Genomic DNA, 55,956 nt, shown 5'->3' with positions numbered 1-55,956 from the left:
TTTGCCTGCCTGGTGACTGACGGACGAGACCTTGCATGGATGATGTGGAGAGAGATGGGGCAGGGAAGGGAAATCAGATGCGTGGGTAAAATATGGACCTGCGCTAGGGGGAAGAGAGGACAGGGAAGTTCTGTTTCCGCTAGTGGTATCCATTCCACTGGTGGTGGAAGGAGGAAGTTGAATGGACTCGAAGCTGGGGATTGGACTCGATGGCCTTGTAGGCCCCTTCCAACCCTAGTACTATTCTATGAATTCAAGTCACAAATGACACAAACTATGTTCATTTATTTAAAATAAGGGCACCCAGCCAATGTATTTTACCAAAAAAAAAAAATCAGCATAAACACACTTCAGTCAGACCTGTTGGATTGTATCTGTTTTATTTATTTATTCTTTAAAACCATGTTTATCCTGATCTTTAGCCAAAAACAGCTTACAAATATCAGTAGTAGGAAAGAGCTCAGGCTTACAATATAAAAGACATGACATACAAGGGAAAAGGGATGGGGAGGAGGAAAAAAACAGTTCTTATAATGTGTAAAGAAAATGGCCTGCTGTGGGCCACATAGCAACATAATTCTAGGACACAATCCTACGCATATTTAGACAGGAAGAACATCCTACAGCTCCAAACATGCCCCAGCCATCCATGCTGGCTAGGGAATACGGGGAGCTGCAGGCGTTTTTCTGTTAAGCACTATTTGTTGGAAACCATCTGCTAATATTTAAGGGTAGTTGCAGCACTTGCAGCTGTCATCAAATATCAGCCCAGCTGAACAGCTGAAGCTAAACGTCTGCTTGTTAACACACACATAGAATTTGGTGCTGTCTTCTGGGTCAGCATAGGTGCCATCTGGTTTGTTTGCACAAAAGTTACCAGGCACTGGGGGTCCCACCATTGTTGTAGTAGTGGTAGTAGTATCTGGGGGAGGGCTTGGATTTCCAGGGTCAGGTGTTCCCCCAGGGCAGTCTGGCACAATGGCCTCTAGAATGAATACTTAACAAGACAGTGAGAAAACCACACTCATGCTAGTTTACTCTTCACATTTCTACACTCCTAAGGAGACCTCATTGGGAACTCACATATACGACAGATAGCCAGGCCACTTGCATTCTTATCAATGCTATTATTTTCAGTGAGGAATATCAGCATGTGGGCTCGGGTGGGCAACTTGCGGCCCTCCAGATATTTTGGCCTACAACTCCCATCATCATTTGCCATTGGCTCTGCTGGCTAGGGCTGATGGGAGTTGTAGGCCAAAACATCTGGAGGGCCACAAGTTGCACATTACCCTGCTCTACACGTTACCCAGAAGCAAGTCTCATTGATTTAAATGCAATTTACTTATTGTATTGGGCGGGGGGTCGCCTGATCAAAGGGCTGATTCAGACATTACATAACGGATGTGTTTGCTGCTTGAATGCTATGTGACTCCCGATGAATACAAGAGCATATGAAAGAGTGGTGTTTGTTGGTAATTATGTGGGAGCATATGGTTGACACATCATGGGGCTTGTAAATGACCTGGGTGCTGCTCCCTTCCATTGCTGGTTTACAGGCATGTGCCTCCACCCACAGGGTGCTTCCTGATGGTGGGCTCCTCACACTAACAACTAAAAGACCTCTGTACCAGGTCAACGTTCAGTCGCAGTGAAAAAGCCTCAGTCTCAACGGCTTTACAATTCCAAGATTGTTTGGAACCGTTTGAAGGCTAAAATAATCATAGGTTATGTGTATTCTCTTGATGAGAAGCCCACCAAATGAAACACAAGTTAATCAAAGGGAACTTTGCCCAGTCCCATCATCTTGCCAAAGTTGAACAAATGCCTTTGTGTGGCAACTCTGGACAGCAGCAAGCAAGGGAATGGCAATATAGAGGGTGGCAGCAGCCATGGTGCTGAAAACATGCCCTGACTGCAGTGCAAGAACCCCAGTTATGACCATGTGTCATATGTCTTGCTGGTAATTTACAAATGGTACCCAATCATCACTTGCCTTTAAGGCATATTTGAGAATTTAAATAGTAAGTCAAATGGTCTTTTGAAGTTAGCATGGTCCTTCAGCGTCTAGGTGAATGTCATCATAACTGAGCAGGAAGGACTCAAGGACTCTCCTAGTAGCAAAGACCATCTTACCATCTGATTCAAGAAGTCTCTTCAGCTCGGTTATTAAAGGATATTTTCCTTCATTACAGAAAGTGCCCAGAAAATCATCCAGATCGATGGCCCAAACCATGGCACCTCCAAACTTGTTCTCCTTCAGGTACTTGACCTAACGAACAAAAAACATAAAGCCATTTAATTAAAACTCCACATCATTTTTCTTTTCCATTTCTTATCCATTGCAAAAACTGCTTAATATGTGGAGGGTGGTGGTTCATATATTTGCTAAATAATATTTAAGTGCTCACTCAGCCGGAAAGTTTTCTTCAGCTGTCACAATATCATAGGGTAATATATAAGACACTCTTTGACTACCATATGAATGCATAAGAAAAGCCATGCTGGATCAGACCAAAGACCTATCTAGTCCAGCAATCTGTTCACACAGCAGCCAACCAGGTGCCTGTGTGAAGCCCATAAGCAGGAGACAAGTACAATATGCCCTCCTGCTCATGTTCCCCAGCAACTGGCATACAAAGGCATACTGCCTCTGATACCGGAGATAATATGGCCATCTTTCCTAGTAGCCGTTGACAGCCGTATCCTTCATGAATTTGTCTAATCCCCTTTTGAAGCCATCCAGGCTGGTGGCCATCGCTACATCTTGTGGTAGTAAATCATCTTTGAATTATGCACTATGTGAAGAAGTACTTCCTTTTATCTGTCCTGAATCTCACACCATGCAGATCCTGCTGTTCAGAGGATTAAGCCCAACCATCTCCTAATATCTAGAAAATGGTAAAATTTAAAACACAATAGTCTTACTTTGTATTTGTAGCTGCAAATGTTGTCATATCCAATCCATTCATTCCCCTGGTAGGCATATGGAACTTTCTGGTCATCGATCCATTTTACTGTGGCAGACTTTAAAAATGTGCAAATCTGTGGAAACATCACAACAGGTTTCATTTTGCAGTTCCTAATACAAAAACAAGTCAAGGAAGTTGGCCTCCAGGAAGTCTGCTTTGTAATGATCCAGCAGCCTAAGGAGTGTGTAGGGTTCTTGGATGAACCTCATTCTCCATATCACAATGGGCATCTCTACACCAGCCTAAAATCCTGCATTTCTGCTTCCGTTTTAAATGCAGGATCACGACAATTCCCTTTTTCACATGCTTCCTTTTCCCCCACCCCCTTCCCCCTCCTTCTCCCCGTATCTGAGTCTTCCATTCTCTTTCATTGATCTCACTCCTCTTTCTTCTTGCTGCTTTTACTCTTTTCATGGAGGAAACTGAAGCAGAACACAACGGGGTAATTTGATAGCTCATTATCTGCGATCTTTTTAAAAACGGAACAAAGGGCATTTAGTGCAGGAGATGCCTAGAATGATCATGGCATCATGTAAAGAGCCCGCAAACTTCCGTGAGGGAGCCATCTCAGGATAAAAGCTCAGTGTGAAGGAGCCCAATGTCTGGCTCAGAAGTGAAGCAGAGCTCGAAAAAGCACTTTAAGTGTTTGTCCACTGCTCTATTGTTTTAACTGTTTTGAATTCAGTTTTATTTGATTGTTGTGTTTTTAGGGTTGGATCCGACAGTCATGTAAGTGGACATCTGCACATGCAACAGGACTTCTCCATCCTCGCCTTCCCCCTGCAGTCCCCCAGATCTCCAGAGCAGATTTGGAGGTGTGCAGGAGGCTGCAGGGGAGACGAGAAATCTGTTCCACCATTGGGCTTCCTTCCCCTGGAGGAACAGCTCCATTGGATCCATCACTTATTGTATGTTCTTATTTTATTTTGGTATGATTAGGCTTAGTCATATATACAGGTCTGGTATCCATAAAGATGAAGGATGGTTTAAAAATACATATTTTAACATAATAAATAAAATACATAAGAACTGAAGAAGAGCCACACTGGATCAGACCAAGGGTCCATCTAATACAGCACTCTGTTCACACAGTGGCCAACCAACTGCCCACAGGAACCCCATAAGCTGGAAATGAGTGCAAGCAGCACCCTCCTGCCCATGCTCCCCAGCAACTGGTGTACATAGGCAAATAGAGATACAAAATCAGGCTGTTTACCTCAAAATAGGCCCAGAAGCCTGCCTCACAGGTGTAAGGTCCAGCTGAGCCAGCCCCAGAGACAGGTGCACCAACAGACGTGTCTGAGGTAGTAAGCCTGAAGGTGCGTCCATAGGTGGGGAATCCCATAAGAAGCTTCTCGGTTGGGACGCCATTGTCTCTCCAGTATTTCATAGCAAAATCCTGAGGAGGTACAGTTGGGAGGGGGATTAGAACTCAGCTCATTCTTTGGCCTCCTGAAGAAAAAAACCACAAATGGTATTTATAGGATCAGGATGCTTACACAGTTGAAATACTTGAAATCACCCTGGTCTTTGGATCCCACGTACAAAGGACTGTTGTGTCCTGTGCAAGTATCCCAGCCTCCATGGAAGTCATACGTCATTACACTGATGAAATCTAAAACTCTGGCATAAATAAAGTAAAACAAAATGCTATAGTAGATGTTTTTTTATAGACCAATGACATGGGAAATGCTGGGAAACCCAGCACAAACCTATAGGATGCCAAAGACACTAAGCTTAAACCTTCTTAGGGCTCCTTCACACTGAGCTTTTATCCTGCAATTGATATTGCTCCTTCACAGAAGCTTGCGGGCTCTTTACATGATGCCGTGACCCTCCAGGGCATCTCCTGCACTAAATGCCCTTTGTTCCATTTTTAAATAGATCGCAGATAATGAGCTATCAAATTACCCTGTTGTGTTCCGCTTCAGTTTCCTCCGTGAAAAGAGTTAAAGCGGCAAGAAGAGGAGCGAGATCAGTGAAAGAGAATGGAAGACTCAGATATGGGGAGAAGGGGGAGGGAAGGGGAGCGGGGAAAGGAAGTGTGTGTAAAGGGAGTCAGTTGAGATCCTGCATTTAAAACGGAAGCAGAAAGCCCGATTTTAAATGCAAGATTTTAGGCTGGGGTAGAGATGCCCTTAGGTTTGCACCAATGTCACTGATGCTTAACTGTGCAAAATGGGAATGCTACCATTGATTTGGTAGTAATTTTGGAGTCATTTGGCATGATACAAGTTTGACTGATGACCTAAGGCACGTGAGAATCAAATTCAAATGGTATTCCAGAAACCTCAGTTGAGCATCATCCTACTTACTTTCCTATCTCAGCAATTTCATATCCTGCATCAATGGTTCCTTTGCCAGCAGACACCGCTGCTGTGATCAAAAGCCTCTTCCCTTTGCATTTATTGTTCTCAAAAGCAGACAGCATTTCCTAAAGGGAGATATGGGAAGACATTTCAGTCTTCTTCTTGTTGATCATGAACATGTCTTCCCCACACATTTGTATAGCAGACATTTTCAGAATGCAAGTAAGAACTTCCTCTTCAAGTTAAAATCAGGATTAATTCACCAGCCACCTTGTCAGTGATAAAAGAATTGGAATTCTTGCTTAACAACAGGTTTGATCAGCACACTTCAGGTTTGTCCACATTTTTCAACCACATTTTTCTAGGTTTGGGGTTTACAGAAAGGAAAGGTTCCTCTTGGGGTAACCCTCCCGGTTACCCCAAGCAATCTAAATTTCAGCAGAATAATTTAGCGTGGGCAGGGAAGTAATTTCGTTGCTGCTATCATTAAATAGCTGGGAGCTAGAAGTCCTTGCCAATCTACTACAATCACTCAGAGATCTACCAGTAGATCCAAATCTACCTTCTGCCAACCCCTGATGTAAAGGGTCCCCAAGAAACGAATGGTACTGTGGACACTGCCCCATGCTCAGAAGCCAGGGTAAGTAGGGGTGATTAGGAAGGATGACATTTCACTACCTTGCACTCCTCCATTTAGTTAGCAAAACTGGGGGGGGGGGGACAATGCAAATGACACAAATGCATGAAAATATATTTATTTTGCATAATTTACACAAGTCCCAGAATTCAGAATTTCTTGGCACAGAACCACATTAGCTTAGCGCAACATTGTGATTTGTTGTTTGTCTGTGTTTATTTAACACACAGCAGACACAGGCCTGCCTGTAATCCCTCTACATATAATGTCCATCGTCATCAGTTCCATTGGCCTTACTCCTATTTCCAAAATAACATGTACACCACAGTCTCTTCTCATTTAAAGTTCCTTTTACCCTGGTGTAGTGGCCTGTTAGCACATCCCATGCTGTATTCCCCATGCTCTATTTGATTGCAAGTCACCTTAGGGGCCCTAGCTGGGCTGGAAGGCTACTCATACATTTATAAACAAACAAGCAAGCAAGCAAGCAAGCTACTGTTGAAATTTAACTACAGGCCTTTGCTTGTTGTTGATAACTTTCACTGGGGCCTGAATCATCGGAATACTGCTATTTCAGACACTCCATAGCGACACACTCTGTGCTAGCAAAGTACAGTGGCCATGAATCCTACTTTACAGGGGACAGTCCTCTATTTGAAGGGCCATCAGAGGACAGTCTTATATCTGAAGGCACCCCATGTCTGAAAGTCTGTCCAGTCCAAGTTTAGTTTAAAGATAAAGAACTAAAAGAACAGAGATCAGGGGCCTTGAATTTGCCCATCCACCGTCAGCAGACTTCTACAGACAGCAGGCTGAACAGATACACAGGTTACCTGGTCAGTCTTCTTGACTGTGGTGAGATTTATTATATTTCTATTCACATTATAGTAATTCTTTCTAAATTTGCACCTATACATATACACATTGTCTTATGCAAATGAGTGCCTGCTTTGGTCCTCTTTTTTTTTTTTTGGTGATGCAGTTCGTCTTTTTTGGCAATACGTAACTAGCCACCCTATAGCAAAGTCTTAATATTGTTCACAGCTAAGCAGGGAGAGAGAAAGGATACTCACTTCTGAGTGCCAAAATTCCAGCCTCCGATTGCTAGCAGTGTGACAAGATTGGGGTTGCTGTAAAACACGTGAGAAAATATCAGGATATAAACTTGCATTGTATGCTCAGAGTCAAAAGTGGGATTTTTCAAGATTTTTGAAATCTGAGGAAAAAAACATTAGTTTTTTCTATAGTGCCACAAAGATATTCTTTGCCAGCATATATCAGCATTATCATTGGTCCCTTGAAAGGAATTCTCCTGAAGTAGTATGATGGATACTAAAAAAGAAGGGAAAAAACCCTGCTATGCTATAAGAAAGTAGACGTTTTTAAAAGGGTGCGTATATGCGTCTGTGCATGTTTATGTATGTGCATAGATAGGCAGGTATTTCAAAACATTCCAGGAAGGGAAGTACTGACCTTTTCTTCAGTGCTTGAAACACTGGGAAGAGCGTACCTTCATCATTCCATTCATAAGGTGCAATCATATTTTGATTCATGGTGGCAAAGGCATAAGTCAAATGAGTACAGAGATTTGGATCAATGTTGGCTGGAAAATATTTGGCTGGCTCTGGTCTGTATTGCGACCAGTTAGTGAAATAACACACAAGTTTGTAGGCAGAGCCTGGTAAGAGAAGGGGAAAAGCAAGCCAGGGTGAACTTACATTTCTTAATTTCATTGTGCCTCATCGGGGCATTGCTAGGTTCTTAAAAGATCCGGGGCACAGGCCCATAACACAAATTTGCACATGCATATCTATCTATATCTCCAAGTCTAAGTGGACCTCTAATATATATGTGTGTGTGGTGTGTGCATGTGGTGTACTTACGTGTGTGCATAGATTACATACATACATACATACATAAGAAGTATGCACTGACCCACCACCCCACTGCAATTCAGATCCCGATTCAGCATTTTGGAAAACATCCCGCTTCTGCTCAGGCCAGTTTGTAGTCAGTCCACTTCAGCTCAACACCAAACCTGAGTCAAGGTCTGGAAAAATGAGTCTTTATGCTTCCTGTTGACTACCATGTGAAATTAGAAAAAAAAACCTGTAGCTTTTTTCTCTTGGTCAGAACTGGATGGTAATTTCAGGCATAGTAGCTCCCTAGAAGGGGATTACACCTGCCCAATGTCAGAAAAAATAGGTGCAGGGTTTGTATTTTGATTTTCTTTTAAAGGGAACTGCCAATAACTTTGTTATTCCTTGGAAGAATTGGATAAAAATTTCAGGATTTATTGCCCCATCAGAGGAAATGATGCCTGCCAAATTTCAGAATGATAGCTACAAGGGGTTTTGTGCAAGGGTGGCCTTGATATTTTGAGGTCTCCAAAAGAGGACATATTTTTCTCTCTATGTTCCTTGTGGACCATTGTTCTGAAAATTACAGACAGTCTAGAGGTGCCCTAAGTAAGAAACCAACAAAGTTTCAGAAGGATAGGTGCAGCAGTTCATGTGGAAGGGAAGATCTCCAGTTTGGAGGAGGGAGTAATCTGCTTTCCCTTCACCCCCTCCCCAATAGTTTTTGGGTAGATTTGTATGAAAATGCACAGGTCATTAGACGTGTCCCCCAGGCTAAAAACTGCAAAGTTTATGAAGGATATACATGACTGCAAATTTAGAATGACTAGAATTTATTTACATTTCACCAGTGTTAGCAGCAGGGGAACAGGGGTGGGAAGGTGCTATTGCACTCATGTCCTGCTTGTGGGGTTCCCGTGGGCATCTGGTTGGCCACTGTGAGAACAGAATGCTGGACTAGATGGACCTTGGTCTGATGCAGCACGGCTCTTCTGATGTTCTTAAATATAGAGTGCCTCTGAGCATATGCAGAATGCTTTTCTTTCAGCACTGAGCACTTACATTCTCCCTCTACCAATTCTATTCCCCTCCATGCAACCATCCCTCCTCATCCTATCATTCTCCAGCAACTCTTCAAAAAAACAGATGTCTTGTTTCGTGCAGCTCCTCTCTACCTCCTCCTTGTTACACACAAGCAAGCCCTCATTGTATCTTCCTCCCTGTAACTTCATTTGTACCAAGGCTTCATCAGGTTTCAGCCAATGAGTCTGTTTTCAAAACTAGGGATAAGTTATGGAGAAACTCTGAGCATGTACTAAGTGCCTTTCCCTCACTACTGAAGCTAGAGTTCAGGCAAAATCACCCACCCCAGCACACCCCCACAAATGACAAAACATGCATAGGTCTGAGCTGAAAGGGTAGTCAATTTATTAGCCGGAACTGGGTAGGTACTGTATTAAGCCTGCAGTACCATGCTCACAACTCAGGACTTATTTTTGAATAAACATGCAGAACATCAAGGTCCAAACCTCCCTGCAGAAGTAACTTGTGCTGGAATCCTATGCACACTTTCCTGAAGGTAAGCCTCATTAAACATAATGGGGCTTCTGATTAGGCATACATAGGCTTGTATAAATGAGCAGTATTTATCTCCCCTCCACTTAAACAAACAAAAACTCCTTTTTTTATTAGAGTTTTCTGTTCATAGGAACACAGGAAGCTGCCTTATACTGAGTCAGACCCTGGGTCCATCTAGCCCAGTATTGTTGACACTGACTGGCAGCAGCGGCTGTCCAGGGTTTCAGGCAGGATTCTTTCGTAGCCCTGCCTGGAGATGCCGGGGATTGAACCTGGGACCTTTTGCATGCCAAGCATGCGCTCTGCCACTGAGCTGCAGCCCTTCCTATTGCTGGATGATGGCAACTGACAAACAAAACAGCCCCAGATTTGTTTCTCTGCAACCATGTGAACCCACTCTTCTCAAAGGCTTGAGTGAGAAGGAGAAAACCAACCCTCTTGTTTGTATAAAGTCAAATACAGTTCAGAACTTCTCTTGTCCACCGAAGAGAATTCTGTTTAAGAATTCCCCAAGATATGCCCTGAGTTGAATAAAGAAGAGAAAGAAAGAACAGGATTGGGGAGGGCAGAAGAAAAGAAGAATGGTGATTGGAAATGCGGGAGCAGGGGGTGGGGAGAGAGAGAGAGAGTTCCCTAAGCCAAGTGGCTCCTTTCAGAGAGATAGTACTTCAGGGGAATTTAGGAGGCTGTGGAGGGTTTGTAAGGATTGCACGTACTTACATTAACTTTATGAGGTGAGGTGGCTGAGAGCATTTTCTACCATTTTTTAAAACTCTGGAATCTATTTAAAAGCCTCAGCCATTCCTCAATCATGATGCCACATAGTTCTAACCCTCCTTTTGGAATAATTCGAGTCCTACAGCTATTTAGGAGAAATTAAAGTGGAGGGGGAGAAAGAAGTTTGTGGAGGCTGATTAGATCCTTTGCTGTACTGAAGCTACTAAACTTCTGCAGAGATTAGGGACAGTGACCTCCTAATGGTCACCTTAAACACCTTTGATTAATTTCTCTAATCCCCTGGGTGGCTTGACAGTTTTTAGTTTAGTCTCTGAGAAAAGGAAACTTTATGCATGGCTAGCACAAAAACCACTGGACCTAACTGTCTGAAATTTGGCAGGTTCAGTCAGCTCTATAGGGGCTGCCAGGTCCCCAAACTCCATGCACTTATGTGGAAGCTCAAAAAAATTATAGCTCTTTGCTTTGACAGATTTTCTTGAAAATAGCAAATTTTACCTGTGACTAGCACAAAAACCACTAAACCTAACTGCCTGAAATCTGGCAGGTTCAATCAGCCCCATGGGGGCTACCGGGTCTCCAAATGTCATATATCTATCATACAAACTAAAAACGTTATGGCCATTTCTATTTTCCAATGCAAGTCAATGGGAAAATGTTAAAAAATGGCAATTAGGACAGCTCAAAAGATCCTGGGCACAGCTCAAAAAGATCTGGTGCCCATGCCCAGGTGAGCCCTTGCTTATGATGCCCCTCTGCCTCATCCAACCGAGGTATTAAAAAAAAAAACTATTCTGGCCAGAAACTACGTACATGCTGCAACGGTGCAATCCTATGCATGTTTAGACAGAAAACAGTCTAACATGGCTGGGGAATGCTGGGAGTTGTAGGGCTTCTTTCTGTCTAAACATGCATAGGATTGCACCCTTCATTAGTGAGTAGCCCTTTCAGGTATTCCCTCTACGTGGAGGGGAGAGTGGGACCACACCCACTGGCCATACCCTTGCTGTTGCATCACCCACCAGTGTTGCCCTCCCACTGTCCCATGAATTGAGGGAAACATCTGTAAAGGGGAGTCTGCTGTATATGCCTAAGCTCTCCCCGTGCTTTGGAACCCTGTGTGATCAGGACTCCAAATAATGGAAAGAGCCTACACCAGGGGTAGCCAAACTTTTGGGGCCCATTTGGCAATTTGGGAAACTGTCCTGGGCACCACCACAAAATGGGTGCACTGCAGATGAAATCATTGCCCTGCAGCCACCCGCCATCTTCATTTCCTAAGAATGCCTCTGAGTCCAATGTGTGGCCCAGAGGCATTCATGGGAAAATAAGACGGGAGCAGCTAGAGGCCCTCAACTTTGCTTTGAAGTGATCCCAGCTGCCAGTACAAAATTTGTTATTTAAAATAAAAATTGATTGCTTGATTGATTTCTACCAAAACTGGCACCCAAGGCACCCAAATAAATGTAGGCGGGATAGGGCAGCTCAGCAGGCAGCGATAAAAGTGTCCAAGGGTGCACTGGTGCGCCTGGGTGCCACATTGCGACCCTTGTCCTACATCTATTCAGCAAGCCCCCCCCCCCCCCTTATGGACATTCTTCACACATGGACGAGAAAGGGCAACTGTCTTTCAGAGTCAGAGGGTTTTAAAAAGCTGGAAAGAAACACAATATTGGAAAGAAATAAACAGATGGGAACCCTGTTATCTTTTCCCCAATGGGTAGAAAAGCAGCTGAGCAGTGCATTTTTGAGGGACTAACAGCAGGAAAGGAAAAGGTTAAGCAGTCCCTTCCCCACCGCCCATGCCCCTTGCAAACAAATGGAGGAAAGAATCATGCAACTGGCGTTCCACGTCGTTTGAAATGTTCCAGTCTTCCTTCCAGGAAGTCTGGTCTCTTCTTTCATTGACCTTTCCACCATAAAGCCTTGTTTCCTTATGAACTCCTTGTAGCAAAATATCAATAAACGATACTTTTAAAGAGCATTATCCCTTCCAGCAACGTTAATGCTATAACAGTCGTGACTGTAGTCACCTAAACCAGTTGTATTCACTGTGGACTGCAGCTGTGACACGAATACCACGAGCTTAACTATTTGGCTTCACTGTAGAGCTACCCTTACTTTATTCTAATTAATCATATCAGAAAAGGTTCTTACCAAGCTGCAGCTGCAGCAAAATAGCCAACCCTGCAAGGGAAAGGTGAATGTGTTAGAAATTATTAAATATATTATTACTAGCATTCAGAAGTAGAGTTGAACCAAAATTATTTCACACAAAAACAAAAATGCTCCCTGTGCAATGCATATCTGTTTCTGAAATTATGGGGGTGGGGGTGGACTGCAAGACAGGGCAAAATTTTTCACAGGAACCATTGCCTGTACTGTGATTTTGGCTCCATAATGTCATTGTGTGCCCAAATATTATTTATTACATCAGGAAGCTTGTTCAAAGTGAGGGTAGTGCTTCCTGCTTTCACTCTGACTTGGCTTCGTAACATCATCACATAGTGAAGTCTGGTTGCATGATGATGTAATGTCATTGTGTTGCCTAATTGAGTTCTGACTGGCTGGGTTCACCTCAAGAAGGGGCCTTCCTTAAAAAGGAAATTGTGCTGAAGCTGCAGATCAGGGAAAGAAGGGTGGTAAAGGGTGCAAAAAAGATACTCAAGAGTGTTTTGAGGACCCCACCTGAAATAACTCCCCATTTTGCCCTAAAAGTTTCCATGCCATATGTGAAAGACTTCCAAAGCATGTGACACCATTTTGAACACTATTGCCCATTCTCAGAAGAAATCCTGTGCAACTTTTTTGTATGCTACACACTGACCCTATGTCTTGAAAAGTCACCTCTGCAGGAAACATCTGTCTTTCCTGAGTTATAGAAAGAGGGGTGACCCTTCCTCATCATTTTTCCAAATATGACTGTCAAGCTCACAGGTAGGAGCTGCTTTATGTAAATGGGAAAATCCCACTTATCAGTGTGAGACCCAGACACCTGGCTACAAAGAGGCTTCCAAACAGATCAGACGCAATCAAAGCATCATAATTCTAAAAAAAATTAATTTAGTCAAGGACAACCACTGTTTTGAAGTCTTTACAAGGACATCTCCTAAAAATAAGCTCTTGGAGGGATTACAATGGAGGCTATATGTCCATGGGGACATCATAATTATCACACTGAGAGCCAGTGTGGTGTAGCGGTTAGAGTACTGGACTGGGACTCTGGAGACCTGGGTTCTAGTCCCTACTTGGCCATGAAGCCCACTGGGTGAGTTTGAGCCAGTCACTGACTCTCCGCCTAACATACCTCACAGGGTCATTGTGAGGATAAAATGGAGAGGAGGAGGACCCTGTGAGCTGCCTTGGGTTCCTTCGAAGAGGAAAAAAGGTGGGATATAAATGTAGTAATAAGTAAAAATAAATAAAATAATCCTCCTCCTCCCTCAGAGTTCCCATGAACAGAACGCCACTCACAGAGGAACTCCTCCACTCTGCTGGAGGAAGGGAGGCAATTTTCACTGGTTCCTCCTTCCCCCTGCAGCTCCTGAAAAGCCGCTCAGGAGGGTTGGGGGACTTTCTGGAGCAGTGTGGAGGTGGCATGGGGAGTGGGGCTGCAGGGAGAAGAGGGAGCTGGCAAAAACAGCCTTCCTCACTAGGAGCCTCTCCTAGATCTTGGTCCCTTCTGCAAATGGAAGGAGTCCTTCCATAGATGGAAGGGTTACACTGGATTCAGACATCTTGATCCTTGCCCATCCTGGCTATAAAGGCAGCCCAAGATGGATTGGCTGATTGAGTAGTGGAAACTGTCAACTCTTCTTTACACGAGAGTTGTATTCCATCCTACCTAAAAATGGCAGTAGTTCATCTTCTGTTAAAGAAGCCATTTTTGGACCCCACTGAATTAAGGAATGATCGGCCATCATCAAGCATTCCATGTTTAGGTAATGTGTTTGAGCATGTTGTGGCTAAAGCAGGGATACACAACCTCCAGCTTGCAGGCTTGCAGAGGCTCAGCACGTGGCCTGTGGAGTCTTGCATCATCTCTGCAGGCCCCAGCCCTTCCACAAGCCTCACCCCCACTAGGGGTGTGGCTGATGCAGGGAGAGGAATCCCCACTGTTATCTCCTATCACAGATCAGAGATAACAACAGGAATTCCCCCGCCTAGCTGCTTTCCTGCGCCTGACCAGGAAAGCCTATGCACAGCAAAGCCAGAGCAGAGCCACCAGCCAAGGCCCTTTTGCTCCTCTGGCAGAGGTGTGACGGGGACTCGGCCAGCTCTGCTTTACCCGCCCCACCTCCTTTCCCCATTGCAGGAAGGGGGTGGGGCAGTGCTGGCCAAGTCCCACTGGCCCTTCTGACCCAGCCCCTACCCAATTTTGGTTCTGCACCCCTGGGCTATAGCCTGTGATGGGGAGTGACGCACCAATCAGCTGCAATGTGGGTACAGTGCAGGAAAAGAGGAGATGGCCCAAGCCAGCAGCTGGCTCCTTCGTACGTTAGCTGCATCCCAAGCGGGCTACGGTAACGCTCTGTGTTTGCAGCTGCCCCTGAAAACTACTCGGAAACTTTAACTAATGCAGAATGCCGCTGCTAGGATTTTGACCAAGGCAAAAAGCTGGGGTCTTGTGGCCCCTTTATTGCATCACCTGCACTGGCTGCCAGTTTGTTTCCAAGCGCAATGAAGTGAAACCCTAAATGGCTTGGGAAGTGGCAACTGGAAGGACCGTGTCCTCCCGTGTAAACCAGCCCGGCCTTTACCATCGGCTGCCGCACCCCTCTTGCACGTGCCATTGCCTTGAAATGCGCGATGAAGCGGCATCGTGCAAAGAGACTTTCTTGATGGCAGCACCCTTGGGTCACGGAGTGGGACTCCTTGGCTGAAGATATTGGCCATCTTCCTCTCTATCAGTGTTCCACTGGCAAGTAAAGATATTTCACTTTAAATGAGCGCTTGACTCTGCTGTTGCTTATTTATTGGCTGTTGGTTTGGGCTGTTCATGTTTGCTGCTGCTTTTAACTTGTTCATGGATTGTACGTTTTGGGAGCTGCTTTGAGCAACTCCTTTTTTTGGAGGAGAAAAGCGAGGGAACAAAATTCCATCACCATCATCATCTATGCTTGAAAGGGACACTCTGGATGATGAGCCTCTGCTTCTACCTACAGTGCCCAGAGCTGAGGGAAAAATGAGGAGAGAACTGGGACCCTGTTCTAGGCATAGAAATTATTAACTAGCCCCAAGGATGATGAATCAGAGCTGGCTTGCACCTGTCTTCAATAGCAGGCCATAGCCCTGTGACAAGTGAAGTGATACTAAAGGCGGCAGTGTCTTTGAGCACTCCAGGGTGCTTTTCTGCTTAAGAATAACTAACCCCCTTACAGCTTTGAATAGACGGAAGGGCTTCCATGTCAGAGTATGAAAGTTCTGTTCAGACTTGAGCTCTAGCATCTCTCATTTTCATGACATAGCCAACACATGGGAGGAGCCATGACTCAGTGGTGGAGCATCTGCTTTGCATTCAAAAGGTCCCAGGTTCATTCTCTGGCATCTCCAGGTAGGGCTGGAAGAATTCCCACCTGAAACCTTGGAGAGCCACTATCAGTCAGTGTTGACAATATTGGGCTAGATCAACCAATAGTCTGACTCAGTATAAGGCAGCTTCCTACGTTCCAGTCAAGGATAACTGGGGTACTGAGATTTTCTGGTAATTCATATTCTTTAAGTACAATACCCTATATAAAGGTGAGGTAAAGAAGTATATTGAACTTTGTGGCACAACAGCAGCTAGGACATACCGTGTCCTAGTCTCATACTAGTCTCACTGCAAATGACGGAGTGTTCTTCTGTCAGCAACATTCCCAATAATTCCAAGAGATATAGGGCTTTTCTGCATGAGGCTTTTAACCCGCACTTTTGCCGAGGCTTCTGCTTCCGGACTCTTCACAGGATTAAAATTGGCTCCTGGTGGCACTGTGGTATAGCAGAATTGCACAAATACCCAAGGCTTCAATAACACTGTTAGGGATGTAGGAATCCCACTTACCAGTCCGCTGCCTGGGTCCGCTGGTGGGGGGGAGGCGATCCGAGGCCACTACAACGGCCACCATTTGCAGCCACAGCAGCCCGGCAGCAGCCGGAAGACGACCAGGAGCCGCCGCTGCTGCCAGGTAGGTCCGTTCCGGGGGGGATTTTGGGGGGGGTTAGTCCGTTCCGCCACAGACTCCGGGGGGCCAGATTCTAAAGAATCCGGCCTCACTGGAGTCCATGGCGGAATTCTCCAACATCCCTAAACACCATTGAAAAAGATGCCAGACTTTCTTTGTTAGGAAAAAACCCTGCAATAAAGCACAGGAGAGTCTCATGAGGATGATGATGTCATGTAAATGACCTGCAAACCACCATGAGTTAGGAATCATGAGCACACAATAAAAGTCTTGTGTAGAAAGGCTCTTAAAAAGAGGACAGCCTGCCAATAGAGCCCAGGGACCTAAATAAAACTTATAGATCAGCATCGTCAGCCAGATTTGAGGCTAGGTTCAGAGCAGGGAACTGGGTTTGCAGAAAGGCCTGCTCTGCTCTGCACTTGAGAATCGTGGACACTCCAGCAAGACATGTATCAGAGCAAACGGGAACATTACAAGGTGAAGCATAAGCATGGCTAGGGCCAGAAGGGCAAGAGATGTTGTCTTGGTAGGAGAAGAATGACTGTTTAATGATAAATGAATGTATCTTATTTTATTTGTTTATTTGTTTATTTATTTATTTACAATATTTATATACCGCTCCATATCTAAAACAGCGGTGAACACAAAAAATAAAACAGTAAAATAAAAAGATTAAAACACCACATTAAAATTATACTTGTAAAAACACAATGCCAATAAAAACTGTAACTCACGTCTGATCTCGGAAGCTAAGCAGCGTCAGCCCTGGTTACTACTTGAATGGGAGACCGCCTGGGAATCAGGCTTCCTGCATTGAGCAGGAGGTTGGACTCGATGGTCTTGTAGGCCCCTTCCAATCCTATGATTCTATTCTAATCTTCTCCTAGTAGACTCTAATCGGGCCATAGGTCCATCTAGAACCACCAGGAGCAAGCCCCCCAATGACCTCAGTGACCAGGCAGGTTGGTAAGGGAGAAGGTGCTCTCTCATGTATCTTGGTCCCAAGTTGTTTACACTAGTACCAAAACCTTAAACCTGGCCCAGTAGCGAATAGGCAGCTAACATTCTTATGTTAGAATCTGATCTTTGTGGGGTCTGAACAAAGTATTGGTGCCCTGTGGATATTTACCGCCAACTTGAAGTAATTTTATATCTACTTAGGGAGCAATCCTACGGCCACTAGTCAGTGGCTAGATGGCCATAGGATAGGTCAGTTCCCAGGAATCGCCCTCGGAGCCCGCGTTCCAAGGTCAGTTCACGAGGAACCGACTCCCACACCCTTCTGCACCACCTCATAGGCAGCACGGATCCGCTCCGTGCTTGGAAGAGTAGTGCGGAGTGGCCAAAATGGGGCATTCCCAGGGGCGGGGCGGGGAGGTCGGAAATGCTGGTACAACACATTCTGTGTGTTGTCCGGCCACCGCTTCCCATGCTTCAAAGTCCCGAAGCTAGACAGCCGAAATCTAGCCGTGAAAGCAGTGTGGGGGGAGGAGATCTGCTCCTCACCACTCCTCCCACCCTGCACTGGATAGGCAGTCGCCCACGGGCTCAGAGGCGACTGTCAATCCAGATAGGATTGCTCACTTAAGAACATACCTGACTCAGCTTATAGTGCAATCTTAGGTATGTTAATCAGACCTGAGTCCCATGAACTTCAGTGGGGCTTTCTCCCAAGCAAGTATGCATAGCATTACATCATGTTGCATATGTTTAACAGCACAATCTATGCATGTTTAGAGAGAGAAAAAGGCCTACAACTTCCAGCATGCCCCAGCCAGCCACGTTGTAGGCCTTTTTCCTGTCTAAACATGCATAGGATTGCACCATAAAAGACTCAACAAGTCACAAAGACCTTGATCTCCTTAGCTCCCATCCAATGAACTAGCCTTGCACCCATGTTAATAAGAAGCATGAAACCCAACAGAGTATTGATAGAGGCAAATTAGGAGTGATTCACTTTTCGGGTTTCAGGTCCTGAGAGGCTCTGACTCTGCACAGTGTCAAAACAACTCTTGTGCCCTTCAGACAATGATGAATGGTCTATAAATCACCTGTGCTAATCACTAAAGTCAGCCAAGGCCGCTCACCCCACCCTGCTCTGAATCTGCCAAAGCCAATACTACAGTGGGACAGATCAGCCATTTGAAAAAGAAAGGAGTTGGCTGCCAAGCAGGGCTGGTATTTTCCAAAACAGGGTTACCTTGGCAAAAGGAGACTTGGCAGTCTCTACACTGTAATAACTTTGTCACTGGTGCATATGCTCCAAATGTCCCTATTTGTTGGTATCTGTAAACCCGTTGCCCTGCAGATGTTTTGGACTACAACTCCCACAATCCCTAACTATTGGCCATGCTGGTTGGACAATGCTGGGAGTTGTAGTTCATCACATCTGGAGGGCACCAGGTTGGGGAAGGCTGTGTTATGGGAACAGCAGAAAGACAGCTCAGTGTTGAACACGGAACTATTTGTTAGAATAAAAACTATCTAGAAAATCCAGAGCAAAAAATTGATCAGAGCACTCCACAATAACCAAACACAGCTTAGCTTAAACTGTTCTTCAGCTTAACTCACTTCTGAATCCTTGATATCATGATCCAGCACTGGTTACTCAAAGTAATGGATATGGTACTGAATCCAAGTGCAGCAAAACTGTTTAAACTCACTACTGCTTGTAATGAGATGATTGATTAATAAGGGAAATTAATTGGAATACTGATTTTGGAGCTGGATCATCTGGTTGGGAAATTAATTAGGGAACTGGGTAAAATAATCATAGAATCATAGAATAGTAGGGTTGGAAGGGGCCTACAAGGCCATCGAGTCCAACCCCCTGCAGGAATCCAAGTCAGAGCATCCCTGACAGATGGCTGTCCAGACTCATCTTGAATGCCTTCAGTGTGGGAGAGCCCCCACCTCCCTAGGTAATTGGTTCCATTGTCGTATTGCTCTAACTGTCAGGAAGTTTTTCCTGATGTTCAGCCGGAATCTGGCTTCCTGTCACTTGAGCCCATTATTCCGTGTCCTGCACTCTGGGATGATTGAAAAGAGATCCTGGCTTTCCTGTCTGTGACAACCTTTCAAGTACTTGAAGAGTGCGATCATATCTCCCCTCAGTCTTCTCTTCTCAAGGCTAAACATGCCCAGTTCTTTCAGTCTCTCTTCATAGGGCTTTGTTTCCAGTCCCCTGATCATCTTTGTTGCCCTCCTCTGAACCCTCTCCAGTTTGTCTGCATCGTTCTTAAAGTGTGGTGCCCAGAACTGGATACAGTACTCCAGATGAGGCCTAACCAGTGCTGAGTAGAGGGGAACTAGTACTTCCCGGGATTTGGAAGCTATACGTCTATTAATGCAGCCCAAAATAGCATTTGCCTTTTTTGCAGCCACATCACTTTGTTGGCTCATATCTAGCTTGTGATTGACAACAATTCCAAGATCCTTCTAGCTTGTAGTGTTGTTGAGCCATGTATCCCCCATCTTGTAACTGTGCATTTGGTTTCTTTTTCCTAGGTGCAGAGCTTGGCATTTATCCCTATTAAATGTCATGCTGTTGTTTTCTGCCCAGCACTCCAGTCTATCCAGATCACTTTGAATTTTGTTTCTGTCTTCCAAAGTATTAGCTATCCCGCCCCATTTTGTGTCATCTGCAAATTTGATCAGCTTTCCCTGCACCTCCTCGTCCAAGTCATTAATAACAATGTTGAAGAGCACTGGGCCCAGGACTGAGCCCTGCGGTACCCCACTCGTTACCTCTCCCCAGTTTGAGAAGGTCCCATTGATAAGCACTCTTTGAGTCCGATTCTGTAGCCAACTGTGGATCCACCGGATCGTTGTTTCATCTAGCCCACTTTGAGCTAGTTTGCTCACCAGGATATCATGGGGCACTTTGTTGAAAGCTTTGCTGAAGTCGAGGTATATTATGTCCACAGCATTCCCACGGTCCACAAGGGAGGTTACCTCATCAAAAAATGAGATCAGATTCGTCTGGCAGGACTTGTTCTTGACAAATCCATGTTGGCTGCGAGTAATCACGGCATTGTTTTCAAGGTGCTTACAGATAGATTGCTTTATCATCTGCTCCAGAATTTTCCCAGGGATTGATGTCAGACTGACTGGTCTGTAGTTCCCAGGTTCCTCCTTTTTACCCTTTTTGAAGATAGGGACATTAGCCCTCCTCCAGTCATCTGGCACTTCACCCATCCTCCATGATTTCTCAAAGAGAATAGACAGCAGTTCTGAGAGTTCTTCTGCCAGTTCCTTTATTACTCTAGGATGCAGTTCATCTGGCCCTGGAGATTTGAACTCATTCAAAGTAAGTAGGTGTTCCTTGACCATATGCCTATCGATCTCAAGCTGCAATCCTGCCCCTTCAGCCTGTACTTCACCTTTGCCAGGGGTGTCATAAACCCTCTTTTGGGAGAAGACTGAGCCAAAGTAGGAATTGAGCACCTCTGTCTTTTCTTTGTCATCCGTTTTATCAAAAAAAAAAAAAAAACTTATTAAAAAAAATAAGGTTTTGCCATCCTTATTTAATAGCTGAACCACCATTTCTTTCCTCTTTTACTATGCACTTTCCTCTGTCTTTTACTATGCAATCGAAGAACTGATGTGGGTAATCTGGGGTGGGGTGCAAATTAACTGAATTTATTTGGAGTGATTTGGGTTGGGAATTAATTGGCTTCCTTATGAGAAATTTAAATCCTAGCAATTACTTATACATTTGTCCCTGTCTATATAAATAAAAATTAGCTACATCTGTGTCCTGTGAGCCCGGGGAACCCCTCTGCTAACAGACGATCTGATTTTGTTTTTAGGCTATAAGTACATTACAACTTTGCCATGTCAGGTGTATGGGACAACAGTACAGGACCTCAGGGTTTGATAGTGTGTCACTGAATTCAACTTTAACGTTGATGTAATAGAAAGAAAAAAGTGTAAAATTTGTATTCATTATATGAACTGCAGAATTTATAGTGCTGCCTGAATATATTTTAAGACTGAGTTCCACAATTGCATCTTCAACAGCAGATGCATAATTCATAGACAAAATAAAAATGGGAATTATATTTGGAACAATCTTTGGGCAGTGCTAGATGTTAAGGCAGATATGTGGCTTCTGCTGAAACCAGCAACTTCATGTCTCCTCTTCTCCCAATCCCCAGCAACATGCAGAAAAAGAGATCACACTGTGTGATGTCATCACACTCCATGTTTCCCCATCCACACGCAACTTCAACTAATGAGAAAATGATCTTTCAGCCTCAGCATCATTTATTAGAAATGACTTTCCACAGTGACTGGGACTCCCTGATTTGGGGGCATCAGCTGATTCAAAGGGTTTCCCTTATTTGTGGTGGATGTCGGCAGACCGTCTGCTAGCCACGAGGGCAAATTCAAGCAAATGCTGCAAGCCTCAGAGTCCAAACAGGGTTGCCTAGTAAGCTGTGCATAGGGCATGCATGTCCTAACAGCTTCACAGCTACGAAAAGGCTTGCAGCTTTTGCTCAGCTCTTCTTTGCTGCCACCCTCAACCTGCTGGAGGAAGCCGTTGTACCTAGAGTTGCACCCTTTCCATGGGTGCATCTCCAGATTGTAACCTGAGAACCCCAGCCATATATTCAACTCTTTTGGCTATGCTCAGTAATAAACAACACACAAAAAGCTCAAAGCGGACCAGTGCTGCAATAACCACCTGTGGGTTTGGGCTTTCATAGACCCCAGATGTCTGCTCAGGAGGTGCTGGGGGAGAGGAATAGAATATCTGCCACCTGTAGCTTCCAAACTGTTTACTGAAGAAAAACTCCTTTGGGCAAAAGGAATGCTGAGCCACCACAGTGCTAGAAGGAGGTATACTACATGTGGCATATTACCTATCCCAAACCGTTTAACTGCGAGTCTCGCTCCTAAAGAGGGCTATGGCTCAAATGACCTCCTTATGTATTAGTCATGCCACTTATTACATGGCAGCAAATCCAGTGAATACTTGACTATGACTCAATCATAGCTAATCTTAGCTTCCTGCCATGTTCCAGCTGCCTCTATTTACCAGGGACAGCTCCTGTAGTTGTTGGTAAATCACTTTAGTTTGTTCCTCTTTTTTGCCTTTGCAGGATGTTTTTTATTAATGTTGTCATTGTAATTTGAAAGTATTCTCATTCTCCGGGTTTCAGTTCCTTCCTCAGGGCTGCTGGACGTTAAAGTTCTGTGGCTAGGTGGGTGTGGAGGCCATGAATATATACTGAAAAGGTGATGTATAAGTGCTACATTGCTACCATGCACTTAGGACTGGCTACAGATTAAAGGGTAGATTCCGGCCTAATGCTGATGACACCGAACTCCCCTCTACACATGCTCACCTAAAGACCCGAAGTTCCTTCTACCACACACCTCAGGTGGACAGAACTTTCTCCTCCTGTAGCTGCAACGAGCCACTGTGATGTAGTTACCAGTTCACCACTTCACTTCGAATCAGTCAATACAGGAGCAGCAATTTTCCCCAGCTTCTGAAACCACCCCTTTCTTTTCTTTGAGCAAAACTAGGAAAGCAAGCTCTCTCACCCTTTCCCCAAACCAAGTGAAAACTGCCATTTGTGACCTGGATATGCCCACTGAGATGTGAGGGAAGCCAAGAAAATCGTTGCATAGGTGCTGGAGGTTTCATCAGTCTGGATGCTGCTGGTCTCTCTATCTTAGTTGGTCAAGGCCCCAAGGTCTCAATGCAATTGATCTTTGCAGAGAAGTAAACATCTCTGGGAAATGTAAGGACCCTGCAATGGAAATCGATGCAGTGAGCTCCACCTTCTCAAACCCTGTGATCACTCCTCCTGCTGCCAAGAGAGCTAGACATACAGGTGCTTATCAGTGAAAGTGATGACATATTTCTAAGACACCTTTCTATTATAAGCTTTCAAGCAAAATCTGCCTTTGCTCCATCTTTCATCTTAAACACATTGATTTAATATAAGTAAATGCCACTGTTTTCAACATGACCAATTTAAGTCCCATTCATTTCAATGGGTCTACTCTACATAGGACTAACATCTGTTTCAATATCAGTGACTTGGGATCACAGCCTGGAGTCATATTTATATGGCAGTTTATTTTTTACAATAGGTTGTTAATCTGTCTAGGTTTAAATCTTTAATTGCCTCTACTTGAAACAAAATGTCAGCTGGATAGCCATAATGGCTTGTACTAGCCACAAATGTATTGTTATCATTAAGATAGGTCCCAAAGCTTGCCACTATGCAACTCCGCTAGGAATCTCTCTCCAGTTGGACCATTTCCTGTGCTGCCTATTTTAACTTCTTTAACCTGCTATGTTAACCTGCTATGTTTAACCTGCTTACTTGCTCAGAAATGCTAGGATTCTGATATAGGAGCAAGCTCACAAGTGATTTTGATCTAAAAATGGGTGCCACAGATTTGATTGAATGCATACAGACAGTTCCAAGCTGCAAAGCTGTAGGTTACAGGTCAAGTCTCAGAGATACACATTTGGCACCCATTGTTAGCAGTGATTCTCAATAATGAAAGCATAACCCTGTAAGAGTTTAAAATGTATAGCTTGGCCTATCCAAAAGCTTAGGGCACATAACAAGTGATTAAAAAACTAAAACTTAACATCCCATTAAGGAAAAATAAAATTCCAGTGTAACAAGCTCTGATCCCACATTACACATGAGTAAACCTAAATGACTTGGGGCATCTGAAGGATGCCCTGCTCCCATGTGAACGTGTCCAGTCTGAGATTTGCTTTGTTACCATAACCCAGGTGTCCCCACCTGAAGTTAGGTGGTTGGCAACCATGGCTAGGGCTTTTTGTATGGTAGCACCATGGCTTTCGACCTCCAAAGATATTGAATTTTACCTTGCTTGCTGCCTCTTAACATACAAGTGAATATGTTTATATTCTCCCAGGCATTTTGATGGACACTCTTGTTTGCTTGTTTTTACTTTTGCTTACTGGTTTGGGCTGTTTAATTTTAACTGCTTTTGTGGCTTTGTAAACAAAAATGTCTTTTATATGTATTTGTTTTATTTTCAATATTTGTATACTGCTCCATATCTAGAACAGATTTCGGAGTGGTGAGCACAAGAGATAAAACAGTAAAAGGATAAAAAGATTTAACTGTTACATTGTTGTGAGCTGTTTTGAAAGCTTTTAAGTGGAAAGGCAAAATAGGGTTCCCCCCCTTAAATATAATACAGTACGTAAGTTGCATTTAAATCAATGACACTTGCTTCTAAGTAATATGTACAGCACGCATGTGCAACCTGTGGGCTTCCAGATGTTTGCGCCTTCAACTCCCATCAGCCATAGCCAGCATAGACAATGGTGAGGGATGAGAGTTGTAGGCCAAAACATCTGGAGGACCACAAGTTAGCCACCCCAGTGAGGAGGATCAAAATGAAAAAATGCATTAACTCTCAACCTTCTGTCATTTAATCCTGACCTCAAAGAACCAGCCCCCTGAGAAACAAAACTTCAATGCTTCTGGAAGTTGTGAACAATTATTAAACATCAGCCCGATGCACAAATGTAAATGCTGCTGTGTAGGAAAAAGGGTAACATTTGTGAAGTATTCTTCAACACTAAGGACATCTAGCAAACTTCCATGGGACTCATTTACAAAAAATTCCAGACTAAGAGGAATGGAAAAATCAATGGACAATCAATTCCTATCCAAACCATGTTCATATAAAATGAAAAAGACTCAGTTTTGGCTTATTCAAGCACAATTTTATTATGAACTGAAAAAATAAACTATTTTCACTATTTTTGTGTATTTAGCAACCTTTTTAAAAATTGCCAAGTCTAACCGGTGGCCAAAAATATATAAATATACAATTGTCTGTATTTACATTTGTCTATACAAGTACACCTGCATGATTGACAATGGCATGTTTAGAAACTTTTGGCTAAAGAAAGTGGTTGGCAGCTGGTTTTTCAAAGATCTCCCTGGATGGAATAATTCTATCTGTGGGGGTTTTCTTTTTTAGTTTTAATGGCAACTGACTAGCACAACCCAGCTGATTTACACATCCGTTAAGGCAATCTTCCAAAGAATGGGTAGTGCTAACCAGGATTGCCTCCAAACAATGGTTTGGCTGAATCAGACATCATGGAAAACTATGGTTAGACAAAACCAAGAAATAGATAGAATTGGCATTGAAGAGGGGAAAGAGGGAGCTTGTGAGCTGCACATTTCTGATTCTCCAAACCATAGTTTGGAGGACCAGGTTTCTTCAGGCAATCTTGCTATTCTTGTTTCCTTCCAGCTCCAGCTGATCTAAAATTTAATTCCTAAAGGCAATCTGAAACTTTAGAGAAAAAAGCAAGTCACAAGGTATTTCCCTTTCTTTTCTCAATCAAGTACTTTAAGAGAGTGTAGTGTATATGCATATATTACTATGCATATAATATATACACAGCCTTGGGGTGCTTCTGTAGAGCAACAGCATTCTCTGAGCAAAACAAGAGAGACCAACCTTTATAACAGGATTGGGGAAGGTGTGGTTCTCCAGATGTCATTGGATTGCAACTTCCATCCTCCCTTCTCATTGGCTAGGCTGGTGAGGGCTGATGGGAGTTGCAGTCCAACAAGAGCCACACATTCCCACTTCTCTGAAAGGAGGAGCTGGTCACAGCAGCCTCTGTTGGCTCAGAATTGTCAAGGTTCCTCGCAAGCATTTGACTTCTCCTTGCAAAAAGCTTTCAGAGAAACTATTTCTACATTGAGCGTTTCAGACAAAGTTATTTTCCTTGACTGCAAGTACAGATAAAAGCTTGGCCAATAGGACTTAAATTTCTCTACTGAGATTTTAATCAGTGCTTAGGCCACAAAACCCTCTGCACTGAAAAGCCACAACATTGCCTCAAAGAAAGCTGAATAACAAATGGACCCTTAGTTTCTAGGGGCAAAACTTGTTTTGGGGAAAACTGCAAAGTAATGATAGAAATCACGGCATTTCCCTTACTTGAATGTATGTCCTACATTTCAACTGAGAAATAACTGAAGATAATGCTGCCCCACAAGGGCTACCTGCCAGTCTTTTATAACTCCAAAGCCAGCCACACAGCTGTTTTCATATGCTTGTTTTCATTTAAAAGTTCTGTGGATGTCTGATGCTGAAACCATGGATCCTGATGACATCAAGAAGCAGCTAGAGTCGTACTGTCATTTTTCAAACTGCTGGATTGGCATAATTGTGGCACTTAATGCTTTTCTATTAAACTGCAGCTGCTGTCATTTTAAAAAGCAGTAAAAAGATGTTCTCTGTAGCTCTTGTCCTTTTGCCTTCTCATTGTTAACAGTTGCACTGTCTGAATCAATACTTTGACTTGCAAGAAAACCTGTTTATGCTTTGAACAGATGAAATATCAAATAGCAAGGAAAGTTTTGCTTGAATTCTTTCTGCCTTGTACAACAGACAGGAATGGAGTCTTTGCAAACATCACTTGGAGCCATGAGGCAGAAATACTGCTGCTATAGAGCTATGAAAGTAGAAATCTAGGACCCTGAGCCATAAAGCGCAAACATAAGATTCAAGAGCCACAATCAACATGCTGAACTATAAATGCACTTTAAGAAGTGAACGTCTTATGGAATTTGCTCTCGAGTACTGCAGTCAGCAGGTCTAAGAAATTTTGCTTCTCACTCTGATGCCATGGCTAATTTCGCCTCTCAACTCACCCAACAGCTCAGTTAGAGATGGGTTCAGACCAAAACGTCAACTCCAAGCCCACACAGACTGTGGGAAATTGTGAATTGCCTGATTCTGAACAGCCTGCTTTTGTAAAGGCACAACAGTCTATATCCAACTGGGCAGCCTTGGCCACCTCTCATCTAAACAAGTCATATTTAGCAAGGTGGCTGGGCCTGAATCCCAGGATAAGTACAGAAAGCAGGCAGGCAGAAAAGGAGGGATGATTCTCGTTTTGAAGTTCCAGAAGACCTGGCAAAATGTGAGGAAGAATTTTGCATTGTCTCCTGATCTGCCTGCAGTCCTCAAAAAGAAGGTCCAGCTGAAGACAAAGAGATGCTGGGCACGTACTGCAAGCTACAGCATGCTGTTCCCTGAAGCAGAGAGACTGATTTCAATCTGCATGGCCACGAGCATTTCTAGGTCAAGTATTTTAGCCTTCACCTTAAATTTTCACAAACTCCTGGGCAGAAAAAGACCCAACCGGAGAAACCACTTTTCCAACTAGTCCTCAACCAGCAGTGTCTTTCTGCCTTTCCTATGCCACATCTCAACAGCCCAAGGACCGCTAGAGGGCCAAAGACTTCCTCTTATTCCACCCCATCAATCTGCCACAGTTCACTTCTTCCTACGGATCTTGGGTTTCTTCACTGGGCGGAGGTAGGGGTTGTCTATCAAGTTCTCCTCTCCATTTCGGCTGCCAGAAAGTGAGGTGTTGTGCTGTAGGACAGATGAATTCTCCTTCTCAGCTCCTGAATCATCCTGGCAAATAAGACAAGACACGAACAATGTCAGATTCACAGCTGAAGAATCTCCACACACAAGAAAAACTAAGAAAGAAGACAACTAGGACATGCAGGAGCTAAAGCAGCAGGCAAGCAATACTGGCACATCACAGGAGCACAGCGCCCTCTGCTGGGTAACATAAAATACATTCTGTAGTACTGGGATGAATTTCCATGGAGTTCAATTTGACAAAGAGCAAACCCCACCCACCTTCCACTTTTCTGCGCTTTGGGACTTGTTCACAGCAATTGTTTCCCAGGTCTCTACTATTTGGCATCCTTTGTGGTTTTTTTTTAAACAAAAACACCCTGAAACGGTTCTGATACCTTCGCCAGTGCATATGGTGATGCCCCTGTACCATTTAGCCAAGCAGCTTCAGCTGCAGGATGTTGCTGCTGAGGGCAAACAAAGCCCCCCCACTGCTCTTACACTGAATGCTAAATGGGGTGGGTGGGTGGAGGAAATGCATCTCTGTTGCCTGGGCAACCGGACAAATGTTCCCTGTCTCACTGTGCTGCGTGCCTAACTGCCTGTCAGTGCTAAGTTGCAAGACTTTTCCCCTGGTCCAGATCTAGGCCTACGTGTAGCAAGCTGGTGCCCACTTTCTGTCCCAACCAGCAACTGTGAGTGACTGTATCAAAGCTTCAGCAGCAAGAACATGGTCCCTCTTCCCCCTCCCCAACACCCTACACCTTGTAAAGTTTTGAACCCTTCTGAAAGTGGAAAAACTTGCCAAGCAGGGGGACGGGACATTTTGCAGGGGAAAACCATATTGTCCACAGGCAGCCCTGCCCAGAAATTCCATGAAAATACCAAACATATTCTGCAGCCGGAATTATATAAATAAAATACATTTGCCCAAGATTGCAAGATTTCATTTATACTTTTGGTGGCTGCCTAATACAGAAGTTACGGGAATCTGGAAGCCAATATCACGTTGCACAGAACAGAATCTCCAGGGGTCTACCATGCTCACGTGCAAGGGGAGGTTCTCCGTGTCCGTCTGATCATCTTGTTCGGATGAATCAGTCTCCTCCATCTGCTGCATCTCCAATTCGGAAGGAAGCAGAGCAGTCAGGTAGGGTATTGCAAAAGGCCTGGCAGCTATCACTGGAGATAAGGAAGACAGGATCTCACATACAGATACACACCCTTCAGATTTCCAGCCTAAAATGCATGAAGCATGCAAAGAAACTCACTATTACAAAGAAAGCCACAGATTAAAGGTTTTTTTACTGCCTTTTATTGTTTTTAATTGTATAGCATTTTATTACATATTTATTGTTCACTGCCCTATTATCCTTTGATGAAGGGCAGTTTATAAATATCCAAATAAATTAATAATGTAATTATGGAATAATAGTAAACGATAATAAATTTAGCATTTATTTAGCACTTCAAAGTATTCAAAGCACTTCATATAACCTACCATAGATGACAGTGGCAGTATGGTAGACAGAGCAGCCTGCCACAAACTGGCACCTTTTAGATGTGTTGGACTACAACTCCCATCACTCTCAGCCAACATGGCCATTACCTGTGTTGACTAGGAATGATGGGAGTTGCAGTGCAATACAGTTAGAGGGCACCAGGTTTGGGAAGGCTGAGACAGAGCGTCAGAGCACAACCAGGTAGACCCCGGTTCAAATCCCCACTCAGCTATAAAGCTCACTGAGTGGACTTAGGCCAGCCACCCTCTCTCGGCCTAGCCTCCCTGACAAGAGTTGTGTGCATAAAATGCTGGGGAGCTACTTGGGGGAAGGCCAGGATAAGCATGTCATTCAATAAACAGTATTTACAAACCAGGTAGGTTAGTATTATATTGTACTCATATTGCAAGTGGAGGGCTCATGCCGAGAGAGAATGGGCTATCTGAGACCACTTAGTTCATGCCAAAGGCAACATTTGAACAAGACACCTCCTTACCATTATGCAGGACCAGCTTTGTATTCAATAAAATGGCAACACATTTGCTAGCTTAGGCTGTCCCTAAATGTTAAACTTCTGGAGTTTACTGCTTTTGATCAACCTACATGGTCTTTCTTACTGTTGGAAGCAGTCTGATAGACCGTTGGACTCAAAGAATAGGGCTGTTTTGAAAATCCCCTTAGGCCTTCAGCTATGTTTTTAAATGTGTTACTGTATTTTTAGATTTTTACATGGCTGTAGATTTTGCATACTTTTACTCTGGTTTTTACTTTGGTTTTATGCTGTTTTAAACTTTTAAAGGTTTTATATTTTATCATGTTGTAGTTTTAGGTTTTAACTTTTGTGAACTGCCCAGAGAATTTTAGCCATTGGGCAGTACAGAGATGTAGTAAAGAAGTAAGTAAGGTGACCTTTTCACAGTCAGATGACAAGTTAGTGGTGGACCCAGACTTATGATCTCTCTAGTCACGCAGCACCCTATGTGAAACCATGTGCTCTGACACCTGACCAATTGCAATTTCAAGCCTCTCTCACAAGGAAAAGTGCTGACATCATCCTTGAAAAGACTTTGCGTCTCTCCTGTCTTTGCCATGAAGCGGGTCAAAGCTCTTTCAACATCACGTCTCTGGGAAGCAGCCTTTTCTCGTAGGATCTGGTAATCCAATACAGGTTCCCGGTATGTCTGGAAGGCAAAGGGAAGGAGGCAACAATGCCTATGCCTGGAATTCAAACATGCACTCACTGTACTCATTCAGACTCACTGGGAGCAATCCAGCCAGCCACTGAAATGTAGTTACGTTCGCATCTATGCAATGGACAGCCAATACCTCTTATTCCAGACACTTTTCGGAAATACATGAAAAGGAACAACTCAGTGGAATTCAAACACTGTGTCATCCTAAAAGGCAGAAAATGCCTCGGACAACCCAGTTTCAATCTTGTGTTTAAAGCTCCAGCCAATTTCTGTGGCAGGTAATTCTATAGTGGCAGCATATGGTTATTTTTAGGCAAGGCAGGCCTACTTACTGGTGTTTTGATGTAAGTGTGAGGGTCTGGGAACTCTGGGAAGTGGCCAGGGATGTGGGATGGATGAGGCTTGTTCTGTCCAGCCGTCAGGGCTTTTGGAGTCACAGGCTGATTTGTTACAGGTGCTGCAATTGGAAATAGAAATTCAGTCATGGCAGTGCCTCTGCCAGAGTGCTACTATCCCAGTTTAGCAGGGAGGCAATCCAATGGCTCTAGTCAACTTAGCATAGCTGATATAGTGAATTTGTTTAGACAATGACAGAATGATGGTAGGGTACCCTATAGGCAGTTTAGTGTAAAAGAAACAACTATGTGAAGATATAACCTAGATCTATACCAGAATATCAAGGCACGACCACATGCTACTTAGTGAGATACAGGGCTGCCACCAAACACAGGATCTCCATGCTGAATTCTCTCCCTCTTCCCCATAATGCATCGATCACCAATCCTGTGTGATCATGTACTGCCTTCTCAAGTTCAAACAATAATGAGGAGCAAGGATGGGGAAATGGACACATAATGAATTACCAACACTACACTTTACAAGGGAAAATGGAGGGAGCTTAACACAGGGATGCCTTTTTTGACAGCAGGCCTGCATCCCATGTAATGTGTGATTCTGTCCTCCATGGTTACAACAAATCACAATATATTCTGCTACTCATTCTTTGGTTGCTAAATGATAAACAAAGTAAACCACAAGAAATGCATTCAACTTCTCATATATGTTTTAAACATGTACTTACTGAGATAAACCAAGGCTGACTGCCTACACAAGGGGCCACTGGGTTACATCTAATCTAGCCTAGTAGTTTGAGTGGACGACAGTGCATCTTACAGAAAGCTTTCTAGCCTTTAATTGGAGGCTGCAGAAATGGTACCTTCCTTGAACCAACCTGTTGTAATTTGGGAAGACACCAAGACCGCAGTCCTTAGCAGACACACCTATGACCAACACCCTGATCCTAAACATATACACTTCCAAAGAAGTGTGGTTGTAGGTCTGCAGCTCAAATCTCACAGCAATCCCTGGAACCAGGTTTCAATTCAAGTGTTCCTTTTTCACAGCATGTGGAACACACAAGTCTGATTGTTCAAGTGACCAATGAAATATAAAACTGTCTGAAATACATGAGACTTTAGCTCACATATCATTAATGTACATAAGGTATCTGTCTACAGACATGGGACGATTCAAAAACATTACAACTTTGCAGAAGCATAAATAGCTTCTTAGCTAGAAGTTGGAGTTAACTTGTTCACATTCAAAGCCCAACAGTGCAGACCTAATCATCCCCAGACAACTGTCTGAGGGAGGTTAGGATGGAGCCAGAGGTACCTGGAGAAAAGCTCTGCCAACAGAGAGGACATGTCCACCCTGACAGCCCTTGGTTCACCTGCAGAAAGCCCTGCAGGTGTTCATCTACTGCCAGTGGTGTTCCCAATGGAGGCCGATCCCAGAAATGGGGCATTCCGGGGGCAGGGGCAACTCTGGATCTGCAGAATCCAAGGCCCCTCCATTCCTCTGAGAAGCCTCAGAATTGGGGCCCCTCAGCTACACCAGCCTCGGTATGGCTAATCCTCCTGTCCACACACACACTAATTGATTTCAATGGGAGATCTGCCAGGCTGGAAGTGGCAGCAAATCCACCCTGCTCTCTGATGAGGCTTGCTCTGCAAGTCAATGAACAAGTCACACCCCGATACCCAACACATTTATTTGGAATCAAATCCAATTGATTTCAACAGTTCACTCCCCATTAAGTGTGCTTAGCAGTTGTTATCTCAGATGTGGGGCTTAAGAACACCGCACCAATACTGCTCATGCAAAAGCTTCAGGATCCATATACAGTTGCAGAATGCTGAACTGAGTTGAGTTTCAATCTATGTAAACGGCTGACAAGGAGGGATCCATGAAGCCCAGGTTTCCAAATGGAAAAATAGTTGAACAGCTTCTCCAGTTTAATCTGCCTATTTCAGAAACCACACCTTCAGTGTCTCATACTATGCTGTGCTAAAAAGAAATTGACCCAGCACAATTCTAAAGCATCTGAACACACTTCGTAACCACTGGACCAGACTTCCTCTTATGAAATTTATGAAGAAATAAAATGCACACTAGACAAAAGCTCACATACGTGCAGTGATCACCATCCGCTGGGACCGTTTGGCATATGCAGGGAGTGTTTCCACATTAAAGCCTGAAACACATGAAAAGAAAAAGAGTGCCAGTAAGTCAATCCACAGCGCCATTGTAACTAATCCATCACTGAAGTTCCAACACATTAGCTGCACTGAAAAGAGAGAGCCAATGTGGTGTAGTGATTACAGTGTTGGACTGGGGTCTTGGTTCTACTCCCCACTCTGCCATTAAACTCACTGGTTGACTTTGTGCCAGTCATGGACTCTTAATCTAAAACAGAGGAGGAGGATCATGTATGCCACCTTGAGCTCCTTGGAGGAAAGGCAGGATATAAATGTAACAAACAAATAAATAAATTGCACTCCCCTCTCTGATTCTAGAGGAATCCAGGCAGGAATCCAGACAGACTATCAGAGAGGCTCACCAGAATGCGCACGCGCACTTGTGTGTGTTCATTCTGTTGCCAAAATCCCAAATGGGCAGAATTTATCCACTCCAGAGCAAAGAGGAGTGTGGGAACCAGACTTTCTTCTAAATAAGGAGACATGGGGGCAAGGGGCAATCATGGAGAAAGGCTGGTGGGCAGTAAGACAATGGTAACATTCCCTGTGATTCCATGGTGGTCCACCCTCATGCTCCAGTCCATCTAGGATCCATTTTGAAAGAATCCATTCTGTACACCTCCCCACCCCTGCAATACAGCCACATACGAGTAAAGCACTGACCCTGGGACTCACCCATTTCAACTAAGGTGACAACAATATCTGAAAGGGTTGGCTGAGTCCTTGCAGTATGTTCACAGAAAGACTTGGCACTCCTCCCAATTTCTGAAATATCTGGCAAAGCAAAGATCACCACAAGACTGAGATCTGAAATATACAGTCACTTACATGTTCGCATCAGCCCAATTATATTTTTGGGAAGCTGAACATTTGAAGATCATCAACCATCCCCAGCATTTAGGTTGTACAGGAAGGGGAAAAATTAGAGCCCCAGTATTCTAATGCAGAGTTCTTAGCACTTCTTAGAAAATAACACTTTACCACCAGGGACATTTTAAGAAATACACAAAACAAGAATGGGAAAAGGAGGTCATGTTTTATGTTTTAGGAACATTTCCGGGCAACAAAATGACAAATATGAGTCAATATAAGTAAGTGTAAGGCAATGCAAAAAAATAAAATAAATCCTAACTTCATATATACACTGATGGAGTTTGAGCTGGTGGTAACTGACCAGGAAAGTGAACTTGGGTTCATGGTGGACTGCAAAATGAAAACATTAACTCAATGTATGGCAGTGGTTAGGGAATCATTAGGAAAGGGATCGAATATAGAACTGCCAGTATCATAATGCCTCTATACAAATCTATGGTGCAACCACACTTGGAATACTGTGTAAAGTTCTGGTCAATGCACCTAAAAAGAAGGAGAGGGAAAAGGTGCAGAAAAGGGTAACCAAAACAATCAGGGGGCTGGAGCAACTCCCCTATGAGGAATGGTTACAATATTTGGGGCTTTTTAATTTAGAAAAAAGATGGGTAACGGGGGACACGATAGACATGTATAAAATTATGCACTGTATGGAGACAGTGGATATGGAGACATTTTTCTCCCTATCCCATAATACTAGAACCCAATAGTTCTAGTTCTCATAATACAACAGAACCCAATCCAATAAAGCATAGTACTGAGCGATTCAGGATAGAAAAAAGCAAGTACTTATTCACATTGTGCAGATTTAAACTATATAATTTGCTACCACAATATGTGGTCATGGCCACAACTTAGACAGCTTTAAAAGGGGATTAGATAAATTTGTGAAGGATAAGGTTATCAATGGCTACTAGTCATGATGGCTACATAGCACCCTCAAGGATCAAAGGCATATTCGGAAGCAGAGGACCCGTTGCAGAAATGAGAAATGCCCGCGCTGGTTATTGTCCTTGGCTTTTGGGTTGTTTTTTGTTTTGTTTTAAAAAAACATTACTGGGGAAACTGCACTGCTTTTATAATTTAAGCCAGTGTTACACTGTTGGGAATACTCACAGCTCTGAAGCATCTCTGTCATGGTTTCCACAGCAGCCTTCTCAGCACTCTCAAACCCAGCCTCTGTCAGCAGTGAGCTGACCACCACTTGGAGGGTCCTTCTTCGGGCCAAATAGTAATTATCTGCTGGGGTTGTAGAGTGTTTACCACCTGACCGCTGTTGAAAGAGAACCCAAGCAAGGAAAAGGATGCAGTGGGTGAAGGGAGCACATAAACAAGGAGTACACAGAAGTCACAAAGACCAATGCCTCGTTACTTCTAAACATGACTCAAACAAATCCTTGTCCAAGAATCCAACATGTACTCTCACGACCCAAATCTGACAGTGTTCTCAGTTTCGACGTCTGTAGAAATAGCAAGGAATTAGCCTTATGACTACTGTATTATGACTGCTTCTCCAGCATCAGATCACTGGAGAAGGCATTAGTAGCACTAAGAGACACTTTTCTCTTCCCCACTCCTGCTATTACTCTATGACTTGGGTCTGACGTGGGAACAGCACTCTCCTGCGGCATCATCACACTTTTCCTTTTCTACTGCCAAGATCAGGAGAGCAAGTACATGGACAGTTGCCATGGCTAGAAGGATAAGCAGATATCAGCCCCAATAAAGCACCGCGGTTTCCCTAGCTGGAGCAACACAGCACTACAGCAGCCGCTGTGCTAGTGGTTCTCCCTCTAGAACGACTGACAGGAACTGTCCCTATAGCAGCCTTCCCGAAAGCCCCTCCATTCCCAGTGCCTCGCATATGTTTTGGACTCCCAGGATTCCTGACCACTAGCCATGCTGGCTTGGGATGATGGAAGTTGAAAACCAAAACATCTGGAGGGCACCAGGTTGGGGAAGGCTGCCCTATAGCACTGTGGAGAAACAGCACAGAATTGTGGCAGCCACTCCCACCTCTCTTTTGCGAGTAGCTGGGATGGCTGTTTTCATTCCCGCTTCAGCAGCTGAAAAGCAGAGGCAAAGAGAAAACGAGCATCAATAATGGAAGCTGCCATAGTGAACAAACACTCTCCTACCTTATCTCTGGCATGCTTTTAAATATTTGCACATTGTCCTGTTCCAAATCCCATCTCCCCCCGCCCCAATTTCCTCAGCCTTACTTTTACATTAAAGAACTTTGACTCATTCCCATTTTCATTACTGTCCTATTCCCCAAGTTGTGTGAGCTCAACTGGGAAGTTTGAAACTGGTTCTTATAAATACGTAGTCAGTGCAACATGGTCGCTAACATAGACATTAATTTTTAACAGCAGTATGGACTTCAAGTCAATTCGTATGCCGCAGATTCACCTTCTAAAATCCAGATGTTTTGACTTACAACGCCTATCCGCCCTAGATAGCATAGCCAATGCTGAGGGATGGTGGAAGTTGTAGGTCACAACATCTGAAGGGTCACATGTTGCCTTCCCTGAACTAGTGTCTCTAAATCCACCCGTAAAATGGAGCTAACTACCATTAGTAGCTATTATTTAGCAATCTGAAAACTTCCTTGCTATTTTGGGGCATGGAGTAAACTCAGAATAGCTCACCCATGTTTTAATCACAAGCAGGCGACATGCCTGGCATCTCCAGTTAAAAAGGATCTCAAGTGCCAGATTTGGGAACAGCCTCTCCACCACTGCCTGAGACCTTGGAGAGTAGTCAGAAGTATATCATACTGGGCAAGATGGGCAGTTTGATTTAGTATAAGGCTGCTCCATACATTCATGTAAGTAAATCTCCAAAATCCATATAGTGTAATACCTTTATTAGACCAACTCAAAGATCACAAAAAATGTACAAGCTTTTGAGATCTCCAGATCTCTTCATCAGGCAAAATGTTACAAAAAGGGGCAGGGCGGGGGGAGAAAAAAGTCTGGCTGTTGTAGTCTGGGTGTCTGCATAGTCAGTCTTAAACCACAATCCTATACATGTTTACTCAGAAGTAAATCCCATTGTGTTCAGTGGCGCTTACTGCCAGGTAAGTTGTTTAGGATTATAACCTCAAGTTGATCTGGAAGAGCGTTTGCAGCCATTCAAACTGGGCTCTGCCAGGTGATGCTATCGTTTCAGGTTTCAGTGCTCCTCGGACCAATGGGAACAAGCAAGTCATCGACAAGGGCTGATCCTCCATTTTTGAAAGTATAAAATCCAGCTGTTAACTCAAAATTGTCTCCATCTTGGGCGAACCAGACAGGTTCCTTGGTTAGTGGAAAACAAAAGAAGATCAGCTAGGTAGTCTTTATATTTAAAAAGCTGGAGATAAATGTAGAAGCTGCGCATATAAGTAAGTCTCCAATGCCCCAGTTTTGTAAACCGGGGCACGAATATGAGCAGAGGAGTTTTCAGCCGTGTGTCTAAGGGGCAAGCAGTCCCCATCCCTGTGGGTGAAGAAGGGTTCTGAGTGTGCCCCTGTCCTTACGCGCTGGCTAACTAAACGGGGGAAAGGGAATTTTGGGGCTTTCAGACGTGGCCTCTTCTTTATTTGTACGTACAGATCCCCTCATCTGAGAAACCGGCGTGGCTGCGTGTGCTCTTGGGGGCAGATTCCTGCCTGCAGCGCAGCCATCGCGCTTTCGGCAAGTGCGGACGCGCGAAGGCCCGCCCCCGCGTCAGCAGCAGTGCCCCTAAACCGAGCCCGTCGCCAAGACCCAGCCGCGTCCATTCGGAACGGTTCGAAAGTGCACGGCGGCTCCCGCGGCCCATCAGAATCACGGAAGCCCCCCAAACCGAGAGCCAGCCAGCCGGAGACGGAGACCAGGCCCTCTGCTCGAGGCTTCGCACGGTTACGAGCAGGCCCGCCACAGATACCCGGCCGTAGCAACCGGGCGTACGGCCGGGTCGCGCCAAAACGGGGGGGGGGGATCCCTCTCCCGGAACCCGCCCTTACCGTGCCTGAGCTACTAGCCCCGCCGGTCCCTGTGTCTGCCATCTTGGATCCATGGGAGTATACGAGCATGCGCCGCCGCGAAGGGTATTGTGGGACTTGTAGTTCTCTGTGAGGCAAGGTGGACTGGTAGCGCTCATCTCGGGCGCCAGGGGGAATGAGAGGTGTTAAGAAAGGCGTAGCGAGCCCTTTAAGCGCACCGATCCCCAACGTGGTGCCCTCCAGATTTGGTGGACTACAACTCCCACCATCGCCCAGCCAAGGGGATGCTGGGAGTTGTGGTCCAACACGTAGCGGCGGCGGCGGCGGCGTTGAGGAGAAGCCCGGAAAGTGAGGGGAAGGTGCGAGCAACATAAGCAAGGAGCACGTTTCTGGAGGTCCAGAATGGATTAGCCTGTGTACGCATGGCAACGAGGAGGCTTGTGGAACCTAAAACGTGGTTGTCAACAGTGATTCCAACGGGTCAAGAAACGCAGGAGTTACAGTTTGTGATTGTTCTGTGCAGAGCTCAAAAACATATATACTAACTGAGGAGAACTCAACACGCTTCATGCATTTGCTGAAGCGCTTTCTTGTCCTTAGAAGATTATGCCACAATAAGGGAGCAACCCTATGGCCGCTAGACAGCAGCTAGACTGCCATAGGATATCTGGTTTTCCGGGAATCACCGTCGGAACCCATGCTCCAAAGTCGGTTCCCAGAGGACTGACCCCCCCCCCCCGCTTCTGCACTGCCTCCAAGGCAGCACACTCCCTACTCTCAAGAGGAGCACAGAGCAGCCGAAAAAGGGAGAGCAGAACTACCTGTACGGACACATCCAATGTGTCGTACAGCAGCCTCCTCCCCTGCTCAGCCCTCCTGCAGCTAGATGGCCGCAATTGGCTGTCTAGCCAAAAATGCAGAGCAGGAGAAACGTGCTTCTCCTGCCCTGCTTTGGATAGGTGGTCACCTGTGAGTTCAGAGGCAGCTACCTATCTGAATAGGATTACGCCCTAAATCTGTTAGTATGCTTCCAGTCAAGGCTTTTCTGGAAACATTGCCCAGCCTCATGCAAAGAATTTTATGGGGGGTCCAGATGATCTCGTCTTCTACTTGTAATCCTCCTGCGTTGTCCCACCACTTCCATTTTTTTTTCTTACTGCGGAAAATCCATTAAGGAAGAAAAGACAGAATAACTGCACAATGCCTTAGTGCTTGGTCCCCTTTGGACGCACCCTTAGTCTTTAAGGTGGCGTAAAACTTTGGTTTTATTTCAGCACACTTAACAACAGCTACTCATCTGGAAGTCATCACTGTGTATGCAGACAGGATTATGTTTAACCCCTGCATTCTACATAGAAATAGGTAAAGTACACTGTAACTATAGTTGATATAAAAATTAAACTAATATTTTTTCATATTAGAACTTTGTCTTTTATCACAGGCATAACCCTAGAGAATGTCTATTTTCCCTCCCTCTTGCATAATACTAGGGGCTCCTTCACACAGAGCTTTTATCCTGCTATTGAGATTGCTCTCTCAGGGAACTTTGCTGGCTCTTTAGATGACGTCATGAACCTCCAGGGCATCTCCTGCGCTAAATGACCTGTATTCTGTTTCTAAATAGATCACAGATAATAAGCTATCAAATTACCCTGCTTGTGTTCCGCTTGAGTTCCCTCTATGAAAAGAGGAAAAGCAACAAGAAGAGGAGCAAGATCAGTGAAACATATGGAAGACTCAGATAAGAGGGAGAAGGAGCGGGAAAGGGGAGTGAGGAAAGGAAGCACGTGTAAAGGGAGTCCGTTGTGATCCTGCATTTAGAATGGAAACAGAAAGCCCCATTTTTCATGCAGGATTTTCGGCTGCTATAGAGATGCTCTAGAATTTGTGAGGTGGGGATCATCACCTAGTGAATTTGCTTGGCAGTAAGTAGTTTACAGACAGACAAAAGAAAGTACTTCTTCACATAGTACATAATTTACTTATGGAATTCCCTGTCACAAGATGTGGTGATGGTAGACAGCTTTAAAAGGGGTTTAAACAAATTCATAGAGGATAGGTCTATCATTATATATACTCATCTGATGATATATACTAAAAGCAAAGTCAATTTTCTAAGTGCTGGTCCTTATGTAGCCAAACTGGCACCATTCGCACACAAGTGGGAGCTATCAGCAGGGAGCCCCAATGTTCACAGAAGTACTTACAGTTTTTAGAGAGCCGGTCGGCGCCATGTCGCTCTGGCAAGCGTTCTGCGGAGGCTCCGCAGGTTGCCCCCTCAAACAGTTTTTAAAAGGTTGAAAAACCTTTTCATCTTTCCCTGGAGTTAAAAGGGAAAGCTAGAGTACCATCTGGATAAGATCTTGGAAGGACAACTCCTTTTGCAAAGCGGCAGAAAGGCTGCATTCTAAGGTCAGTTTTTCCGGAGCGTCATCTACTCAAAGTTGTTTTGGAAACTCCTAAGTAGTGAGGAGACTTCAGGGCTGACGAGCACCAATTTTAGTTAGTAATTTTGAACTGAAAATAAAAACAACATCTGAGGACCTGCAAAATTTGTTTGCGTGACTGTTTATGTGACTGTTTGTTTGTAACTATTTCTACCTGCCTTATCTTTGGAAGAGGGGGATGGCAGCATCAAAGGGAAGGATGAAAACTGTCAGACCACCGTCGACTCCCCCACCCACCCCCTTTGTTAAAGGCTTCTAAAGACTCTGCAGATTTAGGGGAGGTACTGGCCTTGATAAAAACTTTGTCTTTTCAACTAGCAGAACATGCTAAGAGGCTGGATACAATCCAAGATTCCATTACTATCCTTCAAGGGGCTGTGGATTTAATTAATAGCTCTTGGCAAAAAATGGAACTGAAGGTCAATGCCCACCAAGAACAGATTTATGTGCAAGAAACTACAATGCAAGCTGGTCATAATGTCATGTCTGCTAGAATTTCTCAATTGGAGGCATACTCACACAGAGCAAACCTGCGCATCCTGGGTATTAAAGGTGTGCCTGATGGTATAAGCCTGCCTAAATTCCTGGATAAATTTCTGCATGAGCTACTTGCTCTGCCAGCTGATTATTTACTGGATATTGAGCATGCATACTGTGTTCCAGGTGCCGCTCCTGGCACCAATGGGACTGAAACTGTCATAGTCCAATTTGCAAGATTCTCTACAAAAAATCATATCCTACGTTTGGCTAGAGAAATGAAAGGGCTTTTTTCAGGGCCAAATCAAGATAAAGTTATGCTGTTTCCAGATTACACCAAAGAAATTGCTGACAAAAGAAGGCAATTTACCAAGGTGAGAAATCACGCAAGACAAAGGAATTTACAATATCATATGCAATATGCTGCTATATTTTGTATTCTTTTTGAAGGCCAGATGAAAAAAAAATTAAATCATGAATTGGCGGAGGCTTGCTCAGCTGGCATACAAAGTAAAATGCAAGAGACATCTTTTCTAGCTTCATGAGCTGAGAATTCTTCAATCAAGATTGCTCTTTGGATTTGTTTTGGCTACAAGGGCCGGGCAGTACATCAGTTGGAGGATTGTTTATATATATTGCTGTTTTCCTCTTACTTCTTCTTTTTTATATTAGATATGATATACTTTATATAAAATTTTTATTTGGGTGTGTATAGATATGTACACATTCATATATATATATATATATATATCCAGAAATGATATTATTTAAAATATAGATAATATAAAATATATTAGTGATTTGTTATTATTTTTTTACCCTTTTCTTTTTTTACTATTATTATTACTTTCATTACTATGAGACCTTGATTAGTAATATTTTTAGCTGGCTAAATTTTTAAGCTCTATTATTATATATTAACTGAAGGGCAATATATGCTTAGTGGAAATTAATTGTATGCTTCCTTCCGTGTTATAAGACTGATGATATGATATTGAAATTTAAGGTTGATTATCTATGCTGTATTGAAGTGTAACAGTGGCAATGATATAGGTATAATTTTTTTAATAGAATGATACTTGAAGTCTGTGTGTAATTAAGTTTAAATTTAATCCCTTGAAGTAACTTCTTTATATTTTTTCTTTTCCCCTTTGGCTTTCCTTTGGCTTTTTTTCTCTTTTTTCTTTCTTTTTTTCTCCCTTCTTTCTCTTGTTATTGCTGTGTCCTCTTAAGAATACTATATTGTTGGAAACTGTAGATAATGATTTTTTGCTTATTCGGTCAGTCGCTTCCAACTCTTCGTGACTTCATGGACCAGCCCACGCCAGAGCTTCCTGTCGGCCGTCGCTACCCCCAGCTCCCCCAAGGTCGAGTCAGTCACCTCCAGAATATCATCCATCCACCTTGCCCTTGGTCGGCCCCTCTTCCTTTTGCCTTCCACTTTCCCTAGCATCAGCATCTTCTCCAGGGTATCCTGTCTTCTCATTATGTGGCCAAAGTACTTCGGTTTTGCCTTTAACATCCTTCCCTCAAGTGAGCTGTCTGGCTTTATTTCCTGGAGTATGGACTGGTTTGATCTTCTTGCAGTCCAAGACACTCTCAGAATTTTCCTCCAGCACCACAGTTCAAAAGCATCTATTTTCCTTCGCTCAGCCTTCCTTATGGTCCAGCTCTCGCAGCCATAGGTTACTATGGGGAATACCATTGCTTTAACTATGCGGACCTTTGTTGTCAGTGTGATGTCTCTGCTCTTCCCTATTTTATCAAGATTTGTCATTGCTGTCCTCCCAAGAAGTAAACGTCTTCTGAGTTCCTGGCTGCAGTCAGCGTCTGCAGTAATCTTTGTGCCTAGAAAGACAAAGTCTGTCACTGCCTCGATGTTTTCTCCCTCTATTTGCCAGTTATCAATCAAGCTGGTTGCCATAATCTTGGTTTTTTTGAGGTTTAACTGCAACCCAGCTTTTGCACTTTCTTCTTTCACCTTCGTCATGAGGTTCCTCAGCTCCTCCTCGCTTTCAGCCATAAAAGTGGTATCATCTGCATATCTGAGATTGTTAATGTTTCTTCCAGCGATTTTAACTCCAGCCCTGGCTTCATCAAGCCCAGCACGTCGCATGATGTGTTCTGCGTACAGGTTGAATAGGTAGGGTGAGAGTATACAACCCTGCCGTACTCCTTTCCCAATCTTAAACCAGTCCGTTGTTTCATGGTCAGTTCTTACCGTTGCTACTTGGTTGTTATACAGATTCCTCAGGAGGCAGACAATATGACTTGGTATCCCCATACCACCAAGAACTTACCACAGTTTGTTATGATCCACACAGTCAAAGGCTTTAGAATAGTCAATAAAACAGAAATAGATGTTTTTCTGAAACCCCCTGGCTTTCTCCATTATCCAGCGGATATTGGCAATTTGGTCTCTAGTTCCTCTACCTTTTCTAAACCCAGCTTGTACATCTGGCAGTTCTCGTTCCATGAATTGCTGGAGTCTACCTTGCAAGATCTTGAGCATTACCTTACTGGCATGTGAAATAAGTGCCACCGTTCGATAGTTTGAACATTCTTTGATGCTTCCCTTTTTTGGTATGCGGATATAGGTTGATTTTTTCCAATCTGTTGGCCATTCTTGTGTTTTCCAAATTTGCCGGCATATGGCATGCATCACCTTGACAGCATCATCTTGCAAGATTTTAAACAGTTCAGCTGGGATACCGTCATCTGCTGCCTTGTTATTAGCAATGCATCTTAAGGCCCATTCAACCTCACTCTTCAGGATGTGCTCACTGACCACACCGTCAAATCTATCCCCGATATTATTATCCTTCCTATATAGATCTTCCGTATATTCTTGCCACCTTTTCTTGATCTCTTCTGCTTCTGTTAGGTCCTTGCCATCTTTGTTTTTGATCATACCCATTTTTGCCTGGAATTTACCTCCGAGGTTTCTAATTTTCTGGAAGAGGTCTCTTGTCCTTCCTATTCTATTATCTTTTTCCGCTTCCGTGCATTGCTTGTTTAAAAATAATTCCTTATCTCTTCTGGCTAACCTCTGGAATTTTGCATTTAATTGGGCATATCTCCCCCTATCACTGTTGCCTTTTGCTTTCCTTCTTTCTTGGGCTGCTTCCAGTGTCTCAGCAGACAGCCATCTTGCCTTCTTGGTTTTCTTTTTCTTTGGGACATTTTTTGTTGCCGCCTCCTGAACAATGTTGCGAACTTCTGTCCATAGTTCTTCCGGGACCCTATCTACTAAATCTAGTCCCTTAAATCTATTCTTCACCTCCACTGCATATTCATGAGGAATATTAGTGAGCTCATATCTAACTGAACTGTGAGTCTTCCCTATTCTCTTTAGCCTGATTCTAAATTGTGCAATAAGAAGTTCGTGATCTGAACTACAATCAGCTCCAGGTCTTGTTTTTACCAACTGCATAGATGTCCGCCACATTTGGCTACAAAGGATGTAGTCAATCTGATTTCGGTGTCGACCGTCTGGTGAAGTCCATGTATAAAGTCGTCTCTTAGGTTATTGGAAGAGAGTGTTTGTTATGCTCAGTGAGTTGTCTTGGCAAAATTCTATCAGCCTATGTCCTGCTTCATTTTGTTCTCCCACACCATGCTTGCCAGTAATTCCAGGTGTCGTTTGACTACCCACCTAGCATTCCAGGCTCCTGTAATGAAAATAACATCTTTGTTTAGCGTACTATCCAGTAGGTGCTGCAGATCCTCATAGAACTGATCTACTTCTGCTTCTTTAGCATCTGTGGTTGGGGCGTATGTTTGGATCACTGTGATGTTAAATGGCTTACCCTGAATTCAAATTGAGATCATTCTGTCATTTTCTGGATTGTATCTAAGCACTGCTTTAGCCACTTTATTATTCATTATGAAGGCTACTCCATTTCTTCTGTGGTCCTCTTGTCCACAGTAGTAGATCTGGTGGTCATTTGATGTGAAGTGGCCCATTCCAGTCCATTTCAGTTCACTGACACCCAAAATGTCTATATTTAATCTTGACATCTCCCCAATAACCAAATCCAATTTGCCCTGGCTCATAGATCTTACATTCCAGGTTCCTATGGTGTGTTGATCTTTAGAACATCGGATTCGTCATTCACCACCAGCACCATCGGGTGCTAGCTGTCCTTTCGGCTTTGAGCTAGCTGCGTCATCACATCTGGGGCTAGTTGAACTTATCCTCTGTTCCTCCCCAGTAGCATTTCGACCATCTTCCGACCTGGGAGCCCCATCTTCCGATGGTATACCGACATATCTCTGGTTGTACTGATCCATTTAGTTTTCATGGCAAGAAGACTGGGGTGGGTTACTGTTTCCTTCCCCAGGGATCGTATTTAGTCTGACCTCTCTGCCATGACCTTCCCGTCTTGGGTGTCCCTTCACGGTTTAGCTTATGACGTCATTGAGGTGCTCAAGCTCCAGCACCACAACAAGGTAACAATCTCCTTTGCTGAAGAGATAATGATTGGGTTGTTGCTATTGTTTATTTCATTTATAAAGATTAAAAATAGAATAAAAAGTATTTCCCCAAAAGAAAAACAAGTACTTACGTTTTTTAGAGAGAAACTTCTCTAAGCGGCGGGGCAGTGCAAGGAGTCAGCATGTTCAGTGGCCAAAGAATGCTAAATGTCAGGCTGGGTATAAATAACAGGAGGGAGGGAAGAGGGATGGCATGGAGTACCGTGGAAGGGGCATGGTTGGCTGGAACACTGAACAGGAGCACTCCACATTGCAGCATTGCATTACGTGTCCCATTTGTTGATGGCTGTTTGCCATGTTAGTTAAACAGAGTGTCCAGGTTCAAAGGCAATATACCATTGAGTATCAGTTGCTGAGGAGGTGCCAAATGGTTGAGTGGCATTAGAAGGCCTATTGCTTTCATTCCCTGCTTGTGGTTTTCTCAAAAGCATTTGGGTGGCTACTGTGGGAAACAGGAAGGTGTACGTGCTGGACCATTGGTCTGATCCATTGATAAAGGGCTCTTCTTTATCAGTGTATATTTACAGAGAGCCAAAGACCTGGGGGGTTTCTAGATGAAAGGGCTGCTTCTACTACCAATTGAAAAACATTGTGCAGCTATTCCATCTTTTCCTCCATAATGACTTTTTTTTCCTAATAAGAAAACAGATAGAAGAAGCCATGGGAAGACATAAAAGGGTTACCACCAATGGAAAAAAGGCAACATCTGGACTCCCTGTAAAACTCTGTGAATGAGGTAGAGTGTTTGCATGATAAAAGCCTCTTCTGGAAGCACCCCCAAACTACAAGTGAAAGACATTATTAGCAACTACGTCTTTGTTTTCTTTTTTACTCTAAGCATAGGAGCCCCAATATGGATTAGGACCTAATGTAGGGAAGGGGGTAGTAGGCTTTAAACCTTTGCCCCCTGGTGCAGTCCCGTATGGATTGGGACCACTGTGCCTGCAATTTATATTACCGATTTTGTGGGGGGGGGGATTATGAACTAGGAGGGGGAATAACTTCTACTTGTGCTAGGATACTGATACTGGGTGCTCCCCCCAAAAAAAGAATTACGGCCAGGGTGGCACAATCAGGATGACCTTCCTGACACACCCTAGTCTGTCCAGCTGCTTATGGAGTTTCCAAGCCCTATTGCCAAAGTCTCCTCCCTTCAGCCTAGCCCTCAAAAAAAAAAAAAAAAAAGTGGATTTTCTTGCCCAAAGCCCATTAACACAGGACTCAGTAAAACCACATGAAAATACTAAAAACATAAATTATTTTTAACTGTGTAAACATTTGCAATAATGCAGCCAAATGTCCATATATTAAAAAGAGCTTATTTGGAGGAAAAGGAAAAACAAGGGGAAGTAACCATTTCTCTCTCCCCTCCCCCCACTCTGTCACACGCACATGCATGCACGCGTGCGCGCGCACACACACAGACAGAGAGAATTCCAAGAAAAATCAAGAAGCCAACCTAATTTACCTAGTTACATGTCACCTACTTGAGTAGAGTCTTGGGTTCTAGAGCATATGCAGAATTCATTGCAGAGAGGCTGGTCTGAGAGAGAGCATCTTGACCTTCAGTTAAATGGTAAATGGATGGCTCTCCAGGAGTGGGCACACTCTTTTATGGAAATCTGGGTTCAGTAAAAGCTGGCCCATGAGCAGAGACTAATTCTTGTTTTGTCCAGTCATGGAATAGCCGCCTTTTCTCATGTCAGTGGTCTAGCCAGCAAATCAGAAAATTATTTAATGGTTGGACACATCTTCCTAATGACTGTAAACTTATATCTCAAAACATTCCGCCGGTTTGAACCAGTTAGTCTGTTCTTTAAAACATGAGGGTATGTTTTTAGATATGTATTGGGAAAGAAATAGATGAGATAAGCCTATGGTGGCAACCTACCAGATGCTCTAGGGGGCACTGTTGAGTGGCATTAGAATATAGGGGTTTGTCACAGGAAGCAAAGGGTTAAAGCCCTCTACAACCCTCCTGGCCTAGATTAGAGCCCCCGCGCTTACTTTAACAAAGGAGAAGGAAGTAGCCACTAGCTACATCTTTAAATGAACAAAAAATTTGCTCTTGAGGCAGGAATTTGAGGAGGAGATAAATGTTTTGTTAATCTCTTCAATAGTGTCTTCTAGACTGGTTTAGATGAGGTTTTAATTGTGCAATAGTCCGAACTCATTCCCAGAATGTTACAGGGGGTCCAAACAATGTTTTCCATTTGTAACCCTCAATATTTTCTTCTGTCTTTTTTCTTACCAGGAAAACCCTGGTAAGGAGGGAAAGACAGAATAGCTGCAAAATATCTTTTGGCTGGTAGTGGTAGGAGCTGTGTGTCCGTAAGTGATCATTTGATTGTTGATGCTCTTTCACACACATCAAGGGTTTTTTGTTGTTAAATAAATCATGCTTCCTTTAGGTCTAAGGTTTATCATAACAAATGAGTTATGAGGAACCATCCTCACTACGCACTACTCACATGATACAAGGACCTCCAGAAATCACTGTAGCCTACAATGTATGGGCAACAACAAAAAGCATTTTATTCTCAAAAAGCTCCCTAAGTCTCCCTAAGAGAAACATTTTATTTTGTTGGACTGTGTTTTGACCTTCAACCTTTTCAATGTTTTAACATGCATACAATGAATGTGGATCGGGTCAGCGCGTCAACAGGCTCCATCTCCTGACATGCACGAGTTCACTGTATTGTTTGAGAACAACTCCCTCCCATGTGTAGAGCCATACACAGAGGGCTCTTCTCTGTGCGTACAGGAACCCAAATGCACAGAGAAGAGCAAGGTTACTGAATGGATGGAGGAGGGCCCTCCACACATACAGTCGCAAGTTCAAGCATCTCTTTGGGCAGTGCAACGAACGTGCCTACATTAGGGAAGCAAGCTTTCTGCCATGATGCACCCTCTCTCCCCCAGCAGTCCTTAAAAATGTCTGAAAGAGTCTCTTATGCACTGCTGCATGGTGTGATCCAAGGCAAACGTTAACAGGGTTCCTGTACTTTTATTAATTCAGCAGTGACAAAAAAGTGGCACTTCTTGAAATGACCTGAAATGTACATCTAAATGCATGAAAAGAGCCATTTGTAGGATTGAGCAAAAGGGCTCACAGGTGGTGGCAGAAGGGAAAAGTGGTCCCTTTCTACTAGTGCTGGGCTCCAACAACCATATTGGTGCAACAGCTCATACCTTTGCTGCTGCACTAGAGTCTCTTCCTCACCTCTGCTCCCATATGATAGCCTGATGGCATATAGCCATCAGGGCTAGTAACCATTGATAGTCTTCTCCAGGAATTTGTCTTTTAAAGCCATCCAAATTGGTGGTCACCATTATGTCTTGTGGTAGTGAATTCCATAGTTTAACTATGTGCTGTGTGAAGAAGTACTTGGTTTTGTCTGTTCTGAATCTCTCCCCAATCAGCTTCACGGGATGACCCTGGGTTCTAGTATTATGAGAGATGGAGAAAAATGTCTCCCTGTCCACATTTCCTGCAATGAGTGTGCACATTTTTATTTATTTTTTAAAAACCCTCTGATACAGAAATGGCCTCAGCCTCTTAGCTGGGTGCCTCTCACACTGGGAAAATTGAAGTGTTTTTGTCTTGGTTTTCAGACTTGATGATAACCTGTATTTTCTTCATCTTCACTTTCCCTTCTAGGGTGGTGATTTTTTCATCAAAACTCTGCTGAGCATCAAAACTTGTGTGTTGGTATTACAGATTATACAACAGGAAACCCACCTCCTTCAGCCCCTCTACTCCCCCACTTCCTGTTCGAGTATAACACATGTGGCAGAGAGCAGGCATTGTTCCAACCAATAACAAAGCTGAAATACAGCAATGTAAACAACTGTCAGAACACTGAAATTAAAGGTCTTATACTGTGTTGATTTTAATCGCAACACCCATTCGAGGCAAATTTGGCTTTCTATCATTGATGGCAGTAGAAAGTTTGAACTATGAAAAATAAACTTAGGAAACACCGGATTGTTATTTATTTTAAAACATCATCGGAGAAGTGACCTTCTTGATTTTCAGCAATGAGGTAGGAAATTATTCAGTTTCTTTAAAATTTACATTGTGAACAGCAAAAAATGGGTTGATGTCCTAAGAGATTAACAAGCATGGGTTCTTGAAACACGTATAAACAAACAGTATAAACAACAGATATGTTTATACTGAGATTCCATGGGATTCACACAGACCTGAGTAATGGACAGGAGTTGAAAAAGTAAATGTAGATCCGAGCAGCATTGGTGGGTCCTGGATCAGCGGACATTCTCTGAGTCTAAGTTTGGACCGAACCGATAATAATTTAGATTCTGAACTTATAGGAAAACAAGACTTCTTATATACATTTCTCATACACTTATTGTGCTGGCTTATTCTTCCCTCCCCCCGCTCCCCCACCACACCTCCCTGACTTGGTGCAGTTCTTTTTTTTGGTGAAATAATATTCAACCTTGAAGTTGTTTCAGACATTATATTTTTATTTGGGAACCACATCCTGAGTTCAAAGCATATATATATATATATATATATATATACACACACACACACACACACACACACACATATATATACACATCCATACATATATACATACATACACACACACATACACACACAGCATGTATACATAGAAAAGAGGGCAGGGTTCCTGGACCCTTAATACTTGTGTAGAAGGGGAAATTTCAGTATGTGTAGGTTGCATGTCTACTGGTTATGGCATTTACATCCAGAGTACACAAAAAAGAATATGTGCCCACTCCTGCATTTTGCAAGCTAAGACCATCATTCATACACATGTACTTATAAATACATATATATTTACATAGGGTTTAACATATGTGTTTATACATTTATGAAGGCACAATGTATATGTATTTACTATTTTATACTCTTCAGTTGGTTCCTAAATAAAAATGAAACATGAAGTCCTCAGCTCCCTGACTGTAACTATTGCTGATATCAGACCTGGCTGGCAGGTTACAATCAGACCAGATCAAACATTTATGTTTGCTGGGTTGCTGGAATTAAGTTGAAAAATGAACGATGGCTAAAAGGTTATTTCAAGGTAGTTTGAAAACAAACAAACATCTAACTTTGTTGTTAAAGAGGGGCTGTTACATTGGTTGGAGGTAAATTTTGGTAGAGGTTTGTTGTGCTGGTGAGGAGTGTTTTAAAGGGTGGTTACAATATCCTGTTGTGTGGCAATGTCAGAGGAACTTAAAGAACAAATAATAACGCAGTAACCTTTCTGCCCCGTCCCAGGGAGGTAGATGTGGCATTCATTTTGAACATGTGGACAGACTTCTGGGAGGATCTTGACTCTCCAGCTCACTTGTCCATTGGCAACCTTTCTCTCTTACTTCCCCTTGCAGTTGGAATTCATTACCTTCTTATTTCTGTCATGCTGTTACATTCTCTTCCTTTTAGAAGTGGCTTAAAAACTTAACTTTGGCTGGGCTCTCCTGACTTCAGCCTCTGCCTTCTGCAGTTGGCAAGAGTTTCTTTATATGTTATATGGCCAAAAAAGCCTGTTATGTTTGAATTATTCCTTCACCTTCCTGTCCCTATTCTTTTTGTATCTTGATTGATAGACTGTAAGCCATAGCCATAGTGACGTCATTTTATTTTAACACACAGGGCTTCCTCACATGCAGCTTTTATCCTGCTATTGAGACTGATTACTCAGGGAAGTTTGCGGGTCCTTTAGATGACATCATTAAAACCTCCAGGGTGTCTCCCACACCAAATGATCTTTATTCCATTTTTTTAAAGATTGGAGATTATGAGCTATCGAATTAAAGCATTTGAGTTGGGCTTGAGTTCCCACATGAAAAAAGGAAAAGTGCAATAAGAGAAGCTAGACCACAGCACCATCTAGCAGCTGTATAATGAAACATATGGAAGACTCAGAGAAGGGGGGAAAGGAGGGGGAAAACAGAGGGAAGGAAGCATGTGTAAAGAGAGCCCCTCGTGATCCTGCATTTAAAACGGAAGCAGAAAGCCCCATTTTAAATGCAGAATTTTAGGTTGGTGTAGAGATGCTCACAGCATCTAGCATATCAGGTGCTTTATTATTATAAGTAGTACTACTAGTAGTAGTCCGTGTCATCATTATTATCATTATACTTCCTGCATTTCAGTTCCATCTGACCGCAGTTTCAAATTCCCTCCCACACACCCCAACCATGTTTGTGCGTGTATACACTTGGAACACAGATTGCATCTGATGAAGTGGACTGTAGTCCACAAATATGCCAAAATAATGCTTATGCCAAAATAAAGTGTTAGTCTTTTAAGGTGCTACAAAAGTCTTTGTTTTTTCTGCAACAGACTAATGCTGCAGATCCTGTACCAGTAGCTTGAGATGGAATCTCCTGGCCAACACTTGATGCCTATGTGACTGATTAAAATGTGTCTCCATGCAAAGCAAATATTTTGCAAAAGCAGCGCATGCCAGGCCATTGCTATGGATCAAATGGTTGGATCAGCAACTCAGTAAAGAAGTTGGGAAGACTGTACCATTCAACAGGAGATATTTACAAGCATTAAGAAGGCTTGAATTTCACTGGCAGTAAACTGCTACAGTTTCCAGCACTTTCAAATGGAATATTGAGCCTCCAGTACGTCTGAAGCAAAATGGTTGGTAGACATGCGAAAGGGAGCTGCAAAAGGACTCCCATGTGGTAGCAAAGAGTTTGCTGATTGAGCCTCGATGTGGATGTGAGGGGTGAAGTGCACATTATACACAAATGCATGTAATGAAGGCTGACTCTTTAAAATGAAAAACAGGGTTCGGAAGCTGTGATTTTGAGCATAGGAAAGGGGTGGGGGTGCTTAACCCTTTCCCTCTTGTTCATTTTTTCACCCCAAATCATTCCCCCATCTGTTTTCCTTCTCTACCACAGAGTTCCCGATCTGATAAAACTGCTCATCTGAAAGGAAGGCCATGACCACAATCCAATGTGATATTCTCCTGGGTGAACCCCAATGAAATGAATGGGAACTCTGCAAAAGCAGGTCTCCTGGTGTGTTCTTTTAGTGCAGTTTATTCATGAGAATTGCCCACTGTTTCTGTGTGAGAAACAGAAGATGAGGAAGAATAAGAATGCAAGGTTTTGTGTATTCTTTAGGGCACAGGTGAGGAACTATTCCAGCTTCAGGGGCCAGATTGATTCCTGGGACACCCTCCCAGAGTGGGAGTCTGGACGATGTCAGGGGGCAAGCTCCCTTTCCCTAGACCCCCCACCCCCTGATATCATCAGAGTCCCTTTCCCTTGCCAGCAGCAGAGAACCGTTTATCTAGCACTGAGAAGGGCAACCCTGCTCTTATCTCTTCTTTAGGGTTTAACAATGAATAGACAAATTGTAAATACTCACAGGCTTTGATGCATAAAGCTGCAGCCCTAAGCACACTTAATTGGAAGTTGATCCCATTGCAATCAGTTGAACACCTCCTAGATTAGGTTTCGGCTGAAAAACTGTGAGACTCATGGGAAGCTCTGAGCTTTGTTGAAATACATTTCTAGTTTACCTATTACCTTAAGGAGGCTAGAACACAGCTGTAGTGTGTTTAGAGGCTGTGAAACTAGAAAGCAGCAACAAAGAAACAAAAGTTCCCTATGTACAAACTTGCACAAATGTGATACTCCTTAAATCTATTTTATTGTTGGAAACATACAGTTACTTTCACAACTTCGATTAGAACCTGGCAACCTTGATTTACATGTCATTGATTTTAAGCACTTTCTCCATAATATCCCCCCACATAAAAAAAACCCCAGGTTATCACCCACTATGTTGACCTACCAGAAACTTAAAGTGTGATAATGTCTTATTTCATGCATCGTGTGGTAGACTGTTGAGAAAAGTGTGCAAGAAAAACTACTTGTCCTAAATTACTTGCTTAGCTTCCTGTCCTGAAGCTACAACCTTGTCCTACACAGGGCTGTTTAAAAAGAAAAAAAACATGGTAGTTACATTATATCAAGAAAGCTGGCATTTTATGTAGAATGTTCTCTTGTCAACAGCATTCGTGCTCCCCATTGGTTAGGAGCTCTCCATGCATTTGTTGTTTTGTACAATAAATGTGCAGTTGTCACTTATTTGGTGATCCAGGCATCTTTTCTCAAATGTTTTAGAGCAGAAGTTTTAAACTTTTTCAGGCCAGGTATCCAGCTTTAATCCCAGGGTTTAACACAGGACCCATTTGTACAGCTGGATTTTTTTTTTTAAGGGGGGCACCCTGTGGCCTATGCAGCACCCCATGGCCTGTGGCCTGCAGGAGGGTCTGGGGGTTAAATTGGCCCCTGGATGTCCTGTAGTTGCCCAGTCCTGCTTTAGAGGCTAAGTGCTCCCATCCTGTGCCACTCCAGCACAGGAATAGTAATCCAACTTTTTTTTTTAATTGCCAGATATTGACAATGCTGCCCACTCTCCCTACATCAGTGGCCTACATTTTAAATGTTTACTTTTAATTTCTAATTTTAAAAGGTCCTGTTTAGTTCCATTTGTGTTATGACATTTGTTTCAGCAAATTGTTTTATTTCATGTGCCTGTTGGCATTCCATCTGGAATAGGAACTGTGGCTGCAATCCTATACCCTGGGAGTAAGCGCCACTGAACTCAATGGGACTTACTTTGAGTAGACATCTATAGGACTGCACTGTGACTCATTCAGGGGTAATGCATTTGTAATTGCATGGCTGCACTGAGAACTGATAAAGGAAGAAGCCACAAGAGGAAGCTTCTAATTAAATTCTTAGTAGTCATAGCAAGCCTCAGTAGCACTTTGAGCATTTCTCCACCAGCCCCAAATCCCACAACTTTACCAGGGCTTTCTGCTTCCATTTTAAATGTGGGATCATGATGGGTGCCCTTTACACACACTTCCCTTCACCCTCCCCCTTTCCCCCCTTATCCGCATGTTCTCTATGTTTCATTATACAGGAACTACATGGCACTGTGGTCTAGCTCCTCTTCTTGCAGGATTTCCTCTTTTCCTGAGGGAACTCAATGCACTGCAGTTTGATAGCTCATTATCTCCGATCTTTTAAACAATGGAATAAAGGTAATTAAGTGCAGGAGACACCCTGGAGGTTGACAACATCATGTAAAGGACCCACAAACTTCCGTGAGTAACCTATCTCAATAGCAGGATAAAATCCCTGTGTGAGAAGCCCTTTGTCAACCCACATTAGTCAGGCTGTGCCTACAATTACATTTTAAGTTGGGGGTAAGGGAAATCTCCACAAAACAGGTCTGTGAAAAAAAATGGGAGGACAACACAGAAAACACTGGAATGTAACAGGCTGGCAACAGTGTCATCTGAGGTACTTCCAGACAGAGGACTCATAGCTCTAATAAATCCTTGTTCCTCCTCTGTAAACTACAAGCAGAATTGTAATTTAATTTCCACATTATTGGAAGATATTGTGCATTTTCTATGTGTTCCATCTACACCAATGCCCTTTAGTGCTGCTCTTCTGTCATTTTTAAAGGGCATGATTTTGATATGAGTAGTGACTTATCAGCTAGCTTTGCATTTTTATCACCCATTAATTTGGTTTTTTTACTCAGTCTTTCAAGTAGTGCTGAAAGCTGTAACTTTCCAGCTATAATTTCTTTCAAAAATATAAAACTAATAGCAAAATGCCACTTAGTGATACCCCTATATTGTAATATATGTGTATATATTTAATGATGGACTGGATTTAATGATGGATTTCCAGGCATCTTCACTTTAACAAGGTGGTTAATGGCAGTGATAGGAAAGTAATTATTATTATTTACATTTCTATACCACCCAATAGCCAAAGCTCTCTGGGTGGTTTACAAAGATTAAAAATAATGTTTTTCAAACATTTGCATTATTGCGTTAGGAGTATAACAGTATAAGGGTGCTTCCAGATGAGGTTATTATAGCACCATTGCCATGTCTCATTAATGGAATTTTATGGGAGGTCCAGACATCAGTGTCTTCCACTCATAACCCTCCCATGTTTTCCCATCACTTTTCCCATCTTTTTCCTTCTTGCAGAAAATCTGTTAAAGATTTTTAAAAGTTGGAATTGCTGCACAATGCTCTCTGATTAGTGGCCCTAGCAGCCCTCTCCTGGAAACGCTGTACCACTATAACGCTATTTTTTAAAAAATAAATAAATAGAGCTTTCTGGTCACCAGGTGTAAACACCTTGTTAAAATAGAGGTGGAGATATTTCAGTATTAGTTTAATATTTTTTTAAATAAATTATAGGTGGAAAATTCTTTTACCACTATTTAAGTCAATTAAAACAAAATAAAACAATGAGTAATAAAATGGTGCCACCTCAAATGTTACACTAAACATTGGCTGAGCTATTATATTGTCAATGGCTTGATAGGCCATTGCCCACATCAAAACCATGCCACTTTAACAAAAATCAGAAGTTTTTTTTAAGGTTAAGGACATCTGCATTTGTGGAGATAGCAGTAGTTGTCTCTCCTTGGAAAAAGTCAGACTTTCTGCACTAAGAAAAAAAGACAAAAGCAACACTGGGAAACAGCTTTCCCCAACCTGGTTTCCTCTAGATGTTTTGGACTTCAACTCCCATCAGCCTCAGCCAGTATGGCCATGGTTTAGTCTGATCTGCTTGAGTTGTAGTCCAAAACATCTTCAGGGCACCAAATTGGGGATGGCTGATGGGAGGGTTACAGATGGATGATGACATTGTGTGGACTCCCCTGCACCCAGTAAAATGGAAGTGAAGAAGCCATGGCAACTCTACAATAAATGCCTT

General features: G+C 43.4%; 2 protein-coding genes across 5 annotated transcripts; both read right to left on the bottom strand.

Annotated features, from left to right (window-relative positions):
• Positions 1-725: 725 nt before the first annotated feature.
• On the bottom strand, positions 726-24,060 carry LOC146348457 (acidic mammalian chitinase-like). The gene is made up of 12 exons (XM_084851669.1): positions 24,036-24,060; positions 22,847-22,939; positions 12,248-12,277; positions 7,392-7,596; positions 6,992-7,048; positions 5,700-5,709; positions 5,288-5,406; positions 4,472-4,595; positions 4,189-4,371; positions 2,929-3,045; positions 2,137-2,272; positions 726-985 (listed from the first exon to the last, which is right to left on the bottom strand). The coding sequence occupies exons 1-12, from the start codon at positions 24,058-24,060 to the stop codon at positions 726-728; spliced, it is 1,359 nt and encodes a 452-aa protein (XP_084707795.1).
• On the bottom strand, positions 20,616-37,837 carry TAF8 (TATA-box binding protein associated factor 8). Of its 4 annotated transcripts, none has more exons than XM_084853113.1 (9): positions 37,769-37,821; positions 35,794-35,843; positions 34,894-35,050; positions 33,583-33,681; positions 32,841-32,903; positions 30,700-30,824; positions 30,208-30,355; positions 28,721-28,854; positions 20,616-27,720 (listed from the first exon to the last, which is right to left on the bottom strand). In XM_084853113.1, exons 2-9 carry the CDS (start codon positions 35,827-35,829, stop codon positions 27,577-27,579), a joined length of 906 nt encoding a protein of 301 aa, XP_084709239.1. In that variant the 5' UTR covers positions 35,830-35,843; positions 37,769-37,821; the 3' UTR covers positions 20,616-27,576. The 4 variants fall into 4 exon arrangements, with proteins under 4 accessions (XP_084709239.1, XP_084709237.1, XP_084709240.1 ...); XM_084853111.1 differs by lacking the exon at positions 37,769-37,821 and adding an exon at positions 36,854-37,011; XM_084853114.1 differs by lacking the exon at positions 37,769-37,821 and adding an exon at positions 36,882-36,947.
• Between the last annotated feature and the right edge of the window lie 18,119 nt (positions 37,838-55,956).

Source organism: Heloderma suspectum, chromosome 4 (genome assembly GCF_057233095.1).
Source record: "Heloderma suspectum isolate Gila_16-S chromosome 4, 16-S_ref, whole genome shotgun sequence".
In the NCBI taxonomy this organism is placed as follows: domain Eukaryota; kingdom Metazoa; phylum Chordata; class Lepidosauria; order Squamata; family Helodermatidae; genus Heloderma; species Heloderma suspectum.
Note: the sequence above shows the minus strand (reverse complement) of the source record. Positions and strands in the feature narration are given on the sequence as shown.

What these genes read in the sequence shown, in the direction of transcription:
- LOC146348457 (XM_084851669.1), bottom strand. Translation starts at nt 24,060, where the DNA reads ATGGTTGCCAACCACCTAACTTCAG. An exon ending in ATCTCAGTGGGCATATCCAG is followed by an intron (nt 12,278 to 22,846) that starts GTCACAAATGGC and finishes TTTCCCTTGCAG; the next exon opens with GGTTGGCTATTTTGCTGCAG. An exon ending in GAAATTGCTGAGATAGGAAA is followed by an intron (nt 4,596 to 5,287) that starts GTAAGTAGGATG and finishes TATTTATGCCAG; the next exon opens with AGTTTTAGATTTCATCAGTG.
- TAF8 (XM_084853111.1), bottom strand. Translation starts at nt 36,914, where the DNA reads ATGGCTGCAAACGCTCTTCCAGATCAACTTGAGGTTATAATCCTAAAC. An exon ending in GCGGATGGTGATCACTGCAC is followed by an intron (nt 30,825 to 32,840) that starts GTATGTGAGCTT and finishes TTCCAATTGCAG; the next exon opens with CACCTGTAACAAATCAGCCT. An exon ending in CGGAGAACCTCCCCTTGCAC is followed by an intron (nt 27,721 to 28,720) that starts GTGAGCATGGTA and finishes CTTATTTGCCAG; the next exon opens with GATGATTCAGGAGCTGAGAA.